This window comes from Parasteatoda tepidariorum, chromosome 3, assembly GCF_982258835.1.
Source record: "Parasteatoda tepidariorum strain Cologne lab strain chromosome 3, Ptep-v5.0, whole genome shotgun sequence".
NCBI lineage: Eukaryota > Metazoa > Arthropoda > Arachnida > Araneae > Theridiidae > Parasteatoda > Parasteatoda tepidariorum.
Genome location: NC_141757.1, coordinates 53,823,806 through 53,883,589, shown reverse-complemented (window position 1 = coordinate 53,883,589; position 59,784 = coordinate 53,823,806). Strand labels below are relative to the sequence as shown.

General features: G+C 29.6%; 4 protein-coding genes across 4 annotated transcripts; 2 read left to right on the top strand and 2 right to left on the bottom strand.

Moving 5' to 3' along the window:
- The first annotated feature begins 2,575 nt into the window (after nucleotides 1-2,575).
- Nucleotides 2,576-10,511, top strand: LOC107447819 (uncharacterized). The gene is made up of 4 exons (XM_087159344.1): nucleotides 2,576-2,734; nucleotides 7,068-7,185; nucleotides 8,281-8,402; nucleotides 10,259-10,511. The coding sequence occupies exons 1-4, from the start codon at nucleotides 2,696-2,698 to the stop codon at nucleotides 10,376-10,378; spliced, it is 399 nt and encodes a 132-aa protein (XP_087015470.1). The 5' UTR covers nucleotides 2,576-2,695; the 3' UTR covers nucleotides 10,379-10,511.
- A 3,501-nt stretch (nucleotides 10,512-14,012) lies between these two features.
- Nucleotides 14,013-30,059, top strand: LOC107447822 (uncharacterized). Its single transcript, XM_043051544.3, has 7 exons — nucleotides 14,013-15,456; nucleotides 16,858-17,749; nucleotides 20,741-21,306; nucleotides 22,562-22,688; nucleotides 24,320-24,508; nucleotides 27,799-27,925; nucleotides 29,443-30,059. Exons 1-7 carry the CDS (start codon nucleotides 14,776-14,778, stop codon nucleotides 29,708-29,710), a joined length of 2,850 nt encoding a protein of 949 aa, XP_042907478.2. The 5' UTR covers nucleotides 14,013-14,775; the 3' UTR covers nucleotides 29,711-30,059.
- Nucleotides 30,060-33,705: 3,646 nt separating this feature from the next.
- Nucleotides 33,706-38,137, bottom strand: LOC107447823 (uncharacterized). The gene is made up of 2 exons (XM_016062853.5): nucleotides 37,070-38,137; nucleotides 33,706-33,919 (listed from the first exon to the last, which is right to left on the bottom strand). The coding sequence occupies exons 1-2, from the start codon at nucleotides 37,982-37,984 to the stop codon at nucleotides 33,914-33,916; spliced, it is 921 nt and encodes a 306-aa protein (XP_015918339.3). The 5' UTR covers nucleotides 37,985-38,137; the 3' UTR covers nucleotides 33,706-33,913.
- A 6,991-nt stretch (nucleotides 38,138-45,128) lies between these two features.
- Nucleotides 45,129-59,328, bottom strand: LOC107446083 (fatty acid hydroxylase domain-containing protein 2). Its single transcript, XM_016060630.4, has 7 exons — nucleotides 59,145-59,328; nucleotides 57,934-58,126; nucleotides 55,547-55,650; nucleotides 53,512-53,633; nucleotides 51,901-52,106; nucleotides 48,998-49,270; nucleotides 45,129-47,463 (listed from the first exon to the last, which is right to left on the bottom strand). Exons 2-7 carry the CDS (start codon nucleotides 58,098-58,100, stop codon nucleotides 47,310-47,312), a joined length of 1,026 nt encoding a protein of 341 aa, XP_015916116.2. The 5' UTR covers nucleotides 58,101-58,126; nucleotides 59,145-59,328; the 3' UTR covers nucleotides 45,129-47,309.
- Nucleotides 59,329-59,784: the final 456 nt, after the last annotated feature.

Here is a 59,784-nt window from a genome sequence, read left to right as displayed (position 1 = left end):
TTTATTTTCAAATTAATTTCCATAATTTAAAAAGAGCAGCGATGGCTCAGGGGATAGAGTGTTCGCTTTCCAATGAGGTGAACCAGGTTCGAATCCCAGTCGTTACAAATTCCGCATCCGGCTTGCACTGACCACAGTGTTAACGTGAAATATCCTCAGTGGTAGACGGATCATGGGTTAGACTCCCCTTGCCATTAGGCTAACCGTGGGAGGTTCTTGTGGTATTCCTCTCCATGTAATGCAAATGAGGGGTAGTTTCATCAAAAAGTCCTCCACGAAGGCAAATTACCTCCGATACTTAATCCAGGAGTTCTCTTGTCTTCTGGATTGGTTTCAATACTACAAGGCTACTTAGTTGAATATTAATAGTTGTGAGCCCAAAAAAATTGGGTCGGCTGTTCAATGGCTCTTATAAAGTAAAATAATTTTAAAAAAAGCAACATTGAAATTATAATATTAAAATTTCAAAATGCAGTAGCCATAATTTGAGAGTCAAAAATTTAAATCTTTTGCTTTTTCCTATTTTTTAAAAAGTTTTTTCTACACTAAAATATGATCAAAGCATGTAGTTAATGATTTTGTTATCAGAGTTTATTTATTAAAGGGAAGGGTGTAAGCAAGTAATTATAATAATGATAAAATTTCTTTTTCACAGGTTAAAGTTTAAAACTTGCTTCAATAATTTTTATAAAAAAAGATTCATAAAAGCAATTGTTTTACTTCGAAATTATTATGCGTTCTACTGTTTTAGACACATTAATAGTTTTAAATAAAAAAAAAATTTTAATTAGTAATAATAAGAAAAAAGAATTGAATTTATCGTGTTCCTCGAAAACCAAATTGATTTTTTGTGTCCCTCCCTTAAGAAAGGTACACATTAAGTTATAAACGTATTCAATTGAAATAAAAGTCACATAGTCAATCTGGTCATTTTTTATCTATTGGATGCACTAGATTTTTGCAATGCAAAGAATGGTTCTCAATTGAATTAATTAAGGGGAAAAAAGAGCTATAACTATTAAAAATTTAGTAGTAAAAAAATAATAATCCTGGACAGTAATTATATTTTTTCCAGTGTTTAATATTAGTTTCATGTAATTTCTATATATAAAGAGAGAGAGAGAGAATTACTATTTCTTTTTCCTCTCTTTTTCGTTTAATGAATTAGAATTCATAAATAGGAAATGTACACGTTGGAAAACCTAACTCCAATAATTTAGTTGGTTAGAAGAAACTCAGGAAGATAGTTTTTTTTTACCTTCTAGCTTTTGTGCATAAAATTCTGAATGAGCACTTTGGTTGTTTAAAATCTAGCATTTAACAGTTTTTCTTCTTTTTTTAAAAATTTTTTTTAAAAACTTTTTTGTAAAGAATTTGAAAAGCATCACCCAGTGTACACTGTTAATTAGTAACTAACTATAACTCTGTTTATACAACGTACAACTGTTACTTAGTAACTAACTACAGCTCTGATTTAACTGTAATCATAAATTTAAGACAAATAAAGTCGAACATATGAAGAAGAAAAAATTAAAATTAGTTTGAAAAATAAAAAGTCACAGACAAATCTAACTGCTAGCGAGTCAACTTTTCTGCTCTAAAAAGATGTTAATGAATTTATCACTATCCTTTTCAAAAGTTACAAAAATAAAGAAAAATTAATATACAAATATTGGATTTTCCAACTTTTAAAATGCGGACTAGTTGGATGTACCCCTAATATTCTCATTACCTCTTTTTCTAACATTTATTTATTTATTTTTAAGAGAATGTAAAAGTTTATGTTTTCAATTGAATTTTTGTTCTATTAACTTTTTTTGACAAAATCCCTGCTTGCACTTATTAATGATTCCGTAATTACTTTTTAATTAGATATAGCAAGTTCCTTTTTTTGAACATAAACTTCTATGCATTACATATTTTTGTGCAGCTGCAACTTCAAAGTGGAAGTAAAAGTTAATCAGATTTTACATTTTAAAAAAATCGTTTGTAACCTTCTTCATTTTAAAGGAATTTAAAAAACAATTTAGCACAGGGTAAAATTCGCTTAGAAATTCTTGTAGTTTTTGGTAAATACTCTTTAGTAAGTGTTAAAAGTTTATGGGGACTGAGTTTTTTTTATTTTTATTTATCTGCCTCAAAGAAAGATGAACCAAATCATATCATTCGATTAACAGAAGTTTGCAATTATTTATAATTCTGTAATTATTTTTAAATTCGATAAAACATGTTTCTTTTGAGAGTATGAACTTCATGCATTTATTACATATATTAGTGCAATTGTAACTCGTTAGTAAATTGCATACCGTTCAAAGTGGAAGTGAAAGTTGATTAGATTTTACAATAGAGTGAAAAAAAACTAGTTTGTAACCTTCTTTGTCTTCTAAGAATGGAAACAACTAAGTAGTAGTCCGGATTAAAATTCTTTTGTGTAAATTCCTGTGGTTTGTGGTAAATGGTCTTTAGTAAATATTAAAAGCTGAAAAGGGACTGAAAATTATTTTTTTTTGTCTGCGTCAAAGAAAAATAACCCAAATCATATCATTCGATTATATTAGTGAAGAACAATATTATTCTTATCATTGTTATCTATTGTGTCTGTGATAGTGTTATTCTCTTTCGGCGCCAAATTATGCTTGTGCCAGTCAGATATCAAGGTCGCGAATAAATTTGGGGAAGCATAACTTATATTCTAATGAAATATTGTTTGTTTATTATCTGCCTCACCACTCTCGTAAGTATATAATAAATAACTATATTTCGTATATCGTAAGTATATAATAAATAACTATATTTCGTATCTCGTAAGTATATAATAAATAACTATATTTCGTATCTCGTAAGTATATAATAAATAACTATATTTCGGTAATGTTGAATTTTTTCCCTTCTTGTAGTTATTTTTATTTACCCTTTTTTTTTTAAAAAAAAAAATTATACCTTATATTGAGAAAAATTACTTTACGAAGCGATTTTATCCTTTAAGTATTTATTATTATTAAGCAATTTACATATTTCTGTTTTCTGAGGTAAATATTTATAGCATCAATTTACCTGCCCAATACGGAGCAAATACGAGACAAAAATTTTAACTTTCACTGTTACTTTATAACTGCCAAATCTGTGTTAAAAAATAATAATAACTTGGTTTTTATATTGTTTATTTGTGCTTAGATAAAATGAAGAACACATTGAAAGTCCTAAAAGTAAAATTTTAAAACTTAAAACCGTTGTTTTATATTAGTTCCAAGGAAAGGAGTTGATTTGTGAGACCTAGTGGTCGTGTATTAGATATTTACGGGACTAATAAGAAGCACCATACTTTCTAAATGCTTTTAAGTACTAAACATTTAAAAGTATGTGTCACTTAATTACTGTTTTAGGTTTCGAAATTTACCTTATTTTAAGTCCACCAGATAAAATTTTACGATTTAATAAACAATATTAAATATCAATTTTAAAGTATAAGAATAACAGAAAAAAAATATTCACCGCACAAACGGTGCTAAATTGTATTTGTATAAGGTATGAACGTTTAAATAAAAAATTATTTTTTTATAATTTGAATCTAGTGCAACATAGCTATAGAAAAATAAATAAATGAAAAATCAAGAAAGTACAGTATTAAGCTTCAAAACTAAGGATAATATAAGAAAAATTCTTTTTGAATGTGAATGACATAATATGAAGCAAAACTCTAAATTTTCATTTGCCTTTTAATCTATTTAACCTGAGCCAAAATAAATAAAGAAACTAGCAGTGATTCATGCTTTTGTTTTATCTATTTCTTTATAAGCAAAAACAAATATTCAATATTCTAAGAAGCAATGAAAAATTGAAGTCGAGTAACATGATAACCATCCTTCTTTAGTAGCCTGTAATTTAACCTCTTCACTACTGAAGTATAAAGAAATATGGAAAAAAATATTTTACTGTTCCGAATTTCTCTTTTACTGCCATAAGTGATAATAAGATAAACAAAAACGACCTCATGTTTTAACGAAGTAAAATAATGTAAATATTTCAAATATTTAATTTTTTGGCCATAGATGGCGCCACTAATAAACAAGAACAATCGCACCCCCTCTGCCTTAACGGTCGACGACAACAACAACAAATGTTAAATTGCAACTAAAATAGGAACAAACATGCGTAATGTTATATGATGGTCTATTTAAATACAATGATGAATAGATTTAATAAGTATTTAGAAGAAAAAAAATTAAAAATACGAAATTTTTTTTTACAATGAGATGCAATACCAATGCATTACTGATTAAAATCTCAGTTTCAAAACTATTTTATTTATGTGAACGACTCAAAATAAATAATTATTGAAAAGAATCTTCTATTAGCTATGAAAAAATATTTAATTCTGGGAGGTAAAATTTCAAAATTATGGCGAGAAAAAAAACACAAAAAGTTATTAACTGTATGTATGCATCTTAATATAAAACAATTAATTAAGATGCACAAAAAATATTATTAAATAGATATAAAATTGAATACTTATAATACTATGAGATTTCTCTTGACTAATACGCTATCATAAATTTCACCATGCGTCGTACCAAGGTACACATGCGTGGACCTGCACGTTCTTGACCGTATTTTTTTTAAAAAAAAAGTATTAAGTAAATACAAATTTAAAAGCTTCAGATCACAGAACTACTAAGTCAAAAGAAATTTTTTTTTTCAGAATAACTGAATTATATAATATTTAAATCTAGTTACATTTTTCGAGCATGAGGATTTAGCGTCATTTTCCGAAAACCACTTCTTCTTATGTGGTTTTCTAACCAAATAACTTACATTTTCTGCATCGATTACATTTTCTGCCCAAAAAGTTTAAATCCACAAATGTTTTAGTGAAGGTAAAACTATGAACTTCCTTATAGCGTGTTTTTAGAAGCTAAGAACCGAGGTAATGAAGAAGGTAAAGTAAATGTAACAAAATTCAAGTTATGATAGCTTAAACAATGTCAAACAGCAGGGAGCATAGCCTTATTCGGAAAGGGGTCAAGTTTGGTATTATTGAATGCATCTTTTCAAAATATTATATTTATATTTTTAGATTTTTGTTCCTGCATTTTAGGTTTAGATTTTCTCGAGGTATTTGACCCCTTCGCGCCCCATTTCCCCATTTTAAAAATCCTGTAAGTGAAAAAAAAAATAGAATAAGATAATTCAAAGTAAATTTTTGTGGCCATTTTAATTTTTATTTTATTTTGCATTAATAAAGATGATATTTACCTTACAAAAAAAATGAATAAATATAATAATTAAATGAATAAATTAATTGAAATAAAATACAGCCCAATTATTTTGAGTGTCTCATTTAACCAAGATCGTGGTTGACCTTATATACCATAGGAGGCGGAGCAGGAAATGAGTTACTGCTTGTAATAATGTGTTTATTCATAAACTTTCTTAATATATAAGTCCGGATAAGTTTCTTAATATATAAGTTTCTTTGCGTCCAGTTATGGTACAAAATCAAGATGGCTTTAAGTTGGACACACTGTAAAAGTAACCTTTTAGCACTTTATGTATACAGTGCTTCAATACGAATTTGGTTAAGAAATGAAAATTGTGCCTATTTAAAAAATAATGCGTTGAAATTTTAAACTGAGGCCGTCTTTTTCTATTGCCTTACAATTGCGTTGTCAAAAAATTATTTTATATTGGCAAAATATGAATAGCAAATTTACTTTATTCTTCTTCATTATTCTTAAAATTAATCTTTACGGATTTCATTATTTTTTTATGATTTTTTTTTCTTTCTTTCACAGCTATTTAGTGTTTCGTTTTTTTTTTCTGTATTTTTTATTTTATTTCCTTTTTTAATAGTCGTAACAACATTTAAACAATCCTGTATTTTAAAGAAAATGATTTTCAAGTAATAATCATCAAATTTAAAATTAATGCTTGATTTATTTTTCTAAACTAATGCTAGCGTATCTTCTTTTTATTTGGAAAAAAAATTAACCATAAACCTAACCAAAAAAATATGCTGCGTTTTTTTCTTCTTCTTTTTTTCTTTTTTTAGCTTGCGCCTCTTATTTTACCACGGTGAATTCTATTTCAATCAATTTAAAATAAATAAATAAAATGTGTGTTCGTTATTTAAAACTATTCAGTTTCGAAGGGTTACATGCTATCTATGCACTTCTCATTAAGGTTTGATTTTCTAAGTTCGATTTTCGAAAAATTAATTGGAATTTATTCATTTTTTATTTGCATTAAATAAATTTAAAATACGGGGATTTTAGAGTCTTATGCATAAAATAAGCAAATCACAAACTCCCTCATTTTCTTATGTGCTTACGTAATATTAGAGCGGTTTCTACGGCTACTATTGAAGAAAACACGGCAGCATTCGAAAGATTTGCTCTTATATACTCCGATGCCGAAAATTGGCTTTTAATAAAAACCTATAGACTCACAAGGAAATGTCTAGTAGTGTTTAGTAGGAAATTTTTTCTCACACAAATCCATTGTTTAGCAACCGTCAAACGAATTCTGTAATAGACAAAGAAAAAAAAAGAAAAACATTTTGTTGTTGTAGTTCATTTACGTCGCACTAGAGCTGCACAATGGGCTATTGGCGACGGTCTGGGAAACATCCCTGAGGATAATCCGAAGACATGCCATCACATTTTTGATCCTCTGCAGAGGGCATGGCACCCCAGCTTCGGTAGCCCAACGACCTGCACATGAAGTCGAGCACTTTACGGTAGAACAGTTTAACGAGGACCAATACCGAACGCCCTCGGTCCCTACGCAGGCTGATCCAAGTGGTCACCCACCCGTCAAGCATCACTGACTACGGTCAGTGATGCTTGACTTCGGTGATCTACTGGGAACCGTGTCTTAATGATCGGGACATAAAAACATTTCAACACAATTCTTAGTGGCACAACAATGTGATAGAATTCAATAGATTTGTCATCAAACAGTGAATTGTTTGACAAAATTTCCCGTAAACACTAGTGTTCCTTTTTCTTATTACGGGTTTCCACGTTGGAACCAATTTGTTGCACAATTACAGTTTATTTATATTCCAGGTGCATCTGTTAGCGGTGAGTGGAAAATCATGTCAAAAATCCGATCACTGCCATTCAAATGAGTGCTGCATGACACTAACTTCTATGGTAGGAAGTTGCAGATCTATGGGATGTGAAGGTAATGGCTTGAAATCTCAGCTCACGTTTTCAATTAGCAATCAGAAAAACTTATGAATAATTTTATCAAAACAAATCCTTTAAGAAAATTTATATCAAATTGGAAGCTTCTTAATAAATTTTGCAGTGAATGCTTTTTATTTACTTTCGATCAATCTTAATTTCTAACTATTCTCTGCAAGCAACGATGGAGTGCAAAGGCGCTGATCTAACCTAAAAACTCCTCCCGATACAGTCTGGAACGTTTTCTGCACTGGAAACAAGAAAAAAAAAAACGCTTATCTTAGCTTTTAATACTTCTCTCACTCACCTGACTTAAAACCTGTCCTAAATGCCTACTCCACACCTCGTAGCCATAAACACCGACTGCACAATTGACGAAGGGAGTTCTTTAGGTAGATAGACATTAGATGCCCCTCAAAAGAGGAGTGTAATCAGCAAAATATCCTTTTCAATTGAAAAAACGATGGAAAATTGCATATTTATGAAATTTTAAATTCATTTTTTAATGTCAATTAAAGCTGGAATTGTTCTATAGGAAAAAGTAACTATATCCAACATAATATTCTTTTTTTCTCTCAAATTTAAAGAATATTTACATTTCATAGGTGATCGATCTCTTCAACATTTTAATGTCATAAATTTACAAATTTAACTTTCTTTGTAAATAGCCGACCGGCCTGTGCAGGGGTTAGGGAACTGCCCTTGCATCAGAAAGATTCTCGGTTCGAATCCCGGGCAAGGCATGCATGTTCTTTCCTTCTGTGTACTATCTGTCCTTACTGTGAGAGAAACGTTGGCCCACCTAATATGGTGCTCCTGAAAGAGTGGCCAACAAATCTGCCCTTCAGGTGCCTGTATGACCTATGTCCTTTGTCATTATCAACAGCGGGAAAAAAAATTTTTTTTGTAAATTATATCAAGTCATAAATAATACAATTAATAACAAATTTAAAATTTTTCGTTTATTCGTTTTTGTCGTTATTATTCGTTTTTGTCGATTTGATGGGCCCCTATGCTTCCTCCCTGTACGCTACTTACTGGCAATGACATATTTGTTTAATAGTAATTGTTGTAGTAAAAATAATTATTTCAGGATGTTCATGCCAACCTGAGAACGCTAAATCTCACATAGGAGATATGTATTTGATGTCTTGTCCTTGCTTGGAAGGTCTTGAATGTGTATCGCAGGTATTACACAAAGAAGGAAGTGATGAGGTAATTATATTATTATGGTCCTAAGCGAAAGTTATAAATTTAGGTCTAATTATTTTTAGTTGCTATTTATATGCATCATAATTTTCTGACAAGTATAAAAGTTCAACTCAAATCTTGATCTCCAAATCAAAGTGAAGCATTGTAGTTGTACTATTTTCATTATGAATTAATCTAGCCATGAAGTGGAAGGGGTACGCACGACAACTAGATACCTGCAAGTGACGTCATCGTAGGTAAATCAGGTTTAACACTTGACATCACTTGCAAGTATCCAATTATATCTGATTTAAATCTCATGGTTAGGCATAATCTCTTCACTTTTCGAGTTGCAAGTACCCAGTTGTAGAGATAACAAAACTTACGACATCAAAGTTGAAGTAAAAGTGGCTATTACTGTCGTGGGCTTCATCCTTAGACCATCCAATAAAATGATTTACCAGCGTATTATAACTGATTGCTTGTTTTGTAAATTTTCATCAAATTCCATTTTCTTCTTAATATTTTTTTTATCATATTTCTTCGAAACATGCGGAACTAGAGCTCCTAACATCTAACCAAAGTTATATAGTGGAACTCTAATTCTAGCTAATTAACAGTAGGACAGCCTATTTAACATCTTTTCCTTTTCGCCGAACACTAAATTACTTATTAAGACCAAACTTATCTAATTTAGGGTATTTTTTTTTTAAAAGCGTTAAGATTCTATGGAGACATTTAAATCGTGATGTATCGATCACGATCGGTACAAGAGGAAGTAGTATCAAGATGTGCTGCGTAATCGGATGCCTGCAAGTAACGTCATCGCAGGTAAATCGTGGCATTTGTCAATTCAGAAGCCAATCAGGCTCGACGCACACGCTACTTAAATATGATTTGAATTACATAATTAAGCATGATCACTCCACTTCTTCTCGAATTACAAGAATCCAATTCAGCTCAGCTGTTACAAACATGAAAGACAGGTAGGGCACATTAAAGGGATAGAGAATTGCATACGAACCAATGGCACCAAAAATTCTTGTCCGTAGCTTGCAGAGCTTCCTTATTAATTATGGATCCTATTAATTATTGCTCCATCCTAATTATGGACTCTCTATCCTAGCGCTTTTATACCAGTTCTTTTATAAATCTGAATTATGTTAATTTAATGTCAATTGTATGCCTACTGTCTGAAAATGCATTCAAGCTGCTTTATCTTAGCTTGAATTAGCTAACTTGCAGAACACCCCAATTTGGTTGACAAAACAGCTATTTATGAGTTTAATTCATGGAATGCAATTTTCGACAATAATTATCAGAAAACATGATATTTGACAATGGTTACTATGCAATTCTTAATACCCTTGTATAGGTAGATAGATAGATATGCACGTTTAGAATTCTTTCCAAAAATGTAATGAAGAAAATACTCTTACAGGGATCGCGAAATAATATTTAAGAGCAAAGGAAAAGACAAAAACGGTATCGAAATTTTAGAATCTCTTGTTAGAAAAACGAGTAGAAAAAACATGGAAACCAGTGAGATTTCGAGCCGAAATCTAGAGGTGTTTCGAAAAATTATTTTTCAACTCTTTTCAATTTCCTCGAGAAATAAAGCTAGTTTATGAGCTTTCAGTACCGTCTTCTTCACTAGTGGTTCATTAAGCTTTGACAGCTTTGCTTTTTTCTTTTTTTTTTTCGCTTAAGTATAATTTTTGCCCCTTATTATTTCAATTTTGACATGGATGCAAAGAATAGACGTTAGAAGCTTCTCTTAAATACACAAGTCAAACAGCCAACTTAAAATTATCAATTAAGATGCTTCTAAAAATTGGAAATATTATTATATATTGTAATATTTGCATCACTCTCTCCAGACTGAATACATCAATTCAACTTGTCAGAAGAATGAAGACATCAAAATTCCAATTAAAGCTCAAGAAAGGCCGAAGATACTACGTGCTCTGACGAATGGATCCTTTTTAAAATATGGATAGCAACTATTTATATCTTGTGATTCGATTGTAATTTTACTGGTTGTGTTGATTGTATATATATTCTTAGATTTTAACCTTCTCATTAATTGTAAAATTATTGTTCACTAGATTTATAAAATTTGTTTTAAATACGTATCTATTTTTTAATATCAAGAGCAGGGACTGATCAAGACAAATTCAGGCCCAAAGTCCACCAAATTTTCCGGGCCCCTTACAAAATATTTTGAAATTAAATTACTAAAGAGTAGTCCTAACAATGGAAAAGAATCTATTGAACTGCATGATTCAAGAGAAACATTCTAAGAAAGTTTGAAAGCAGACAATTGAAGATTATTTTTCTGGGATACAGTTTACGTATCTATAAATTAGAGCAAAATATAAAACAACAAAATAATGTTATGTCAAAATAAAAGTAGTTTTGTGGCCACAAACAATTGAAATCATTGATTTTTGCTAAAAACCGCTGATTAGCGGGATTATTTTTTTATTTAATACTTATACCAACACAAAGCTAGCCCACCTTTCATTAACTTTTTACTAATTTTTGAGGCCCTCAGAAATTGTGGGCCCATGGCCCATGCGTATTTGGCCTAGGCGATAATCAGGGCCTCATCAAGAGGAAAGAACAGCAACGCGCATAATTTTTTTTTATCATACAAGACCTCTGTTTCCATCTTTTTTTGTCCGGGGTTGCCCAGAGACTTAGATCGCAGGTTTATGGCTTTTATGTTACAAGTGCTTTAAAGCGAATAGCCGACAGGTTCAAGAAATCCATTATTTTTGACGGAATTGTTTTGCAATTTAATGGCATTAAAGTCCACTACAAAAAAAAATTCTATTTCAAACTACTGGCCCATGAATATGATTTTATTAAAAATACCTCTCTCAGAATGAAGCAAAAACAACAAGAGTAAAGCTCAAAAAGAAATGGACATACTATAATTTCGATTCTAAAAATAAGAACACAAATTCATCATTGTTTAAATAGATACTGAGGAAGGTTCTGGTTTGTAGTAGCAGTACTTTATTTACGTCGCACCAGAGCTACAACATGGACTGTTGGCGGCGGTCTGGGAAACATCCCTGAGGATGATTTGATGGCTCCTCAACTTTGTTAGCCCGACAGGCTTTACGTGAAGTTGAGCACTTTAAGATAGAACAGGTTAACGAGGACCGATGCCGCACACATTCGGTTCCTTCACAATCTGATCAAAGTGGTCATCCACTCCCTTCTTGATCGTTGCCAGTCCAGTGATACTTGACTCCGGTAATGTACTGGTGTAATGGAGGTTTTATTTATAAAACCTAAACTTTAGTATGTCCATTTCTGAGCGTTTATTTCTGCATTATTCACGTTGTTATTAACTCTACATAGCTACATACCTCAACCTCTTTTGGATATCTCTTTTAGGGTTTGAGGACAATCTCATCGCAAAAAAAAAGCATTCATTTAAATCATTTTTGCGAATGCTGATAGTCGAAAATAGTTTCCTAATTTCTTTCATTTACTCAAACGATAAGAGTTTCTCAGGTAAAGGATACAGAGAATACACTTAGGCAGAATGCAATCATAATTAACTTCATTATAAATGTCTACAAGCAATAATAATTAACGATTGTAAATTTATTAATGATTAAAAGCAATCACAATTTAAGATCTCAATTAAAACTACAACCGGATATGAACAACGATACAAGTATAATATTGATTTATGATTACATAAAATTGCGATTACAACTAAGATTGATTACAATTGCAATTTTATGACAAAATAATCATTTAATGTTATCTTGATTACAAAGTAATTGATTACTGTAATCAATTACATTTTTCCCAATTCTAGGGACAAGTTCCCTATTCTCCTTGCTCTGTATTCAGAAGGAAATCGATCTTTTGATCGATATTAATGTTTAATGATAATTAATATTATAAAATTATGAGTTTTGAACTTAATACTTATGAATATCAACATTCTTATTTAGTTGGATAGAGGGGAAATAATATGGATAGTTAAAATAAGTCTGTTTTTATTAGTCAAAATGTCTTTGTAAATTTTAGCTGATTTACTAAACTGCACTTTCATATTCAGGTAAATGATAACCCATACTAGATTGTTAAAAGTAAATTATAATATAAGGTTTTTATCTTAAAAAATTTAATTTTATTTGTGTTTGACTCTTTAACTCTGGACTATTTTTATTCATTGTTTAAATGTGAGATGAATTATGTGGGATTAAATATTTTATCACATATTTTAAGATTCACTTTTGATTTACATTTTTTTAAATTTAATCTATTATAAGTTTGAATGAGCAATTATCTCCTGAGAGGCAGATTTTAGTTGCTTTGGACGCTAGGCTGTGGGGATATCCACATTAAGTTCTCTTTAATAAAAATGGAGGTTAGTATAAAAAAAAAAAGCATTTATTTATTCAAAAAGTTAAACTTGGTGAAGTAATAAATTTATTTACTAATTTTTTCCACGTTTTATGAGAATGTTATTAAATTTTGCAGAGTAAAAAATTTAGGAAAAATTAATGCTTTAACAAATTTTAATTTTAGTTTAATTTTATAAAAAATTTAATTTTTCTTAAATTAGTTCCATTTTGTTTTTACTAGCTTTATTGTAACAAAAAGTTAAATAACCGATTTTATTATTTACAAACCCCATACCGCAGGCCCACTGTAGACAAAAACATCATTTTTTTAATAAAAACTTTAAAAAGTATAAACATTTGTCATCCTTAGGGATATCTGAAAAAGTATCCTTCATTACCGTTTAACTTCGCTGCTCGAATTTACATCTTCCTCCATTCATAGGAAGCAAATCCACGACGTTTTGCAGTTGCGTCGCAGCCACATTAAGCATTCTTGTTGAGTATTTGATTTAACCAAATGTTGGCTTATAGGCTGTTCCAACATGTCTCACAGATTCCTTATGAGATTCAACTCAAATTATGTGATTTTACAAACCAATCGAGATGTAATAGCGTTAGTGATTGTTCATAGATCCAATCACATAATAGAGAATTAGCAAAGCGTCTGTATTATGTTATCCGTAATTTTAACCTTATTTTCTAATTGTTTGCAATTTGCTGGAAAATATTCGCGCATGCGCTTTGAACTCAGATCTCTCTACTCTTCTTTTTCTCTGCCACTAAATCTCTTTACTCTTCCAGCCATAAGAGCTTTGTTGCTGTCCTCTTGAAGGAAAGGGGTATTGACACCACACACCAACAGCATACTCAAATCATGAGGATGTTGACTGAAAGGTTACACCTGATGATCAATAATATTAAAATAAACCTGCTGGTTTTGGTCAACTTAGCGGGCCAAATTCCTCATAAGAAAAATACCAAAAAATAATCATAAGCGAAACAAAATTAAACTATGCTTTTCGAAGTTTTTCTGAGGGTGACTAATTTTATATCCGGTGAGCTTATCATATCCAATTAACGAGAAGCTAACAAAAAAAAAAAAAAAAAACGATAATCGTTAAAGCGAACACATACTTTACCGCTGGCATAAAATAAAAAATATCTTAAAACTGATTAAACCCTAAGCATAAGGCGAAAGTAACTTAGATAAAGCTTGCAAGAGTTAAACGAAAGAGAGATAAAAAAGAAAACCCTTCAGTACATCTAAGAAACGTTTCCGTTCAACATATCAATAAATACATACATTTCTGATATAAATATCTTATCTTATGTCTAAAGTTTCGTTTTGCGAAAAAGGTGCGGCAAATAGAACTAACATTTTACAAGAAAGCAGCATCTTACCAGAAGTATAGATTAAATTATATGTTGTTGTTTTGTATACGAGCGTCGATTTTAAAAGAAAAAACGAGATAAAATGTAACTATCTTAGCCATTAAGTAATAGAAAGAAGAAATTTGTTTTTAAAAATGTTCTAAAATCAAAGATATATATATTAAAAAAAAAATGGTGAGAAGAAAATGTCTGAAGTAAGCTAGCGTTTTTTAGCGGTGAGTACTTTATTTACCAAAGTGGCATGTTTTTAAATCAGAAAAGAATCATTGTTGTTTGCTAAAGGAAATAATATTTCTGAAAAAATATATCTCCATGCATATTTTGAAGCTGATAACTTTTTGTTAGATAATGCATGAAATTATTTAAAATTATTAAGTGCCAATATCAAATGCAGTGCTAATATAATTACACCAGTCTAAAAATAATCTCCTCCCTTTTGGCTGCTATTTTTTGTATATAAAATAAAGTCTCTGATTTAGAAATAGAAATTAAATCATATGTAATAATGACAAAACTTGAAAACATATTCATTTAAATATCTTAGTACAGATGATTTATTGTCAAATTGTATGTATTTGTGCCCTTTCTGTTACTAAAAAATAACGAATTCGAAAGTTCGCTGCAATATGGAAGGATTAATTTCTAGAATTCTGTTAACTGTAATAGTTCTTCTATTTATTTCAAGTACTAGCCAATCTCACTTATGCCTCACAGAACCAAGATGTTATTGTTATACTTACAAAACTGGCATTACAATAATATGCAAGTATGTTGGTGACGTTCAACCAATAAACAACGTGTTAAAGAATTATCCTCGTGTTCACACTTTAAGCCTATCTGGACAATACTTGAAATATCTCAAGAGCAAGAGCTTTGCAAACCAGTCCATTGATATCTTGGAAATATCAGGTCCTCTAGGAAATATAGCTGATGATGCTTTAGCTTTCATCAAAAATTTAGAAATCGTTAGTTTGAATGGTACAATGTTCTCGACCATTCCAAAAGGAGCAGCTTTGTCCGATTTCAGAGTTTTAGAAATGAGTAATGGCGTCTTAGAAGGCATCCATGATGAGTTGCATGCTATGACGACAACTGCTGATTTTATGTTCAGTAATAACAACATAAGTTACATTGCAGCAGATGCTTTCGCGAATGCATTCGCGATGACAAATCTGGATTTGTCGCACAATTCCTTGGAAATTCTGAACGTCTCAGTATTCCGGCAAGCATTCAACCTAAAAAGATTGAATCTAGCCTACAATCGGCTTCTGACTGTGGATAGAATACTTAACAACTTAAATCTAGAGGTAAGGCAATTTCAAATCTCATTCATAAGCTGTTTAATTGTAAGACTGTACTGGGTGATTCGAAATTCTTCTGACCAATTTCAAAAGGTCGGAACTCAGAGGGGTGTGCAAGGAGGGGAAAATATTAAATATGCTTTTTATAATATTAACATAATTTTATAAACTGAAAATCAACACCTACTCTACCAGCCATTTTCTCTCGAAATGCATGCTACGATCGAAATTTTGGAGTAATTGAATATATGAATCGAAAATTTTTGGATAATACAGTTCAACTGCAACCTTAATATTGTGATAAATGGAACCATATTACCGCATTTCTTAAACATGATCATACGATATTATCATTCAATTTTAACGGATATATGATTCAATTCAACACCTTATTAAATTTTCAGTAAATTTGAACTATATTATTTTTCAAGGCATATAGCAAAATTATAGGACTAACCAGTGATAGTTATAACATTTTTAACAGTGGCAGTTCTTAAAACATCTGGCCAATTTTTCAAAAATCGAAAATTTTAAGCGATTAAAAAAAATTGATATTAATGATACCAGGCATTGTCTCTTGAAGCCTTTCTCGAAATATGGCAAGCATTACAAGATTCTCTCCTAAAATGAAGAAAAATTTTAAGAAAACAAGCATAAAATAAAGTAGTTTCAGAATATTATAAAATATTCATAACAATTCCATATTAATTTAAAATAATAATAAGAGAAATGCACATGGGGTTTCATTTTCGACGAAAATATATTATTAGTAGCGATCAAGTGGCAACTGGTAGACAATTTTAGTCGCCAAGATATTTAGTCCTCTAAGACCGATGGCGACCGCTAATTTTGCCCTGTAATTCAAGGTACCGACATGATGGTTCAACTGATTTTTTCTGAGTGTGAATTAGTTAGTTTGTTCTCAATGTAACAAAAACTAACCTATTCATGTTTACTTAAAGAAGATCAATTCCCAAAGAGAAACATATGTCAGATTAAATACTCGAGATTTGTTTAATAAAATTTTAGGAAGAATTGTTCTTCAAAAATAGTAATTTTAAAATTCATTTTGTTACAAAAGTCGCATTTTGAGCAGCGATGGCTCAGGGTATAGAGCGCTCGCCTTCCAATCTGACGAACCGGGTTCGAATCCCAGTCGATACGAATTCCGCATCCGGCTGTCACCAACCACATTGCAGACGTGAAATATCCTCAGTGGTAGACGAATCATGGGTTAGAGTCCCCTTGCCGTCAGGCTTCGAGAAGAAGTATAGCGAATTCAGTGTTCCCATTTATCTTTAAACTAAATTTCGTATCTGTAATTGTCATTATTTACTCACAAAGCTCCAGTTTACATAAATTAGTTGCTACAGATGATGGAATATAATTTTTTATTTTATTTTTCAGACACTTAACCTTTACGGAAACAACCTGAGTGATGTGGATAATGTGTTTAATAGAGAATTATATGCTTTGAAATGGCTTGATCTTGGTGGAAATCCTAATTTGAACCTGAGTAATTCCACCTTCCAAAATTCCCAGAAGAAACTTATGACATTAGGTCTCAGCAATAATCAATATATAAGTTTGGATCCTGATTTAACTAAAAACTTAAATTATTTACACGATTTATATTTAAACGGAAATAATTTGTCGAATATTCCAAAGGATTTTTTTGCTGGCTCAAAATATATAAGAAAAATTGTATTAAGCAGTAACAATTTCAAATCAATGGATAATCTTTTAATCTTTACCACCCCTACTGAGCTACCTAATTTAGAGTCCATCGCACTCAATGAAAATGAAATTTCATCTATTAAAATTGATAGCCATTACCAACGTATTCTTTATTTGAATTTAAGTGGAAATCAGCTAACTGGTATCAATGAGATGGATTTTATGAATTTAACATCCATAAAATATCTGAATTTGTCTAGAAATCCAATATCTGATGTTAAAATGGGAAGTTTTGAAAGACAACAAAAACTCCAGTCACTTGATTTGTCATTTACTAAGATAAAAACTTTGAACCAGTCTTTGACAAGTTTAAGTAGTTTGAGTTACCTTAGAATGACTTCTTCCTCACTTCAGTCACTGGAAAATGAATTTAAAGGTCTTAGAAATTTGAAAAAAGTATATTTGGATGGCAACAATATTATGTCTGTAACGGATGCATTTTCGGACATCTACAATTTAACTGCTTTGAATTTGGCCAGAAATAATTTGACAACTCTGATGAATGGTTCTTTACCTATAGTTAAGCTCAAATCTCACTCTTTCCAAAAGTTGTGGCTTGAAGGTAAGAATAAGTTTGATCTTTACAAAATACGTGGCAGAGTTATTTGTTTTGTTTATAAAGCTGTTTTTCAAAGTCTCTGACATTGCACGAAAAAACGCTTCTTTTTTTTTTGCGTTGCGAATAATATGCTATTTTCATAACTGCTGTGAGTTTGCAACAGTTACTCATGACATGTTACGACAAGTTAAGCCTATCTAAAGCTAGCGCTGTCTATGCTTGTCCTGAAAATGGCGCAAAACGTCAGTATGGAAAAAAGCCGCAGTTTTATGAATATGAAATGCGTTTGTGGTTTAATTTTTAATATTTGCAAGCTTACTGCAATGCTGCATTGTCTGGGCTCATGAAAATTTGCGAGAACTGAAAATAAGGCAGTGTTTTTGATAATTTTCTTCTAGATGGAAAAATATCGCGAATTGGCTATTTTTTAATTAAAATATTTAAGTTAATCTTCCGTTCCAGTATTTCTGTAGCCTTATTTTAATTTCTTCCCCCACCCCGAAAACAGCAATATAGTAATTTATTAGAAATAAAATGCTTAAACATTGTCCATTCATTTACTGAGATACTGTGCTATTTTTGACGCAAACTAATTTTGAATAACTATGCCTATTTTGTGTTTTTCAATAATGAAATGTCATAAAATCATGGTAGAAATATTATCGAATTCGAGTTGTTTAGGCTTTTTATTTTTAATTTCAAAAATTAAAAAGTATAAAATAAAATAAATGTAATCATGATTGAAAAATCTTTCTAAAAAATCTATTATTAAACTTTTCGTTATCATTGTAGTTTATATTACAGTCTACAAATTTTTGGTAATGTTGCAGGTAAGCTCTGCTCCTGTGGAAGCTAGAAACATTTTAATATGCTAAATAAGATATCTTAAATTTTAATATGCTTCTTTTTTTAAAAAAAAGTTACTAGGGCCCCTTATTTTTATGTTCTCCGACCCAGATTTCAGTGCAACTCCTTTATAGTTTGTCTTTAGAAAGAACTCCCCTCGCCCTAAAGTCTGAGGTCTGCTATGGAAGCAAGAAACAGCACTTTTCAAAGAGGAGAGCTTCTCTTTCCCCTGATTCCCTTTCTCCGACTGACTCAAGTCGAAACCTGTCTTAAATATCGACCTAACACCCCTACTTGAAACAGTCAAACCTCGTAACCTTAGTCACCGCCACTGCACCGGACGAATGGCGTGGGGAGTTCTTTCCATGGACAGACAGTAGAGAACTTAATAGCAAAGGGTCAGTGATTCAGGCACAGATACAATGCTCCCATACACTTACTGCTTCATAGGACAAAATGGCCTGCTTACTTGCCAAGTCAGGACTCAAACTCTTGTCCATCAACCACTAAACCAGACATATACAAAAACAATTCGTGAAAAAATATACAGTGATAAATACGAATAATTTCATTAATCATTTGTGTTAATATCATTCAACAAAAAAGGGAGTATTAGAAGAATATTTCATCCTTTCTTGAAGCACGCGGGACAAGGCTGAAATCAATATCTCGATCATAAAGCGAATCAGATAAGATACGGAGATCTTCCTCACTATAGACTTACAGTATAATACATAGATAATTATATATACTAGTATTACATTGGAAATCTAAAGCACAGACTTACCATGTGTAATTAAATAGATAATTATGTACTATAAATTTATTTACTCTTTACTAATTTTAAAACAGTTTAAAAATTATCATAAATATATATTGAAATATACTTAAAATTAAAATACTCCATAATTGGGTAATATCACAGGATTGCTGTTACAATAAAGAAACGCAACTTTTAGTCTTATGCCTTTAATTTGTAATAATAGTCAAAATGAAAATAAGATTATGACAAGATTATATATATTTGTAGTAAATACTCTAAAATCCGAAACAAAATAAAAATAAAAAATTCAGAGGCAAACAATGCTTTCATTTTACTTTCATTAATTTTATGTTGATAGCATCCAAAGTAATTCAGATCTTAATGAGAGAAAGTTGCATCATAATGCGTGATTTATCTGTCCAATTCATAGCCTGGTCATCATTTTCCTTTCTTTTTTTTTATAGATACAGATTCATAGATCAGACAGATTATACATATTATACAGATTATACATAGATACATAGATTATACAGATATAGATACAGATTCAGCGATCAAATATGACGAGCAAGAAAAAACCTTTGGTTAAAATTAAACAGCTTAATTTTTTTTAAAAATTAATTGGAAGTTTGTATTGCCTGAATATTTTTAATAGATATAATTTAACATCACAAAAAAATTTTATTTTATTTTTTGCGACTTAATTTAACTGTTTAAAACTACAGCATAACAAGAAATAATTTGAACTCACAAAATACACAATTTCAATATTTGTTTAAGTATTAAAACTAAACTTTCAAATTAAAAATGGAAACATTACTTCCTCTAACATAGCTACACATTTTGAAAGAGGATCATCGTTGACCTAAATGTAGAGATTTAGACATGTCACAAAATTTTCTGCCATTAACTTACTTTATTTCGCCGCGTTTCTAGCTCAGAAGTTTTTTAGGGACTGGCAAAGTCTTATGAGGTTTAGCACAAAGCTTTTGTCTCCAAAAGAAACCAAATGAAATTTTTATTTGAATTCAAATCTGATCCATTGAATTCACACCTGCTAAATCAAGTCTGATGATCTGTCCTTCTTGTATTGATGAGAAAGACGAAAAAATATACCTCCCACGATTCTTAAGTGCTTTTAGCTCGGGCATTCCAACAAAATGTGCGGGAGCAGGATCCTGTTTGAATAATTTTTATTTTATTTTAATGTCCATCTTTAGTTTGATAAGAATTTTTGTGACCAAGGAAGCATCACATTTTCCAAAATAAGTTGGCATTAAATTAAAGAAAGAAAAATGTATTTAGTTTTAAACTTTGCCCAAGTTATTTATTGTCACTTTAGCTTTACTTAAAGTAACGCTTTAAAATATATAAATTTATTGCAGATAATCCCCTATCCTGTGACTGTAGACTGCTTTGGATGTTAGAATGGCTGAAAAACAATAATTCTAAACTTCAAGACAATCCACTATGTCACTCACCTTCCAATCTCCATGGCATTGCAATAAAAGATCTAAACGAAACGTTGTTGGTAGATTGGAATGAAGACTGTCCTGAAAGTTGCGAATGCAAGTGTGTTGCTGCCGGTATAAACATTTCAACTAATGTCAACTGTTCCGATAAAGAACTAACCAACAAACCAAGTGTTTTCCCTAGGAACGCAAAAAGTATTGATATCAGTGAAAATAAATTAACAGCTATAGAATTTAATACGGCCGATTATCCAGAACTAGAAGTTTTGAACTTAGAGGGTAACAAGCTGACAGACATACAAGTTGAATTATCTTCTTCCATAGAGAAGCTCTATTTGTCTCGAAATAATTTGACAAAAATTCCGTATGAGAACTGGAAAAATACAACATTAAGCCAAATTACTTTATCTGTGAACCCATGGATTTGTGACTGTAAAGCATGGGACTTCAGACAATGGTTGTTAATTCATAACTCGTCGGTAAGTTCTTGCATTTCGAACATATAAAATTGTTTTAATGTTAATGAAGTAAAGTTTTTGGTGCACAGAAAAAATGCTAAAAGTAACAGGTTACCCTAAATAATTTATAAAGTTTCAAAAGACTATTTACTTATTTTGTCTTTCACAAATTGGCATTGGGGGTACTAAACTTCGTTTCAACAAGTTTATGTACCCCTAAGACTTGCAGGAACACACCATTGCTTCAGGGATGGACAATGCTAGAATCATACTAATGAACGTAAGGCCGAAAATGGTTTGCTATTAAGATGTGTGACTGTGTCAGATGACCAAGGGTGCACACGTCAGGAATTTTGCACCGTTTGTCAACGGTAAGAAATACCCCCACCACAAAGTCTGATGCCGCCTGGTGCTATGGAAACAAGAATAGCGCATTTCATAGAGGGTAGATTCTCTTCACTCTAGGGCTAACACAATAAACCGAAGAAAAAGATTCCCTTTCTCTGGCCGAAACCACTTCAAAACATGTCCTAAGCAATGATCCCACACCCCTACTTGAAATAGCTATACCTCGTAACCATCGTCACCGTCATGGGTCCAGACGACTAGCTACGGGAGTTCTCACCTTAGACAAACTACAGCTATGTGTATTTTTTCATGTATCACTCGACTTGTAAGTTATATTTTTTAAATGAGCAGTCATTTTTAAAAATAGACGAATTATTTAGGTTAACCCTGAAAAGCATGTAAATTGAATTTATGTCTTAAAGTAATCAGAGTTGAATTTATATCCCTATTCTCAGTTGAATTTATATCTTAAAGTAATCTCAGAAAAAAAAAATTATTTCAAGTGATAAAATGCTAATTTTATTGGATTCAAAAAATTATACAACCAAATAAGTAAGAAGAATTAAAAAAAAAAAAAATAGTAATGTTTAAAAGCAAAAATAATGATGCAATAACTCTATGTTTAATAACAGATGTATAGATTAGAAATTTTAATTTAAAAAAAAAGGAAAGCATTTTAAATATAAAAAAAAAAAGATTCAAAATATTTTTCTAAGAATTATTATTTTTTAAGTTTAATTTTATTTTAGCTAATAACTCTTAAAGATTTTGTACAAAACACGTTTCGAACTTATTTAGGTCAAGAAATCAAAAATTACAACATTGACTATAAAAAGCACTCGAAGTTACTTTTGTCACAATATCATTAATATTTTTACACATTTAAAAATTAATTATAATTCCTAAAGTTAGTGTTTTTATTTTGAAGATTTTAGACTTACAAGAAATCAAGTGTGGAGACAATGGTAATCTGAAAAATCAAGTTATCATCAATCTCAGCTACGGAAATTTTTGTCCTGAAAAATCGGAGAAGGATACCTATATTGTTATCATAGGTAAAAAAATTTATTATTTATTTAAAAATAAATAAATAAATAAATCACACATTTATTTGTTAGTTAAATAAGTGTTAAGCAAGCAAATCTGTAACATACTTTATAGTTTTCTAAAACGTATACTAGTTTTTAATAAAGTTCTGAGTTTCTTCCAAATTTTGCACAGTAGCTTTGTTATTTCCACTGGTGAAGGGATTCATTCTCTGAGTAATAAGTTTTTTTTCCCTCAAAAGAGCCGAAAAACCATCGAATTCGAAATCCAAAGATTTGTTACATATCTTTATACCTATGACTTATTTAACATTAAAAATTTATAAATTTATTACTAATAGATTTTGCTAAACTGAATAACGTGTTTAAAATAATTTTAAAATAACTGTTTTTAGAATAACATTTTCATAACCGAATTCCTTAAATTCTCTTTTTTAATCAAAATACTGAATTTCGTATTATAAAAACAATAAAAAAAACATTCGAAATCGTAAACTATATATATATATATATATATATATATATATATATATATATATATATATATATATATATATATATATATATATATATATATATATATATATATATATATATATATATATATATATATATATATATATATATACACAAAGTAAACGGTGGGGGGAATACAAAAAAGGAGAGAAATTTTTTAAAAGAGATGAAAATAGATAACTGTTAAAAAATTAAAATTTTAAAAAAAAACTAGAAAACAAAACAATGAAAAGATGTCATCTTGCCGTCAGCTCACACGATTATAGCCGCAAATTTGAGTGCTTTCTGATATTGTATTAATAATAATATTGTATTAATATATAACTAAAGCAAAATATATTAATACAAGAATGTGAGATGCACTAAAAAAAGATGCGAAAATTAAACATATCGAACAAAAAATTCATAAAAATACAAAATAAAACAAAATTTCAAGAAAGATTCAAAATGAAACACAAATAGTACAAACAAATAAAGCGAAGAGCAGGAACAGACATCCACGTATTTACTGACATCTTGCAAAAATGATTTTAAAATATTTTCGAAACTAAGTTGGTAATTAAGTTCGTAACTAAATCTTTCTCTTTGCTTCATATGTTCCTATTTGTGTTTTTTATTTTATTTTATTTTCTTGAATTTTTGTTTCCTTTTGTATTTGAATTTTAGTACTTTTTGCTTAATTTGTTTTATTTGTGAATATATTTTCCTTTGACTCTATTAATACAATACTAAAAAGCACTACAAAATTTTGACGATATAACCCTTTCTTAATTTAAAACATTTTAATTATTCTTTTCAGAATAATTTTTTTTCTCTCTTTTGAAAAATGTTTTTCCTTTTTATATATATACTTATTTCGTTCTTTCCGTTGTAAATTTTCTTTTCATTCTCTGTTATATATTTTTTTAGAAAAAAGAGAGATTCTTGATGCATTTGAGAGTTAAAAGTTAACCCTACCATGATAAATGGGACAAAATTCTTACTTCACTTTTCGATTTTTTTTTAACATTTTATCAACATTAATAAACTTTTATCAACAGCTTTATGTTTTTGATACATCTACTCCAAGATTTTCAATTTTTTTTTCTGTATTTTTTCATTGTGTTATTCTTTTCAATTTTTAGCAATTTTCTCAGTGTTCCTACTGATGACCTGTTTCATTCTCTATTTATATCGGAAACTACTCGTAGCTATCTTCTTTGAATGTGGATGCCAATGCTTAAAGACAGAAGAAGACTATGATTATTCCTTTGATGCATTTCTATTATTTGCAGATGAAGATGATGAATTCGCTTTGGGAGTTATTGAAGAAGGTTTGTACTAATTCATTAAGATTTTAAAATATTAATTATGAAAAATATCCAACGCTTCACTATTCTTTTACCAGGGAATCAATTTATTTTCCTCTATTATGTGCATATGGCTTTCGTAATGTATCTTTTTCAAAGTATACACATAAGGGATTGAAAATTAATGTTTAAGCAAGGAAAAAACAAATATGCCATCAAAGTCTGCCAAATCACTAATGAGGAAGGAGGTGGAATAAAAAACAGTAAAACCAGTTTGATTGCGGATGAAAATTGAATGCGTTTCTAAGAATCGCTTTTCAACTATATTTTTTTCTTCTGGTAGTCAAATGTTTATAGTCGTGACTTGCTCAGCAGTGATGTATTAGAGTTCGAAAGCACTTTGCAACCCTTAATTTGTGTAAATTATCTTTGACAAATATTTTAAAAATATATATTAAGGGATATCATTATGCAATAATTCATGGAATGTTAGGAAAAAGGAAATTATTCCTGTTGATTATAATCAATAAAATATTAAAATGCAGATTCAGGTAACTAAAAACGCAAAAATTCAACTGAATAAACTACTCGTTAAAGATTCGCGAAATTGTAAATTTTGGACGGAATTTATTGTGCAGACATAATAAATATTTCTACAGTTTTCTCAAAGAAACGACTTCTTCTTCCAAATTTATAAAGGGCATAATAAATAAAGTAGCATGATTTGAATTAAAATTATTTCAATCAAATAATTTTAAAGAAACTCCTAAAAAAGGAGAACTCGATAAGTCGGATAATTGGGTGAATGTAACTTAAGTGAAGTGATTAGGCCTAACCAAAGATTGTATAAGGGTGAAGATGGGAAACTGTTTCCTGCTAAATAAGTTGTAAAGATTGTATAAGTTCTTTGACCTAACCATGTAAGCAGATTTAATTGGATACCTGTAAGCGACGTCACGCGTGTGTGTCGAATCTGATTGGCTCCTGCATCGACAAATATCACGATTTACCAACGATTATGTCACTTGTAGGTATCCAAATGGGTACATGCATTTCAAGAAAATCAGATACCCACACATGTGACCTATGACGTCAGCGCCAACTGCTCGTTTGTAAGCAAAATGGCAGGTAAAGTCGTTTTTCACACAAGTTAGAATGTCAATTTACGTGAAGTTAATTAAATGCAAGTCCGTATTGAACATCGAATTTGTTGAAATATAATTCTTCTTCGTTAACGTCTTTTACTTAACTAAGAATTATTGTTTGCTTATGCATTTTATCATAACCGTTATATATTTTTGTTTTGTGTACCTGGCAACTTCAATGCATAATTTGTTTGTTAATGTTCTACATGGCTTCGTGCCTGTCCTTGTGTTAAGTAAGAAATATATAGTAAAAGAATATAGACTGTGTCATTTAAAAGAATTGATACTTGACGGACTTGGCTTACTCGAAATAGAATGGAAAGAACAGTTGTTAATGTAAACAAATGCCACGTTTCAACAACCAATCAGGATGGAGATACCCACACTACGTCACTTGCAAATATATAATAATGGATGCCTATAATGTATGGTTGACCCTGCAAAGCTAGGCACAGATAGCGCTAGGGGTTGAAATTCGTCGTAAGAGTTCCGGGTTACTACTTCCGAATGATTTTCACGCCTAAGCTTGGTAAAGCACGCCAATCAATATTATTACACTTACAATGTTTGTAATATTAAGCGTTCTTTCAATTTAACTTCCAACGAAACAAATAAGAACCAGCGATATTCCACGCAATTGTAGCCAACCAAGGGATAACACTCAAAACACGGCAAACCTTACACTTTATTTAAGTTGCGATATTAATTTTCTTAACCTTCTCGCGACAAGTTTTTTTTTACAACAGAACAATTTTGATAGCTTAAACTATGAGTAGGGTTAGATGAAACTAAGATGCTAAAACTAAGATGTTATATTTTTAGGAAGATTTTAAACACTGATTTAGGATCGGGACATATATGTCCCATCGGTCCTGACAACTGCGGCATATGTGTCCCAGTAGTCTTCAATGAGTAATTTTGGAAAAGAAAACCAATGATCACATAGGACTGTTGGGATAATATGTTCCCACTATCCAAGACGAGAGGGAAACATATGTCCCGATAATAAAAACGGAAGTAAAACTTTGCTACTTATCAGTTTATTAGAGGTAATCTGCTTCGTGAGTAACTTCTCTGGCCTTAGATTTGTACATAAATCAAAATTTAATCGAAAATATGCGGTATATGCGGAAAATATTTTCTAAATTTCTCCCGGAATTAGGAAGTTTGTTATTATTTACATAACTATTCACAGGTTGGTTGGTTCTAATGCCACTTGCCACACGGGCAAGCCTGTTTGGTGAAACGGAGCAAATTTAAGGCAGAGTGTGCGATTCTTGTTTTTCAGTGGCGCCATCTATGGCCAAGAATTCGACTTCTGCCACATCATACGTCACACCTGTTTATAAGGCAGACCCATTCATACATCCACAGATCGTAATTTTTACCTAAATCAGAGAACGATCGATCTCCAATCCAGTACCCGCAGAGGTATTGATTTGTTATGGGAACATGGAGGACTTTGCGACTCGACAGAATTTTAACGTGCATCAGTCACCAACTACACGGGGTAATAGGTCTTCCTTTCTTTCTTTTTAGAAAAATTACAAAATAGAGCCATTTTTATGAAAATGATTGCAAAATCAGGGTTCAACGTTTAACGATTCAAAAATTATAAAACACAATTCAAAATTCCTACGTGCAGAGGAAACTACATTAGCCAATTTAATCTGATAAATATTTAATGGGTTATTAAAGAACAACGTGTACATATTTTGTGAGGTTTGCCATACGATCGTGTTAGAGCAATAAACACTGTATCAGTTATTCTATAACCGTCGTTGAACAGCCGACTCAATTTTGGGGTTTACGACTACTAATGTTTAACTCCGTAGCCTTGTAATTTTAAACCGATCCAGAAGACAAGGAAACTCCTGGATCAGTACCCCTAGATGTATTGATTTGTTATGGGAACATAGAGGACTTTGTAACTCGACAGATTTAGCGTGCATCAGTCACTATTTATTACACGAGGAGTCTTCTTCGTCATTTACTTCGGCCGGCGGGGATCGAACCCATGAACTCTTGGACAAGGGCCCAGTACTCTAACAACCAGGCTATCCCGGCCTCTGTGTCAGTTATTTGACATATACAAGTATCACCTGATGTTTATTTTCATTTGAGCATATTGAAAAAATTTCCCCTTTTACATTTCTTTTAATTTTACAGGCTTAGAGACTGATTCCAGAAAATACCGACTCTTTGTACCTTCCCGACAAGTACTTCTGTCATCCTCTCCCCTCAGTATCAATTCATCCGTAGCAGACTGTTGTAAAGTTATAGTTATTCTATCTAGGTAAGATTCCAAGGAATAATAATAATAAACAGGAAGATCTCTATTTGACAATCGTAATTATTCTCTAGAAAAGAATAAAACCAGAGAGAACCAGGGACCCGCTACCCAGGGTTAACTACCCTCCATTGTCCGCGAAATCAACCATTATGGAGGAACAGGTTTAATGGTCAGGGCAGGCATCATGCTGGATGGCCGCACTCCTCTCCATGTCTTTGAAGGAGGCCCTGCGACTGTGTCAGGTCTTGGAGCACTATGTTCGCTTTTTCAGGGGTGCAGTGGGCCCTGTGTTCATTTTATTGAACGATAACGCGAGGTCACATAGAACTCTTTTGGTCGGATGGATTGGCTAGCCAGATCGCCATATCTCAACCCTAAGGAGCATGTCTGGGGAGGGCAATTGCAACTCGCTACCCCCTCCGAGAACCATCCAGGGAATGAAAACAGTGTTTCTGAAAGAGTGGGACCTATTGCCACAGGAAATGATAAACTGCCTTATTTCAAGTATGAAATTACGTTGCAAGGCCTGTATATCTGTAAGAGGGGACCATACCCCCCATTCTTTTTCTCAATTAATAATCCTTAAATGGCAGCAAATGGTGATTCAATCATAACTTTTGTGAAAAATAGACATAAACCGTTCTACCCTAAAGGTTTTTAATGTCCACATAAGCTTTGTATCCGCTGCTAAGAATCTTACTATTGCGTTCTGGCCACAAGCATTTTATGACTTTACATTCACTTAGAATGCTCTCATGCGAACTGTAAGATAACTCTGAATTCTGACGCTATTAAGCGTGTGCACTTTTCATTTGGGAAGCCTTCATACTGTTGAAGATAAAAAATAAAATATATTAAAAAGAAAAGGGTAAGATCTATCATACTTTGAATTTACTTAGTAGATTGGAAAGTCTACATTTTCTTACTTACTATTTGAGCTAAAAAAGAGGGGGGAGGAGTATCACTTCTTTAAAATTTTGGTACTTGTGTAGAATCCTGTCAAACAAAAAAGCTAGCGCAAATTTCACCAAATCGTTGAATATTGCAATCAGCGCATATTTAATGGAAATTAAAACAAAAAGTTAATTTTTTAAGAAAAATATTTTTACAGTTTTCAAAATTTTTGAGCACATAATGTTAAAATATATATTCCTGTATATGAATTATGTATACTAAATAAAAGTAAATAGTCATATATTTGGTATGTAACTTTTCACTGTCGGCAAAAAAAAAAAAAAAAAAAAAAAACGTGATAATTAGTGCTATTTTTGAGTTTTCGCGAAAATGTTCCGACAGGATTTTACAGACCAACATTCTTAAAAATCTTAAATGTTACTTAGCAAAAATTCTCTTAACAGTGGAACTTAATAGTTCTTCTAATCACATTTCCTTTCTGAAACATTATGTCGCAAAAAACTGACAATAATATACGTGCACTCGGTACTGAAATGTTGCGTGCAAGAAACTAAATCTTGATATCTTGCATAACTTCAATCAGATTTTGATTTTTCTTTTTTCAGCAATTTTCTACGAAATTCTCAATGCATGCAACTGATGAAAACGGCTATGGCTTGCTCAATCGAAAAAACAGCCCAACGATTCATCTTCATCATTACGGATAGCATACCACCAGAATTGAAATTGGATGCTGTACTGAATTGTCTAGTGAAGAGGAGCACTTTGATAAAATGGGGCGAGTGCCTTTTTTGGACCAAATTGAAGTTCAGTTTACCCAAAAAGTCAAAAACAGTCACTAGCAATGAAGAAGAGTCTGAAAGATTGATTTAGCGTGAACATTAAGAAATCAATCATCGTTATAACAATTTTTATGGGTGTGCAATTTTAAAAATTTGAGAGTATTTTTTCAACTTATTGTTATTGTAGCAGTAATCGAATTTTTAAAGTTTATCTTTTATGAGTGAAATTGAAACACAATACTCAGCATCCACAGCAATAATCAATTTAAGATGCTCCAATTTAAAGTTTTATGATAAATAATCGATTAACTGTTATATGATAAATAAATTGATGTTTTGCGATAATTGATAAAATGTTGTTAAAGATAATGTTGATTTGTTCCTGTTCTGTTTGACATTTCCTGCATTGTGTGTCTAAAATAAAATTATGGGAGGTTGAATATTATGTCTGCTTTAATATCTCATGAAAGGAATTAAGGATATTATCAAATTTCGTATTAAGGAATTATCAAATATCCGAAGGAAGCTCTAATTTTTGAAAATCTCATAAAAGAAAAAAAAAAGTAAAACAGTGATAAATTTTAACAAAAAAAATAAGTCTTTTAAATTGACATTATAAAAAATAATTTAAAATATGTTTCAAAAATAATTTAAAATATATTTAAATTATTTTTTATAAATGGCCAATAATATAATTATTTTTTATATTAGCCAAATAGCCAATAAGGAAGCAACTTTCGTGACTATTGCACGCTTAGTGTTTATAAACATCACCCTTCATAATTTAGAAAGCTTGTCAAAAATGCAGTAAACAAAGGTTGCATATTAAAGGGTTAAGGTTGCATAAAGGTTTAAGTTTACATATTAATGTTTAAGCGAGGGAAAAAGAAAAACGCTATTGAAATACCTACTATAGAACGCAATAACAAATTCATAAAAAATTGTTTGAGAGCTTGAGAAAACAGAGAGGAATTGAAAGGCAATAATTCATAACATCTCTAAATTTCATCATGGACTCAAACTGGTTATTATGCTTTTCTTTGCGCTTACCTCACCAATTCCACAGATTATGAAACCCTTTTTGATTCTCCTTAATCATTAATAAGCGACCCTAAATGTGCATACTTTTTGACAAGAATTTTAAAATATATAGCAAGAGTGGTCTTCACAGAACACCCTGTATATTTTAAATCTACAGTTCATATATTTTGATTAAGAAGATATAAGCAAATTTTTTTTTCCCTTGACTTCTTGTTCTGGAAAAAAAAATTTTTTTTATTGTCACAGCTGACAATAATTGAGCTATGAAATAAAAATAATAAATTCTTCAAAACCTCTGTGAGTTAAAAAAAAAAAAATTATGCAAATTTTAAAAGAAACGGATATTTGGATTTAGTTAATGTAGCATTTGTAATGCTTACCATTAATGGCTATGATGTGGTAATAATAGCAAAATTCTACAAAACACGCTGAAGTGTAACGAAATATCTTTGAAATACATTAAATTTTACTTTGATATTTTCACCAAAAAAATAAGCAAATTAAAAGTACTCTCACTATCCCACCATGGCTTTCTTTTAACCACAAAGTTTTAATTGAACGATTCAAAAGTTATAAATTTTATTTCTAAAAAACAAAACTCAGGGGCACGACAGCCCATAGAGGGCCAAGGCCTACTGTGTCCATCTCAGTTTTCTTGACCTTGTGCTCTGGGGTGCAGGAGCAGATGATCTGGTTAGGTGGTCAGTCGAAAGCGAAACCGCCAGTTTTTAGTTCCCAAGCATGCTTGGTACTCATCCATCGACCCACTGAAGAGATGAAAGGCTGAGGCATCCTTGCCTGGCCTGAGGATCAAACCCAGGTGCTACCACTCAGCCACCGGGCATCTTATTTTATTTCAATTAGTACAATAATTGTCACCCTGTATATTAACTATTTACTCAAATTTAAACTAATCATGAACATTCTTAAATCAAAATAACCACAAGAGAAGAAATGTCTCACACATCTTAACTGTGGGCCGTAGTAATCCTATTTTAAATAAGATTATATAAAAATTTTAAAACTTTAACCATAACTAATTATCTAAATGCACAGATATTATTTAATGCTTCGCACAGTTTTATATCAATTAGTTCAGGTTTGATTCAACCACTGTAATGTTAACATCACATTCTCTTGTTATTAAATGTTTTCTGTTCTACAGCATGATTGTAATAATTTGACTTATGAAACTCACTCAGAATGAAGATTCATTCATTTAACATGGATTAAAGAAATACAAATTCACGAATGAGATTAATTCAGACCCCCGAGATTATATTTATCAGTAGTTCACCATATCATAATTTGCCCAAATGATGAAGATATTGTTTTTAAAATACTTTTAAGTACTTCTTTAAGCAGTTTCACTCTCACAACTAACATTTTGATTTATTTATTTTATTCATTTTAATTTTTTTTGCAAACCATAAAACATAAAATTTCGTTAAATGCTAATTTCACCACCATGATTTCTCGTCTATTATTTTTCAACTATACTTCTTTTTAATCTCTAACCATTTTTACAATATTTGGGACAATACAACAATAGATTTATACCCACAACAGTAAGTAAACCATATTCCCTCGATTGAGCAAAGTTCAATGAATGCTACAAATGTGGAATAAATCAGAGTTTAACTAACATTAATGAATTTGAAATCTTATTTTGTCTGGTATTTACATAACCTGATTTTGTTCAATAGAAATTTTTAAAATATATGTCCCATTAAAATTTTACTAAATATTTAAATATTAGTTCAAGCATTTAAAATTAAAGGTGCATAAATATAAAACAATCACTAACTTTATCTATAACAAGTAATATAAAAAAATAATAATTTAAAGTCAACTCCTATTTAGGTCAACAACAAAAATTTTTATTTTAGTTACTTTTTATTTAATAATTGCAATTTTCCCCCATTATAAAACTTAATTTAATGAACGAATTAATATTTGAAAAAGCTGTATTAACATCAAGTGTCACCCACTACAAGTTTAAAAAAACTTATTTGACCTTGATGAAGTACAGTCGAATCTCGCTAACTCGAACCTCGATTTCACGAATTTTTCGATATCTCGAAGAAAAAAAAAATTCCGTTCAAATTTCCAATACACTCAATGTTAAAAAAAACTTGATTTCATGAATTTATTTTTTCTAATCCCTCGATAACTTGAATTTCTTTCTCACCATAAATAGAGTAGATTTTTTTTCTAAAATTAAAAAAATATTCCAAAAAAAATAGAAATTTTTAAGAATGGCTGACAAGGCATGGAATGATGTGTCTTCCTCTACGATAATGAATGACTTCAAGAAGTCTAGATTCATTAAAGGTCAGAAAAGTGGTCAAACAATCAATATCGTTAATTCTGCTGAAAACTACACCGAAAATGATTGGAACAGATTGATCGGACTCATGAAGCTTGATGACAAGGAATTTCATGACTTTGTAAACGTAGATGATGCAGTAACAGTGTGTGGTCAGTGGGATGACAATGATATCATCGCTCAAACGAAAGCTTCTTGTGAACTATCAGAAGAGGATGAGGAAATCGAAGGTTTACAGCCCAATGTTACTAACAAACAAACCCTTTCTGCAGTGGACACTATAAGGAGATTTAATGAGCGACATCCGAATATGTCAGAGGAGACATTTAAAGCTGTAGTCCACTTAAAAAGAGTTATAGACAAACTTTCTTACACATCTCTGAAGCAAACAATTCAATCTTTTTTTCAAATGAAAGCGTAAAAAGTGTTTTTAGAATAAATATGGAATAGTAAATAAGGTATGTAAAGAGCATTTTTCTTTATTCTACCATCGATAACATGTGATTTTCGATATCTCGAATTTTTTCTCGTCTCCCTTCAAGTTCGAGATATCGAGGTTTGACTGTATTTTATTAAGGATTGAAAGTTTGAACAAGATATAGAGAGAGTGTGAATTAACAGTAGGAATTGAAAAATAGTCACTTCAATTGCTTCACATAGTATGATGTCCCCGATAATAAATTGAATTAGTTTTACTTTTAACTAGCAAACAAAAGTAAGCAAACATATTATATTTTATTATTTTGATTACACTTCTTGAAACATGCAAACTACTTTTTATAAATTAATATAGTGTCTTTCAAAAGGAGGTATATAGTTAGAATAAAAAAATAAATTCTGTAAATAAAAGGCACTTAGTCCATTCTTCGGATATAGGATTTCTACCTTCCACCTCAAACTGAAACCATGAAAAAGTAGTCACAGTCACACCTGTAAACAATAATTCAGTTATAACACATCAAATTTTCAAATCAGGAAATCATTTCTGAAACAATATATAAAACTGTAACATACATTTTGAACAAAATACTTTGTTATGTAGAGAAAAATTACAAAATACTTTGTTATGTAGAGAAAAATTATTCTTTACTTCTCTTAGAAACTAAATAAAACAACATGTATAGACTTGAAAAAAAAAATAAGAGTGTTTCAAGTTCAGAAAAAGAGATCAGTAAGAATAGGTAAATTGGAAACAAATAGTAATTGGATATTAAAATGAAGAAAATAAAATAAAAAGAAATAATGGAAACTGAAAGAACCTTGCTGCGGATAGGACCAGATGACGAAGACTACTTGGGACGGCCTTGGCCTGTAACAGGCTGTATGCTTCGAAAGAAGAAAAGAGAAGGAAAAAAACAGCTTGCACTGTCATGAAGGAGAGAGTGTTTCAAATACAGAAAAAAATGACAAGTTAGAGTAAGAAAAAGCAAAATACATAGAATTAAAGATTAAACTAAAGATATTACATAAGCTATAATGAATAACTATACTGATAGAAAAACATGTTCGGATACTTTTATTGGAGCAAAAATTAGGAAATAAAATGAAAAACTTTTAAGTATATAATCAGGGGTCTTTTTAGAAGAAATTTGGATCTGTTAACGGACCCTTCACAAAATATCTTTTCATAAAAACGGATCCTTCACAAAATAATTTATCTCTTAATCAGACCCTTCACAAATTTATTTATCTTCATCATTGTTTTGTTAATCGAATGAACCCTTCCCGGGGAGGGGGGATGAAAAACGGTTTCTACTTTTACAAACATCGTGTGCGCATTCTTATTAATAATAAATCATAATTATTTTTTTGTAAATAAATAATTGATCATTTTATATTTATTCATAAAATTAATTAATAGAATATTATGCAAATAAAAATTAATTTCTGGCAATTTTTTTAAATAAAATATAATAAATAAAATATTATAAATTTAAAAATTGTTTAAATTTACTTAATGTGTAACACATTAAAAGTGATACATTACTAAGTTGTGTTATTTAAAATATGTCAATTGAAATTATTAAAAATGTGAGCGATTTTGTTTCCATTATTCGTCTGAAATGAATATTCTGTGTTGAGCAGTATAGGCTAAATACCAAATATTTGTATGTTGCATCTCTTATTTAGTAGCAGCAATTGTTGAGCAGAATTTTGTATCTATTTGCAATTTAAAAACTTCTTGAAAAGGTTTTTAGCAATTTTTGCAATAACAGGACCCTATTTGCACAAATTCACAAAAGCAGGACCCTGGTTGAAAGAATGTGACTTAACGCTTATTTTATATTCACAAATAATGAATAGTTTTTTCACAATTTTTCAAAAACAGGACCTTTCACAAAATGTCTGAACAGACCCCTGGTAATGTTAGAAAAAAATTCTATCAAAATTTAACATCTTTCAAAGAAAAATCAGATGGACAAAAACGTGACAGAAAGTATAAATCCATTATTGCGTTTCAATGCAATATTAATTATAACAGAAATTCTCAGAATACACTCAAAAGTAAAAGCACATGTAAAGGGTATGTTAAATGTCTCACCCTGCAATTGAAAAAATATTTGTTTAAGAATGTTAGGAATTAATTTCAATCGGATACACCATTAATCCCTTAGCTAAGGGAAATGCAAATGCATGCGCATTGTTGAGACAAACAACAAAGATATTTAAAATCAGAAAGGAGTAATATTTTAAGGAATCGAAGCACTTAATTGCAATTTATCAAACATCTGCAAAAGGAACTGCCCATGTAATTTGATTAATTATAAGAATCGTTAATTACAATAAAATGGTTCAAATAAAAAATAGATTTGTAGCTAAATAATAATGTGGTAACAAAAGAAATAAATAATATTGTGACTGATCAACTAAATCTATATTTTCTATACATTTAATAATAAAAATACTCAAAATTATAATTACAAACAATAATGATTAATTTTTACATATTAGGAAAACTTGCCCAAAAGATATTGTACAAAACTTCCCCACAACCAAAGTTTCAGTTACAATCTAAAGGTAGACTGACTATCCCTAGTTTTAAGATATAATTTATGAGAATAATAAAAAAAATCAGAAAAGTTAAGTTTGCAAAAAGAAAAGGTAAAATAGTTATTCCTTATAAAGTTATATCACACAGTATCAAGGGGATATTAAATCAATATGAATACATTCTTTTATTATTCATAACAGGAAAGTTAACAAAATAAGAGTAAGTGACTATTAGACTTATCTTAAACAACTTAAATAAAATATGGTAAAATTATAAAACAACTTTTGTGATACAAACTAAATAATCATTGAAAAAAAAAATTTTTATACATATATTTTACATTATAAAAAACTATCTAAAGTAGTTTTTTATAAATATTATTGTAAGTAATATTATTAAAGAGGCTATATAAATGTAGGTTAAAAGCAAGTGAATAGTTTAACTTATGGAATAATACAAGTATTCAAAATAAATAAACTTTATTTTTAAAACTAAAGTATGATTTTTCCATGAATATTCCGTTACAATTTAAGCTTATCCTCAGTAAAACATCAATGAACTCTAAACAAATGAACTTGTAAACACTTCTCCTCATAAAATATCTTGTCACATTCACCACATTCGTACTTCTTACTATTTCCATGGCTGAAGAAATGAATACAAGCATTCCTTTTATGTTTAAAATTTCTCTTACACCTAAAGCAGAATTTATTCTTTCTCAAAGTATGTTTAAGTTTGTGTTGGTTCAACATCCAGACAAATTTAAATTTTTTAGGACATTTCTTACACGATAAAACGCCAGTCTCACTGTTTTCAGTCGCCGGATTAAGCAAACTTTCCGTTGTTGGTATTTCATCGTTTTTGCTATCAAAAGACACACTATCTAAATGTGTCAAACAATGAGCATTGAAATCACTTTTAAGACAAAAATAAGTACTGCAGATTCCGCAAACCCAACCGAGACGCTTAAAATGTTTTTGGAGACCGTTCATGTCATTAAAAACGGTTCGGCAAGAACTGCAAACTTGGGGTTGCAGGTCAGTACACGAAAAGGTCTCAGAATCAATTGCATAAATTTGATTACTTACCACATCTGAATTACTAGGATGAACAGTTGATTTATGATATAACAGTTCACTTTTACTCATACATTTTTTGTTACAGAAGTTACAAGTAAGAGATTTTCCTTCCATTTCTTTACGGGCTTTTTCCCTTTTATGTGCAAGGAGGTGCTGTTTCATTTGAGAAAGTAGTCCAAATACTTGAGTACATTCAGAACAGTGGAATAATTCTCTTTTAATGACATCGCTTTTTCCAGACACAGATTCAGCTTTTATAAATACAGTATTCGCATTTAGAGGTCGAGGTAGAGAAATACAATCCGACTGAACGAAGTTATTGGTAATTGGACTTTTTTTCCCTCTTTTCTTGCACTTGCACTGTTTTAAAATTTTTTTGCACAGGTCGCATTTCGTGGTGACACGCTTCTTTTCCTTTTCACTGTGGGTTAAATAATGTAGAGCAAGATCACGTCGCCGATTAAATTTCTGATCACAGACATCGCATACATGCTGCTTATCGTCATCTTGAGAAGTATCACTAAGATTATCAGTATCAAAATAATTCGTGGAACTAGACTGTTGCTCTGTTTTGATTCTTTGAAGATTGGGATTTACGAGGGCATCAAAGTCTGAAATATTTTGATTGCTGCTATGGATGAATTGAGAAAAATCTTGATGCATTTTCGAGGAGGTCATGCATTCTTGAATTGGGTCATTTTTTGAGTTAATATCACTAACAGGCAATTCGCTCATAAGTTTGATTTTACCTTCCTCTAAGTTTTGTTCAAATGTCATTGCGCTGTTATATTCAATAGTAGGAACATAAACTTTTAAGGTTTTTAAAGTCTCTTTACCATTCGCAATGAGATCATGTATTTTTGGTGTATTGTCATCAGCCATAGGCAAAGAAAATTCATTATATTTTCTTCCTGGATCGATCATAATAGAAAAAAATAATTAATAATTATAAAAAGAATGAAAAAATAAGAGTAATTTAAAAGAAAATGACCGTAAATCGTAGATCGTAAACATAAACGTCAAAACATTACGGATTTCAGTTTTTATTATTGCTTTAAAAACAGATACGGTTACAGTAAATTATCTTTTACATAGCTCTAGTGCTGAAAAAAAAATTATTTATAGGTGGCGCTTAATAAATGTTTTTCTTCACATTTATAGCTTATAAACTGTACTTTAAATTTTACTGAATTTTAAAATTAGATTCTTTTAGAAAATGATATTTTTGAAATTAAATTACTATTAATGAAATTAAATAACTATGAAATTAAACTGATAATTTCGTTTTTTGTTAGTCATTTTTTCTTATAAAAAGACGCATCAATTTTACATGCATACATTTTTACGCCCTGATGATGGTTGAAATAAATAATAGGTCAAAATAATTTATGGATTCCTTTCTCGAAGAAAGTGAAATGTATAGAAAATAAGCGAACTTTTTTAAATGTATATTAACATAAATTTTCCTTTTTCTTTTCCATATAGTTTTACGAAAATTTAGACGTATTTTCAATGTAAATAATCTAGTAAAAATATAAATAACGCACACATTCTTACCCCGTAAATTGCAGTTGGTGAAATATATGTTAAATGAATCTGTCAAAAATGACTTACATATTCTTACCTAATCAAAAGTATTTGGTAAAATTAACTATAGTTTTTTTACATAGATATTTAAGTATATCTTCCTGTTTTTGCGATACCCATCCTGGTAGCTCAACAATATTATTTAACATCAGATATATGCAATATAATACTGCAGTGATAGAAAACACTAGACTTCTGAATTAATTATTGCTTTTAGCAATTTCTGAATGTAAATCTTAATCTTATCTAAATGAATAAATCTCATTAAATAGAAAACGATGCATTTTTTGACAAATTTAATAGTTTACGCCAATTATTTTTGTTTAAATTTATATTATTCATGAAATTGAAAATATTTTGCGCTGCCATATACAAGACAACAACTGAAACTATTAGTATCATAGTATACTATGATATAGTATTCTATAATATTCGGATTTAGCAAGTCTCAAAGACGAAAGTTTGATTTTAATTAAATTACGATAATTATTTTATATATTTTTTTCCTCTATCAGTTAATTCTTTTCTAACTTCTGACGTTAGAAAATGAAGAAAAAATAATAATAATGAAGTAAAATAAACTATTTACGATTATATACTCTATCGAAATGGAAACAATCATTATCAAGCAAGTTCTTTCACAGAAAAAGAGTGATTAAAATATTCAAAAATTAGTTTATACGTGGGACTGAGAAAGATGATTTGCTATACTTCTCTTCTGCCTTGCCCCTCTTGCCACAACACTTTGCGCGACTTTTTTTCCATTTCTAACATAGCAATTTAACACGCTCACTGCTTAATTTCTTCATTTGAAAAACAAGTAAATAATATTTGAACTAAATACTCATAGATGTATATTTTCAAAACTGTGCATTTTCTAAAAGTATCAAATAATTTTGTTTCAGACAATGAAAGGGATTTGATATTAACTAAAACTGAGCCTGCTGACCTTAAAGTTGGGTGTACGAACCTTAATGGTGTCCCCGGGTCATTTATTTCACGCTTTCCTTTAATTAGAACAAAATCATATTAAAAAAAAAAGAGGGCTTTGAGGGGAAAAATAAACAAAAATTTAGGTGAAGATAATGGAGAGTAACAACCTGTATGTTATTTTAAAGGTTTTATTTTACAATTCCATATTTGTAGAAAATCTTAACTTAAAAGAAGAAAAAAAATTTCTTCTTATACCCACTCGAAAAAAAAGGTTAAGATTAAGTAAGGGATATGTTAGTCCCATAAAAAGCTATAGGATAATCTTCCAGCGAATGATAAACGTTTACTTTTTATTGTAACTACACAGCAGCTATAGTCAGTAGTTCTGTAAAGTATTTAACTCATTGCAATCAAAGATATTGATACTAAAAAAAAAAAGGTAAAACCTATTGTAATGACCCGTAAGTCACCCAAAAAGCAAGTTTATGTAATTCATTCTTGAAAAAAGTAGTGAGAAAACTTTTGTTTTTATCATTGTACCTAGAGTGTAGCATTAGTATGAGGCTGGCTTGTTATAAATTTTATATGCTTCCTTTTAATGTGGCTAAAACATCATTCATAGATATACAGTAAAAACCTCCTGTTACGGACAGTCCCGCAAAACGGATGCCTCTCAATATGGACATATTTTTAATTCCCCATGAATAAACCATTCATTTATGTAAATTCTCCGCAAAGTAAACACTCTCGTAACCGGACAGTCATTTCTGCCCTAAAAAGTTATTTTTCATCTCTTCAAACCGGACACTATTTCTTCTAAATTTGAAAAAAAAAAAATACTTTTTTTTTACCTTATCCATAACTAAAAATATTGTTAAGCTATTTCACTACTAAATAATCAATCTTTCTCCTGTCACCTTGCCCGATCTTTGCAATGAAAGAAGCGAAAATGATGATGCTTCTTGCCCACTGAAAATTTCTTTTCAAATTGAAGACTATTTACCATATGTGATGAGAAAAGAGAGAGAACCAAAATATAATCTTTGAGGTGTTTATATGAATGAAACATTTATTCAGACACTTGATAGATGATTAATTGTGAATATATCAACTCCATCATAGTCCTCCTGCCTTACAGGTGAGCATTGCTTTCGTTTTTTTTTCGTTCTGTAAATCGCAGGAAGTTTCCTATCAAGTGATGGGTAGGTGTTAGGGAGTGTAACATAGTAATTGAAACCGATTGAGGACTAAAAGCTCCTATTCGGTATCATATGACTAACATATCTGTGTTAATGGGAAAATTATATTCATTTATCTGTAGCTACATCCAGAATTATGTATTTGTATCAAACTTTTTCATACATTCTTTTTGAAGTTTAAATGAATATCCTTGCAGATAGTTATTGTAGATTAGTAAATTAGCTTTACATCACTGAAAATACAGGGTGTTTATAAAGTCCCGGACCCATTTTGATGTTTAATAACTCATAAAATAATAGAGATAGATTAAAATTAATAACATAAATGGTTAGATAGACGCAAAAAGTTTCATGACCCTTGTCAATGAACTTCCACGTGTGCCCCCTTTGTCGCACGGAGAATATCAAGTTGATAGTCAATTTCACGCCAGGTAGCGGCAAGCATGTTGTTGTATGCTTTCTCCTTAATATCCGTTCGTATAAAACATCACATAGAAAAGTACTACATAGAACAAACACATCAAAAATAAACATAACATTGCAAGAGTTGCCAAAAATAAAAGAGAGAAAAATGCAATTAATAAGCAGACGATATTTAGAAAAGTACAGATATTTAGACTGGAAAATGAAATTAACCACACACGCAGACGATATTTACAAAAGTAAAGATATTCAAACCTGAAAAGGAAAATATATGAGTTATTCCATCAATAAATGCCAAAAGTTTGTTTATATCTTCATTATTTTATGAGTTATTAAACATCAAAATGGGCCCGGGAATTTATAAACATCCTGTATTATAAAAACAATTTACGGTGTTAAACTTTGCTATTAGGGTACTGTTCAAGGAAACGGACAACTTTTTCGGTTTCAAGAGTATCCGTTCAACCCGGTTTCACTGTACATATATATAAGCCTCACTATAAAGCATGGACACTTCTGAGTGTGTTGACCATTGACCAAATGTAGAAAAACTTATTTAGCTAAAATTAGTAAATAATGCTGTCAGTTGCCACCTGATTGTTCTACAACTGGTAAAATAGTAACAAATTTAACAATAGTAACAAATCTTGTAAAGAGAAAGTGCATATCTATGTAAAGACAAAATAAATTTCAAAATTAAAGTAATTAAATAATAATTCATTATTGAGAATTATTATGAGACTATAGATATCATTTCAAAAAATGTAACTGAGCCAAAAAATAGGCAGATAAGGCTATGTTCATTTTAAACTGTATTAAAATAATGATATTCCTTATTTCTTTTTAAAAATTTGTCCAAATTCAAATGTTCAGATGACGTTCGTCTTTTGAAAATTTCTATATCTATATACATACCATCTTTTGAAAATTTCTACTTCTCTCTCTATATATAGTACAGTAGACGCCGCTTAATGTGATCACATCGGGACGAACATGATTTGATAACAATAACCGATTGATTACAATAAACAAAACAAAAATTAAGCTAAAAAATGATTTTTTTACATACGTATTAAAATAAAAATTATTTTAAATTAGGAGTTGTTGCTGTAAGACTCTAAAGTATTTAATAGAAATTAATGTACACTAAAGAAAAAGAATTAGTATACTTACATATTTAATGATAAACTGCAGAAAACAATACAAAATACAAAAGGTTAATTATTAACTGAAAAAGAAATCATCAATTGTCGATTGTTTAGCATTCTTTCGAAGCAAGTCATTTACGAATCGCTCATAATCATAATGTTTATGAAAGTGTTCCGCGTCGGCTTTGTTTTGCACACCCAGCCGTAAGACTCGAAGTGCCTCCCTCATCTGAGCAGGCGTCGGAATTTTGTCCTCGATAGCACTTTCAGGTTCATCATCGGCATCAGAATCTTGTGACGAAGCTGGATCTTTGACACATACGGCTTCGCAAATGTCCTCATCAGTTAACGAAGTAGAAGTCTCAACCTTCTCGTCGATCTCCATCCATGCTTCAAAATCCTCATCATTCATATCGGGCGGGGGATTGAAAACGTCTTCCATTTCTTTCATTACAGCAGCATTGTTGTCCTCTGGTTGACAAAATCCTCCATGACTAAAACAATTTCGAATTGTTTTTTCCGAGACATTATTCCATGACATTGTTAACAAATGTATGGCATCCAAAACATTTGTTTTTTTTGCTAGAGCGTTCGCATTAAGATCTTCAGCGTCTTGGTCTTCCATATTTTCTAAGATCCTTGAACGCATTTCCTTTCTGTAATATGCCTTCAAGGTGCAGATAATTCCCTGGTCACACGGTTGAATTAAAGAAGTGGTGTTTGGTGGTAAGAACACGATATTTATCTTTTTTAATGAAACAGTTACATCATGCGCAGTGCAGTTGTCTATGAGCAGGAGTATGTTCCGTTTTAGTCGCTTGTCCCATTTCAACAGTCATTCGTTAAAGATGGTGGTAGTCATCCACGCCGTTTTGTTGGCAAAATAATCGACGGGCAGATTTTTCACACCTTTGAAACAGCGGGGCTTCTTACTTTTTCCAATCACTAAAAGGTTTTTCTTTAGTGCCGGTCATACTAGCGCAACATAGCACAGTTAGGCGTTCCTTGGAGGTTTTACACCCTTGCGTACTTTCCTTCTGAAACATGTAGGTGTGTTCAGGCAACGCACGAAAATATAGGCCAGTTTCATCTGCGTTATATACATCTTCATGTGAATATACGGCAATAAGTTTAGGCCATTCTTCTTTAATCCACTGATCTGCGGCTACATTATCGGCATCTTTTTGTTCACCATGTGTCCTTCGGAAGAGTATGTTCTGCCTCTTTTTCCAGCGGTGGAACCATCCTTCTGTGGCTACGAAGTTTCCTTTACCCAATTTTGCAGCTAAATCTTCAGCTTTTTGGCGCAAAATTGGACCATTAACACGAGCGTCCCTCTCACGAACGTTTGTGAACCAGAGTTTTAATGCAGATTCAACCTCTTTGTCTTTTCCATCTCGATTTCTTTTACAATTCAGATTTTCGTTCAAAGTGCACTTTTTTTCGATATCTTCACGATTTTTTAAAATTTTGCACAAAAGCGGCTGCGAAACTTTCAATTGAACAGCTGCATTCCTTTGGCTCATTTTTGGCAATTTATCGTAACGATTTAAAATGTCAACCTTTTCTTTCACAGTAAGATCTCTCCGTTTCCTTTCCATTATAAAAAACAAATCAGGTTACAAACCGTATGAACTATGGTAAAGTGAAAATGTATGCTGATCTTCTACATGCGTCTTTTAAGCACTTAGATGAGGCAGTTTCACTACCCCCCCCCCCCAATTTTATTGTTTGACCAATAGCGACTGGCTAAGCGACCTGCCAAGGTCAAGTGGCATACCCGAAACAATGTTCTCTTTTGAAGGTCACCCCTTACCTCCTTCCCATAGTGGCTGGGACATATCATCTGTCACATTGTTTAGTTCTTCTAAAAAGGGGCTTGTGACAAACATTGACTCGTTAGTGGCAGGTCTTTTCTCTTTATTTAGGATTTCCGGGAATTTGAAATCGCACAGTGCTACGGAATTTTATAATGCTTTACCGAAAATGGCAAAATACCCCCCCCCCCTCATAATAACACGTGTTTAAAAGATAATATACGAGCCCCGTTTGCACTTTTGGTAAGTTTCAGGAAACACTTCACAAAACACAAAAAAAAGTTTTCCTTCTTGTTTTTATTGATTTCAGGAAAATAAAATTTACCTCTAAACTGATAACAATAAACGAACATTTGATTACAATAAACGAGGATTTTTCAATGTATTTTGATCTAAGCGGACGGGACTAAGCGATTTTGATAACATTAAACGTTTGATAACATTAACCGTGATCACATTAAGCGGCGTCTGCTGTATATATATTATCACACACATAATATTTGCTCTAATTTTTGTCGGCAGCTTTTGCGCATGTTTATTAGAGTATACTGGCTTTTATAATTTTTCTAAATACTAAGTCATTACATATATAATACTTAGATGTTCATTTTAAATGAACAAATATATATGCATGTTTTACCAATTCATCGCTTTTACATGTGAGAAACTGATTTGCTATACAGGAAAGAATCCACATTGAAATGCAATTTTCATCAAAGAGTTAATTTAACACAAATTGCTTCTACATACTATTAATAATTATAAAATCTATATAGTAGAATGAAGCGTCTTTAAAATAAGTGGACGCTCCTAAATGAATGAGTGAACAGAAATTATTAACATTAAAAGGAAATTTTAATTGCACAATAACATGTTTTTGAGATTGTGATATTCTCAACTAAGATGAGTACTTTATAAAATATTAAGTAATAAATTCATACAAAAAAAACTACTTACAGAATATAGTTCAAGCAAATCGATTTATTCATAAAAACATATACACATGTTCAACATTATCACAATTTATCTTAATAAACAGCAAGATTAATTTACTCGATTTGAGGGGGAAATAAGAATACTCAAACACAATTATAACGTTATAAAAACATTTTCCATTTAAATACCAAAAATATTTCAAACCTGTTTCTTATCAACGAAGAAATTTCATTCATTTATATTTAAATTAAGATTAAAAATAACAACATAGGAATAATGCAATTGCATGGAACATAGAATAAATATAGAGATGTTACATTTTTATCAAACATGTAGAGCACTTTAAAATGTAAAAACCAAGTAGAAATAACCATCATTGTTACTATCAATTGTTTATTCTTCAGAAAGCAAACAAAAAGGTATTTTAACAATTAGCTTACAAAATAATAAGCACACAGTTTTTTAAAAGTAAGCAATATTTTTTGATGTTTATATATATATATTTTAATAAACATCAGCCAGTATATTTAGTAAAAATTTCAGGTCGCAGAATTTTCGCTTTAAAAAATAGGTCTGAAAAATCAATGGAAAAAAGAAATGACTGGTTGCTAAATAAATTGTTCAGAATTAAACCCTATCTGGTCATGTATTCAAAACCTGGTCATGTATTCCGGTCAAACCTGGCCATGCCTGGTCTGGTCATGTATTCTTGTCAAACCAGGTATTTTATGTGAATGAAGTAAATACTCCCCTCACACGATTAAAACTCATTTGCTAGTACAAGTGAATATGACATTACTTATGATTAGATAAAGAAAAAAGGTAAAACTTTGAGGCATCAATATAAAATGCAAAATGAATAACAAGAATAATTTTTAACAAATAATTAGAAATAACATTAATTTTGTGCACACAGAAATAAAATGAACATGAATAAATGAAATGTAATGATGAATTTATAACAAAAATAAAATATTGAAAGAAAAACCTGATAAAATAAATAACAATGACTAAAGCTTTAAATGTAAACTAAAATAGACTAGATATTTAAGATTAACATAAATTATAAAATATTAGATGACTCAATAATAAAAGTATAAATTAAAATTTTTTTCAGATGTAGAATAACTAAAATATCCGTACATGAATTAAGCTGCATGCTAGAAACAGAAAAAAAAAATTCTCCAACGAAGTGACTGACAAATTTTTTCATAATTAAGAAAGATGGTAACAAATAAACTCAGTTTTATCTCAAAATTGTTAGCAACAAACTTTAAAAAAAAAAGTTTATTTTTTATTTTTAGAAACACAAATTGATGCACTGAAGAGCTTGGGGATTTTAACAAGCTTTCTCTGCAAGACGACAGCTAAATTAGTTAGCATATAGCGAAAATGGAGAAGTACTAAAAATAACAACTTTCTAATGAAAATTGTGCAAAATATTTCATGACAAAAACTGTTATACATATTATTTGAGATATTAATCAACACTTGAAGTAACAATAGAATATATTAGAAACTAACATGAATATATTAGAAAGAAAATACTTATTTTAAACTTGTAATTTTAAACAAAATTAAAAGTTATGAAAAAAACTTATATTGATACTGCAAGGTTTTTAACTATATTAAGGATAAATATATATATTTACAACTCATATGACATTATTGAAACGCTGTTTACAAAATTTACTTTATTTAACATCAAACTTTACATTATAACTGCAATTTTTATCACCTCAAAAATGTTTTTCTAAATGGAATATACCTGATAACAAAAAAGAAAAAATTAAATTGGATCTTAATTACAGAATCTTAAAACCTATTTTTCTATCTGTAGCTTAAAAATTTCAGCAAGAACAATATAATTATGTTTTCTAACTTCCTATGACTAATATAATTCTTTTTTTTTTTTTTCAACAATTCAAAGTGCTACAAAGTCCTCTGTAGGAAGAAAGTGAATGTTTTAACTATAAATACCTACATACACAATTTACTATAATTGAAACACAGTTGTGAACAAAAGTAATGATATGGTTGGAATGGAGAAATTAAAAGCTAATAAAGAAATTTAAGACTTTTTTTTATAACAATAGTTTAATGAATTAACTGTAGAAACCAAGCGCACTTCCAATGACTAATAACAATCGTATTTAGACAGTGAGTGAAATCACATTGAAAAATGAGAGTGGGGGGAAAAACAATACTATTTCTTCTTGGGATCATCTGGGTAGAGCTGTTTTAAAGGAACTAAGCTGAGTAACATGATGTGCCTTTCATACATTTTGCTATTGCGGAAAAGGGAGTCTGTTCCATGCAGGCGATCTAACACTCCAAGTACTCCAAAATTTTGATTAAATCTGCAGGGAAGAAAAAAGTTAGGTTTATTAAAAAATTGCAACAAAATATGTACATTTTTCATGATATTGATATTTTACAGTAAATATACATGATAGGAGTAGTTAATGCATCAGACATTTTTTTGGTATCAAACTACAAAAAGTAGTCTAAAATTGTGGTTTAAACCAGTAGTTTAACAGTTCTTGATTTTTCAAAAATAGTCTATTAATGTCTGCATTGGTTTGAATAAAAATGAGGAATAATAACACAGTTTTTAAATATGTACCATGCATAACAGAGAATGTACAAAAATTAATAAAAATGGCAGTCAGAAATTCACTCAGAAAATATGCTGACAGAACAACTGCTTGAAATTGGTTATAATACAGCAAATAAAAAATACTGATAGTGTTTCTCTGTTATAAACCAGCTGAGAAAGGTACCTGTTACAGCTGTTTCAAATATGAGAATGAGTAAGAAAAGAGGTAGAATGAGCAACTGATAAAATATGCTAAAATCAATTTTTTTTTCTTTTCCTTAAACTTACAGTTTTTTCTGCTTTTGAGCGAGAGATTTTTCTTAAATATTTAAAATGGAAGCAAAATTAAAATTTCGACATTTCATTTTTGGTTAAATAAACATATTTTTAAATGATTTTTGATGACCATGAAATCACAGAATAAAAATAATTCACATATACTTAAAAAAATCAACTACTAATTATGGAATCAACTTATAAAATAGTGAGAAATTTGAAGTTGTCAACAATGAATTATTATTAAATGTCGTTTGCATCATATTTGATGGCATGATATTTAATAATTAGCTGAAAAATAGATAACATCTTTAAATTATAGTCTTATACAAACCCTAATATAAATCTTGGACTTTTACTTTCGGCACAAATTTGATATTTCTTTATGCTGTATAATTACAGATCATTGCTGTTAATTTAGTAATACTAAAATAAACAAATATTAAAAAATTGTAATTGTTTTTAATTTTACTAACTTTGTGTTTACTAACATTGAAACATAAAATAATTTTTCATTATAGAAGAAAAGTTAAGTGAGTTTGAAAATATTAATTTTTATATCACTATAAACTTTTAAGATAAATGTACCTTATTTCAAATAAAAAGCATTCAGTTAAAGAAGCATTAGTTACTTTTCTTGTATCAAACGTATAAGATTAATACAGCAATATTTCATAGCGTAAAGAGTGAAATAAACAAAGTCATATTTAATTGCCATACTTAAATAAAGAGTGAAATAAACATAAGAGTCATATAAGGGTTCCACTTCTGCTAAGTAATAGACTTCTCAAACTCAAAATCATGAAATCAAAAATTATAAAATAAAAATGTCTTAACTACTTTTGTTATAAGAACAAAATCAATTAATGTCATAAAAGAAAAAGAATAAGGCGATTGCTTTGAACACATAAATTTTGTTGCGATATAGCCGTGTTTAATGTAGAAATATTTTTTGGAGGAAGGTATGGGTTGATTATTCCACTTATATTCTAAAATATAGTAAGTGTGAAAGTCCTTACTTCAAATGGTGAAAGTCATGAGCCTCAGGTGAAGGAAAGAAAGGAAAGTGAAAACCAGAATGAGCATTCAGGGTAGATAAGATAGCCATTGAGAACCATAACCAAGACGTTGCTGTGTGGCTACCCAGAACTAAGGGCCCCAACAAAGGTGGTAATAAATTCGAAAAAATGTGTTCCACAGGGTGGCAATATATAGCAGTAATGGCAATGGGTGAAGTCCATTCGTGGTGACGCTTGTGAATATATTTGTAAATACGTGGGTGGTGTAAAAGCCTAAAATTATAAGAAAAGTTTCTTCTTTAACATTACATTAGATTATGAAAAGAAAAATAGAAAAGTTAAACATTATACAATGCAGAAAAAAAAATATTAGAAAAATATGCTTAAAATAAAACTTTTAATTCACTTGTTTAAACACATTTTGAGTAAAAAAAAAATATTCCAAATTTAAAACTATAAAAAAGCTTTAAAACTGAAAATATACATTTATACAAATGCAACTATACAAATTGTTAGTTTCTTTTCAATGTGTTTCGCAATAGTTCTGATGGAAAATTAATATTTTTCCAAAGAATACAATAAGTTTCATGGCACTTTATACGGATATTAATTAAATTGATCATTTTATAATGATTGAAATTTATTATCTTCTTAAATATTGCTCAATATTGAACATTACCAAATTTTTTTTACTGTCACATTGTCATCATATTATTGCATAATAAATTTGCTATAGATTGCAATTCTAAATCTATATTTACATTAAAAAATAAATATTACTTTCACTGCTATTGTACATAATTTTCACCCTGCCAGCTTTTTTCTCTCATAATGTTAACTTTGATGAAACAATATTAAGTTTCACATGTTTCTAAACCATGTTAAAAAAATATTCTCTGATATAATAATATTATTGGTGCAGCCATTAATTTGAAAATTATTTCAAATAAAAATGGAAGTTTCTTTTTTGCATCACATTCATCAGTCATAGGAAAACTATTACTATCAGTAAAATTCTAATTTTTAGCAGCCACATAATCGTAAATTTGAAAATGTGTAATGTATCTTACTTAATTTAAATTTTAAATTAGTTTTGGAACAAGTAAATTGTTTATATTTTTTTGAATTTTTCAAAGTAAAGGAAAAATTATTGCAGCAATATTATTTTTTACAACCCAATACTCTTATGACTGATTATAAAATAAAAAAATATTAACTCTTTTTTAAAAATTTGAATTAGCAATAAATTTTAAAACTTTGATATTTTTTTCTAAAATCCAAAAAGGTTAACAAAAAATAAGTATCTTTTCAGGGTTGCAGAAGAATAAAATTCTCTCACTTTTCCAGATATATTTTTTAAAAATTACAGTTTAATACTGCAGTATGTACTGACAAAGCAGTGGTCAAAATATACAGTGAACCGCGAAGAGTTAATGTTTGTAATTTATATATATTATATATATAATTTAAAAATATAACACTGCTCTAGGTAGAAATTTATTATAGAGAATTTTCTGTATTTGAAATATCTGGAAAAAAAATTATGCCACCACAAAACAAAATTCTAGTAGTATATCAATAGAGATTAATGTAGCAATTACCATGTACGTTTTATTTGCAGTTGTCACAATTGTAGTCAATTAGAGTATTCCGTGCCCATTTTTGCTGAGCAATGAAATTATTCAGTTATTCTTGTCCAATGAATTAAATAATAATTATTGAAAATAATGAATGATTTATTCTTTATTCAAAACATTTCTGACTAATGAATAAATCTTTATTCATTATTCAGGAAGATTTTGAATAATTATGCATCATTCTTCATTCATTATTCTGAATGACAAATGCCCATCTCTGTTTGAGGTTTAGAAATCCAAATAAGCAAAAAAAATATCTATGTTTATTCTGAGAAAGTACATTTTTGTGTCTGATTTCGTAACTTAATTAATAGTTAGCACTAATTAGCATATTTGAAGTCACCCCCGTGAACCATTAAAATGGACACGTAGTGCCTGAAAATCCAATCATTAGAGCGTGATACATTTTTTAATTTAGCATACTGTACATGAAATACTATAAGATCCTTCTAAAAGAAATTTCTCCAAAGAGCTTTTTTTAATTGATTCCCAAACAGTAATCCTAGCCATTAAAAAATGCTTCACCAGTCATGATATACTACTTAAAAGTACAGTCCATCATATCAATTTTCATAAGGAATCAGATCTAGCTGATCTCCTTACTTATAAAAGGGATGGCACCTTGTCAAAATCCAGAGCCAAAGACCTACCTGGAATTTAAGAAATTATGATGCCTCTTTCTGAAAAGGATTTTTCCATTTTAAGGAAGAAACTAGACCTATGGAAGACCCTGCTCATCACTGGTTTATTAGGAAATCTGCTGGATAACTTTTGAAGTTCCTTGAAGGATCTTAACAATGCTTTGTAGACATAAAACTGGTCACTCATTAATGGCATGAGATTTGAAAATGGAAGGAAAATTTTTCTACCATGCTCAAGTTGCAACATGCCAACATCTCCGGACTACATCCTAGACTGCCTCACTATTACTGTTGAGGATCTATTCCTAAAAACATCAATGGTTGCCTCAAAGTTAGTGAAACATTTGAACAATTTCAAGGACTTGATTTAGAGCTAATTTAAACCACAGGAATAAGTCTCATCACCAGCATGCATTTTTTTGAGTTTTTATTTTTTTAATAGTTTTTTAATTTTTCAAAAGTAAGTAAAACTAACAGTAAGTAACTTCGATTTCTGGTTAACCATCAAGATGTCAGATTTTTTTTTCAGTCACAGTGCTGCTTTAGAAGACTTACATTTTAATTTACACAATATACATAAGCTATTTTTATGTATTGTATTGTAACACATTTAAGTAATACTAACCTGTGAGAATAATAGAAGCCTACTTCTTCCATGATCACACAAAATATAAGCTCAAATATTACCCATTGGAATGTTGGAAGAGTCTTTCCAGAGTTATATCCTCTCCAGACCATTAAGTAATAAGCTAATATTCCAAATGGTAAACCAATCACAAACTGATTAATCAAAACTTGTTTAACAACACTCAAGACTTGAGGTAAAGATACCTAAAAATTTATAGCGTAAATAAACATATTTTTTAAATGTATCCACTTATTACAATTTTATCAGAAAAATATAAAAAATAAAATTCTGTTTTAAATTTTTTTTAAATAAAAGAAAAATAAAAGAAATAAAAACTTATTACACAAGGAAAAAAAATTATTAAAGTCTTGACATCTAGCAGAGATTACATTCAATACATATCAGAAACAACAATTTTCAGTTAAAAATATTTAAAAATGCATTTATATTCTAAATAAAACAGATAAATATGTATATTTTCTTCAATTGAAATTAGAAATGCAGTATAACATTTGAGAATAACCTCCAAATTTAAAAGGATATCAATAGTTAACTATACATATAAATAGTTTAAAACTGACATAGAATGTGAAATGAATAACAAGGAATGTTTCTTAAAAATTGCAATTGACACAAAAATCCAGAACTTAAAAGAATAGTAAAATAACTAGTTGCATCATAAATTTTGTATCAACTTTAATTCTATTAAGTTATTAAAATTAGATATTTATTTAAAATTGTTTAATTTAAAGTAATTAGTCAAAGTTGATTATTTAAACAAAGTGCAGATACAATAAAGAAAACTTACCTAATTCTACAGAATACATAACAAAAATGTATTTTGGGGAAACTTTTATGTGTCTTAACACTGTTTTACATTTTTCCTTTTTAATTTGTAATTGTTTAGCTTTGTCAAATCAGTGAGAAAAATTGCAAAACATATATATATTTAATATAACAACAAAATTTTATAACAATCATCTAAAAAATACCTCTGTAATAATATAATTGTTTTGGAACAATCTCATTTTTTAAAGTTCAACTGCAACATGGATAGTAAAGTAGAAAAAGACCATTTAATTAAAAAAAAACACAATAGAAAATATTGAAATTTCACATTATAAAACTTAAATATTAAAATAAATTTTAATACCAATTATTATTCAATCGAATCCTGACTCAAATTTACCAGAACACGTTTCTTACAAAATACAATTTATTACTATTAATTAATTCCTCAAAAAGTTTGAAAAAGAAATGTAATTAGTGTATACAACAACAACAAAAACTAAATTGATGGGGAAATTTCTTTGGCACTCAATTATTTAGCATAATTTTTGGGAAATATTTATGTTAAAATGTTATTTATGCTTACTTACACGCTCAACACCAAAATCTAGCTCGTTTAAGGTTTCTAATCTAATATTAATCGCAATATTAATTATCGCAAGTAATAATTAAATTAAATGGTGCTTTTTTAATAAAATGAAATGTTATAAACTTTACTTTTTTAAGTTAAGCGATATTTCATAATTTTGCATTGTGCATATGCAATGCTAAAAGAAATGAACAAAGTTAAAACCAAAAGCAAAGTGCATTATTACTTACAGGATACGAAGCTACATCTTGAATTTTGTAACGAAGAGCAAATGCAGGTTTGCCTGTTAAGTCAGTAAATGTATACAATAAACCAATAACCCAATACACTACAAATGTGACCAAGAAAGTACCTGCAAGAATAAAATACCTAGCAATAAAATTTATTTGCATATGAAAAAGAATAAAACTATATTCATTAACTGGATGCCAAACTGTCTAGTTGAGCCTCCTGTTTAAATTAAGTTTTTCGAAAAATAAATTCAATTTTTAAAAGAACTCATTAAAGTTAGTTAGTTACAAATTCAAACTAATTAGCTAAGTTTGGCAGCTATCTTTCTTTGTGACCAATTTGATGCAACAATATTTGATACACAGATAAGTATCCAAGTTTTCTACTACTAAATTTGATAATTGTCAAAATGTTTAATATTCAACACTTCATGCATATTTTTGACAGTCAAATACAACCATACTATTTGAATGACGAAGATAATCTGAAAAAAGATTGATGTAAGTTAAAGAAAATTAAATATCTGAGAAAAATTTAATTACTTTAGATATTAAGTCCATAAAGCTACAAGCTTTAATTGAACCAGTAAAGAAGCTAACATGAGTAATAAAAAGTAAAGAACAAAGTTTAGAAAAAAACCCATTAGGTATGTTACCGGCTTGAAAAGCTGAAATATCACCATTGAATAATTAAGCATTAAGGCAAATAATTAAAAAAAAAACTTTTTAAGGAATCTACTGCAAAATTTCATATTTTAATGAGCAAAATTTTATCTCAAATTTAAAAAATATATTTACGAAACCATACATAAGGAATTAAATATAGCTTACATATCTATTGTCTTTGTATTCTTTCAGCTTTATAGAAATTCTTATAAAAGGTATTACCATAAATCTATTCTATCAGATATGTTTACATCAGTAAATTTCAGTTTGAGGTGGGAAAATAATCTATTCTTTTTGCAAATGAAGAGAAGCATACATAGGGAAATAATAGCATTAACAGCTATATATGTTTTAAATGCATTCATTTATGTTGAAATTGGAGAGAATATTATGTAACAAAACTTTCTATAGATATAAAAAAGATGGCGTTCTTCTTTTAAAATTAACTTGCAACTAAGAGCAAACCAAATAATAAACAACAAAATTAAAAAAAATTTCTAAAATACAAACAGCTTGCTCCACTGTTTAACAACACTGCAATAAAGAATGAGTGAATCAAAAATTTTTGTATTTTAATTTAAATCGAAACAATAAAAAAACAACACAAATGGATGGAGGAATGGATGCATTTTATAAAAGAAAATAGTCAAACAAAAACAAAGAGGTTGATAAACATCAAAAATCTTAATTTTTATTTGTAAAGGTAATAAGTAATTTAAGAATATATTTAAGGGGGGATGATCAAAAGAAAGTGACTATTCAGATATAGACTATCTATTAGCAGCATTGTAGAAAACAATTAAAACACAAATTTTGAAGTTGATGTAAACTATAGCTTAAAGCAGATTATTTTTTAGATTGAATGAGTACATACACTATTACACACACTTAGATATAATATTATTGCAATTGTAATTACAAACTTAAGACTTTATTAACACAAAACTGACTATAATATAGATTTTAAGTGATTTAATTTCCTATAACAATTAAATTCAATATTCTTGCACTACAGCACTGTCTTTCATTTGCTTCTTTTTAAATGCTTGATAAATTTATGATGTTTAAAATTTTCGAAGAGGACATACATTAAGTAACTTTTATTAAGTTATTTAATCACTGGTACACAAGTATAACACTGTGAAAAAAAACAAGAAAAAAAAAAGAGAAAACGAAAAGAAAAAAAACAAGATTAAATTAAAATAAATTACACAATTTAGCTGAGCAATCAGTTATTAGAAAAACACTTGTGAAATACTAGATATATCGGTTAGAAATTACTATTGATGTTTCTTAGATAATGCTATCTTTACCCAAATTTGATAAACTGATAATTATTTTAATTCTAAAAAAACAATTCTAAACTTACCCCATACTCCTATAGTGTATCGATCTGAACCAAAAAATCTCCATATCTTATTCCATTGGCTTTGCCAAAAATCACCTGATGCACCCCAGAAATGCTGCAAATGCCTAAAGAAAGAAAAAAAAAAAACAATAATAAGTATGATTTAAAGAAAATAAAAAATTTAAGGATATTTTATTTGTAGAGATAATTTTGAAAAACTTTACTCAGCATATACATACATACATCCATTAAATAATGTGGCCTTTATTTTGCATAGATAACTTAGTACAACTAAGTGCAAAGTTATCATTGAAGTTAAAATGATAGGAACTAACATTGCATTAGAATTTTGAATTAACTTTTCGAGTATGTAATAAACAATTATATGCATATTTGATAAATAAAAGTAATAACTAAAATACGAGATGTTATTTTTATAACATAATATGTATGCCTTAATAAGAATTAAAAAGTACCTCTTTGATTCTATTCATTTACAGATTATAGCAAAAGCATAAGATTAAACTTACATTAAGTACATGAACTGAAAGATTTACATATTAAAGAAAAATGTTTCTTTCATCTGATCTGTTTTAATAATCCAAAATTAATTGGATAACACAACATAACAGAAAATTAATTGTACAGATCAAAAATTGAACAAAAAAGTAGTTTCCTTTCTGTCTTATGTGTAAGTAATAATAAAATATATAGAAATAAAAATTGCCAAACAGCTTAAAGAAAATATTTAAAACTTAATGTACAATATGAGAAAAATAATAAAATATTAAAACAATTAGAAAGAAAATCAAGTATATATAAATACAAAAAAAATATTGATGCATATTATTATGACTTGTCTATTAATTTACTACGGTGTATAAATGATGAAACGGATTTGATTAATTATAGTGTCTAATTGAACAAGAACAAAACACGACTGTTTTATACCAGACTTAAAATATTAAGCAATAAAAATAGTAAAATCACACAGATTTAATTTTAAAAACTACAAGCTAAAAAAATAAATAAATAAAATATGTGGAAAAGGCAGGAAGAGTACAGAAATACTTTTGAGGTATGGCATTTGTGAGAAAAAATCAAACCCTTTACAGGGCTATATTGACTGCAATATATTAAAATTTTAGATACAAAAAAAATATTTATCAGTATAAAACTTTCACAAAATTGAAATTTTTTGTTAAAATGTGTAACATTTTAAAAACTAATATAAAGTGTATTACAATACATATTATACTAAGCAAGTAATTTTCCTCTTATCAAACAGGTTTAATTCTACAAAACTATACGAAAGACATTTAAAATCATATAAATTTTTTTTTTTAAATGGATAATAATGACATAGGTTGAAAGAAACTAAAGTAAAATAATGAATTTGAAAAAAATGTATATTTAATATATTATTCAACATAATAAATTATTTATAACATTACACATAACAATGAAATCTCTCGGGAGAGACCACTCTCTGTTCCACTCTAAAATAGTTGTTAATGGAGGTTGGTTGTTGTTAGGGGTTTCCCCCCATTGACTTCAACATATTATTGAAGGTACATGATTTTTCACTAACGATTTTAATTTCAGTCAGCGTCACTACCTTGATGCAGAAATGCCACATGAAAACCAGATTGATGAAAAAATTTAACGTCAATAAAAAGATTCCTACTGATATAATTATGTGTAAAAACAAATTTACCAATTGTGAATGATAGAACTATTTTAATGATGTTTAATTAAAAGAACAATTAAGTTTTTTGTTCAGTGTTCGCATTTAGTTTTAAGACATAAAAATTAATTCACTTTAAGAGATGAGAAGAGTTAGGTTTGTTTGCAATGCTTAGTTTAAAAATAACTTTTTTCTTCTAAAATAACTATTTTTTGTGTTGTCTAATTTAACTTTAAACTCTAAAAATAAATCATTGATAGCATCGTTTTTAGAGCACTGTGACATAAGGTTGTAGATATGTTTCAGAGACCATCAGCCCTCTAAATAAAAGCTTCACACAAATATTTTGAATTTGTCTTAATCTACTTATTTGTTTTGTTAATATATTTTGTTTTGATATTTTTCTTGTTCCCTTATTTAAACTTTTCTGCATTTAATGCAGAGGTTAACCCAGCGGCTGGTAGAGGTTTTAATGGTCTCTCCAACAGAAAATCAATGAAAAAAAATTCCACCCCTCCAAAAAGTGGTCGTAATAGAGATGGTCTTTCCTGGAAGTTTCACTGTGTATTAAGTTATCACATATTAAAACTTAGTGCCCGAGAAGAATAAATAGGCTTTTAAGTTTCAATTGAATAGAAGAAAATTAGGATAAAATAAAAAGACAATTATAATTTGGCAAGCAGGATTATTGAAGCGGTAAAACTAATTGTTTGAGACTTACCAAGTTAATGTATTACTAAAAGCAACAAAAATTACAATTGCTGAACTCAGGATAAATAATGCACTTTTTAAAGAAGAAATAAGTTTTTCTCTTTGAACTCTTTTATTTTGAGCTTCCTCGAGAGATGAAGGCGAAGGCTCAGTGGCTATCTGCTCTGGGGATTCCATATCAACTACTGAAAACGACTTTAATTCTGTAACAAAAGTGGACTAATTAAATACTAAGTTATTATACAAGTAATTGCTGCTCATCATTTTAAAAATAATTTTGTGATTTAAAAATAAATACATTCTTTGAAATGGAATGCTAAATATATTAATATAATATAACATTATTAAGCTTATTCTAACAATAGAATTAATTTAAAGAAATTAAAATAAATATGGAATTTTATATGGAAAAATAAAAAATGCATTAATATTTTACAATGATATTGATATTAATGTAAAATCAATAAAACTTCAACCATATCAAAGAAAAACATCTGGAAGAAAAACCATGTCAAAGAAAAATATTAGAGAATACCAATTTTATTAATAACCATGTAAGTTGAATATCAAAGTATACATTACATGCACAACATCTAGGGACTGAAATAAAGGAAGTAATTAAACGATAATCATAAATTAATAGTTAAAAAATAAATATAATTTTTGAGACGAAATTGTAAATATATTGAAAGCCTTATTATAGGAATAGAAATAACTTTAAGTAATAAATAAAGAATTTCACACAAGAAATTTTCGTACGGAAACAGAAGAATTGATTTATTATTTTTATAGTGATACTAATATCACTAAAACTTCAACCATACGAAGAGGAAACGAATTTGAGAATACCTTTATTAGCAACCGCGTAAGTTTAATATCAAAGTATACATTACATGCACATCTAGGGACTGAAAAAGATGTAATAAAACAATAATCATAAAAATTTAAGAACTAAGTGTTCAAAGAATCTAACTCATACGAGCAAGCTATGAATCCGTAATGAAATAAAAGTAAACATTCTAAAAATATAATGAGAAGGACAACTTTAAAATATCTGTGGGGAAATATTAAAAGTCGATAACAAAGTTTAATAAAATTATTATTATTTAAAAATTTCCAGAGGGAAATTTTTATTTAAAGAACGTACGATTTCCACAGAACGTTTTGACAGTTGTGAAAAATATTAAAAAAAACGGTTATGATTTAAAAAGCATTGCATACTTATACAAGAGCAGATTTTAACAACCTGCACCTATCACGACAAATGGTTTTTAACTCAACGAAATAAATCAAAACTGATATATCGACGAAACAATAGATTTTTTGACATTTTCAATACGCAATAAGGAACCGCAGGATTTGTTTTTGTTGTTTTATCATACCATTGCCATCAAATTTTGAAACATACTAAATTTCAGGTTAAAAGTAGGCGATCTAATGGCATCGCAACTGAGTTGGCCAATGGAAAACCCTAATGCAATTTATTAGCTGTTGAAGCAGTGCCAGTCTGAATCAAAAAGTAGTGAAATCTATGCAGATTTTTTCTGTAGAAAATGCGAATAAATACAAATTCAAATCTTGCAATGCACCTTTCTTTCTATGCTTGTTTGGAATGCTTCAAAAGGACTTTAATGTCTGTTGCTTGATTACTTATTTCCTTGCAAAAAGGGCAACTCACACTGGATGTGTTTTTTTTTTTGTTTTTTTGTATGAAAAAGAAATCGCATGCAAACAGGAACCTGATTCGTAAGTTTTTCGCTGATAAAGATTTCCACCAATCTAACAAAAGGTACATGAAGATAGAATTGCGTTAACCGCCAGAATTTCATCTGGGATAGAATTCGATGAATTGATATCACTA

Excerpts from the sequence above, each read along its gene's own strand:
- LOC107447823 (XM_016062853.5), bottom strand. The coding sequence starts at position 37,984 with ATGATCGATCCAGGAAGAAAATATAATGAATTTTCTTTGCCTATGGCT.
- LOC107447822 (XM_043051544.3), top strand. The coding sequence starts at position 14,776 with ATGGAAGGATTAATTTCTAGAATTCTGTTAACTGTAATAGTTCTTCTA. Across the intron at positions 15,457-16,857 it reads TTAACAACTTAAATCTAGAG|ACACTTAACCTTTACGGAAA; the intron begins GTAAGGCAATTT and ends TTTATTTTTCAG. Across the intron at positions 21,307-22,561 it reads TGTTAATTCATAACTCGTCG|ATTTTAGACTTACAAGAAAT; the intron begins GTAAGTTCTTGC and ends TTTATTTTGAAG.
- LOC107447819 (XM_087159344.1), top strand. The coding sequence starts at position 2,696 with ATGAAATATTGTTTGTTTATTATCTGCCTCACCACTCTC. Across the intron at positions 2,735-7,067 it reads TTATCTGCCTCACCACTCTC|GTGCATCTGTTAGCGGTGAG; the intron begins GTAAGTATATAA and ends TTTATATTCCAG. Across the intron at positions 7,186-8,280 it reads CAGATCTATGGGATGTGAAG|GATGTTCATGCCAACCTGAG; the intron begins GTAATGGCTTGA and ends TAATTATTTCAG.
- LOC107446083 (XM_016060630.4), bottom strand. The coding sequence starts at position 58,100 with ATGGAATCCCCAGAGCAGATAGCCACTGAGCCTTCGCCTTCATCTCTC. Across the intron at positions 55,651-57,933 it reads TTTAGTAATACATTAACTTG|GCATTTGCAGCATTTCTGGG; the intron begins GTAAGTCTCAAA and ends TTCTTTCTTTAG. Across the intron at positions 53,634-55,546 it reads ATACACTATAGGAGTATGGG|GTACTTTCTTGGTCACATTT; the intron begins GTAAGTTTAGAA and ends TTATTCTTGCAG.